This window comes from Chenopodium album, chromosome 3 (genome assembly GCF_948465745.1).
Source record: "Chenopodium album chromosome 3, dcCheAlbu1.1, whole genome shotgun sequence".
Taxonomy (NCBI): Eukaryota; Viridiplantae; Streptophyta; class Magnoliopsida; order Caryophyllales; family Amaranthaceae; genus Chenopodium; species Chenopodium album.
Genome location: NC_137836.1, coordinates 69,423,132 through 69,495,220, shown reverse-complemented (window position 1 = coordinate 69,495,220; position 72,089 = coordinate 69,423,132). Strand labels below are relative to the sequence as shown.

The 72,089-nt window shown below is 36.4% G+C and overlaps 1 protein-coding gene across 1 annotated transcript; it reads left to right on the top strand.

Annotated features, from left to right (window-relative positions):
* Positions 1-27,456: 27,456 nt before the first annotated feature.
* LOC145624087 (phenylalanine--tRNA ligase beta subunit, cytoplasmic-like) lies at positions 27,457-46,645 on the top strand. The gene is made up of 20 exons (XM_081677046.1): positions 27,457-27,592; positions 27,804-27,885; positions 27,997-28,052; positions 28,237-28,337; positions 28,456-28,618; positions 28,714-28,826; positions 29,229-29,295; positions 33,358-33,399; positions 34,074-34,115; positions 34,286-34,362; positions 34,615-34,741; positions 34,822-34,989; positions 39,117-39,236; positions 39,313-39,414; positions 40,187-40,321; positions 42,307-42,381; positions 44,406-44,513; positions 45,662-45,757; positions 45,841-45,924; positions 46,422-46,645. The coding sequence occupies exons 2-20, from the start codon at positions 27,828-27,830 to the stop codon at positions 46,488-46,490; spliced, it is 1,803 nt and encodes a 600-aa protein (XP_081533172.1). The 5' UTR covers positions 27,457-27,592; positions 27,804-27,827; the 3' UTR covers positions 46,491-46,645.
* The last annotated feature ends 25,444 nt before the right edge of the window (positions 46,646-72,089 follow it).

Below are 72,089 nucleotides of genomic sequence, written 5' to 3'. Positions count from 1 at the left end.
GTAGGGAGCCGCCAACAAGTTTTTAAGGAACTTGTAAACCGTTCACGGATCATAAATAGGCAACCACGATAAGGGACAACGATAGGCAACAACGATTGACCTGTGAAGGTTACACCCCATTCATAATCCATGAGATTACTAACTCCATATGGTTCGGAACCACGAAAGGAGGATCGGGGATGATGGTACGAAGTGAGTCATGGAGTCACATTCGCCCGTATTGGTCTATACTCGATTCTTATAGTGAAAAGTGATTCCTGCGATCTCAAAGGCATACAAACAAAATATTCAATTTGCTCCAAACTATTATTAGGCTAAATTAGTTAAATATTAATGCAACACATAATTCTAAAATATTTGTGATCACTTGAATTAAATAACAAGATTAAAAAGGAACCTAAACCGGTTGTCCAAATTATCTTATTAGGAGTGATTTTCAATTACATATTCCCTTTAAACATGCAATATAGTGATCATAATAACAATAGAATAAACATTAATATTGGAAGCAATTTAACAATAATAGCGTTAGTCAAATCAAATATAAAATAACCCTAATCATGATACTAGCAATATTAAATAAAATAAGAGTAATTAAATTAATTAATCACTCACATTCCGCACGTTCCTTTAAATTGCCACATCATGAATAAACTATTAGTAACTTCAATTAAAATATAAATCAAATTGAGACAATTAAATTAAATAAAAAGTAAATTTGATTTAGTCCAAACCCTTAGTCAATTATACCTTTCACGCCTTGGTTTAAGTATAGAACTTTGGGTATTATATGGACTCCTTAGAGTGCTTAAAGGAAGGAATAGTGAAAGAATGGGGAGGCTAGTGTTTAGGCTAAAGAAGGAGAAGAGAATTATTTGATGATCAAGCTTGTTGATCCCTGAAAAGGGGGAGATATTACCTCTATTTATAGAGAAAAAAGAAGTGTCGAAAAAACAAGATAAGATCCGAGTTAAATCGGAATAAAACTCGATAGACTGCAGTTTTTGCGGTTTTTGTTTTTATCATATCTTTTGATTGAAATCAGAATAAGATAAATAAGATATCGTTGGAAAGCTCTTGAAGTCTACTTTCTAACCTAATTAATATCAGATAAAAATATTTTGTAGAATAAAATATATGACCGAAATAGTGAGATGGTGTCAGTTTTGGATAGAGTTTGATGTTTTATTCATATCTTTTCCGTTATAGCTCGGAATTGATATTATAATATATCATTGGAAATATAATTTTGATGGCTATCCAACCATATAAAATTTGGATAAAAATTATGAGGCAAAAAAATAATATCTGTCTATCTTTGAACGTCTTTCAATTCGAATAGAATTAGGACTTTCTTTTTTTTTACATCAGCTTAATTAAAACAAATTAAAAACAAAAATTAAAGCTAATTAGACTAGTTTGACTATTGTTGGCTAGGATATGCGCCCGTTGAACCTTGTCTCGGTCCACCTTTAGGATGATGCAACACTTAAACCTCAGCCCTAATTGTTGTATATCCCGTATGGTCCAGAAAACGTTTAGGTTGTCTACTTCCTTCTTTCGTAAGATATTGATCATATTCATTGAATCCGAGTAGAGAAGAACATTGGAGAATCCCATAGTTGTACACCATTTTAGAGCTTCAAGACACGCATGTGCCTCCGAATGCAAAGCTGAGGTTGTTAAACCGAAGCTTGCACCCGCATCCAAGAAGTCCCCATCAGTAAGTTTCATTGCCCATCCAAAACCACTTCTTCCACTATTCTTTTCAAAAGATCCGTCAATATGTAGAATAAAATCCTGTTGTCCTTGACTTGGATAAAAAAATATATTTTTCCTGTCCAATATGTACCTGGCAAAAACCCGGGGGTTCATGCATATCCATGTCTGGAATGTGCAGCGTACCTAAAGTTGTCAGACTTGGTTTGTTGAAATCTTCCAAACATTGCACGGCTTGTTCAATGTTCCTTTTCAAAGTGGTGTAACCATCACTATCCCCTTTGAAAATACGCAGGTTCCTACTTACCCATATTCCCCATAAAGTTGCAATAAATGATGATATTGCGGAGCTATGGATGCCATCCCGACTATAAAGAAGCAGGATATAAGTTTGAATCCATTCCCGTAGTGTACCGAAAAAGGATTCATTAGTTTTATAGCCATCTGTTACGTGAAAATTATTCCACGCAAATCTAGCCAAATTACAGAATCTAAAGATGTGTTGTGTGTTCTCAATATCCAACCCGCAAAAATCGCACAAAGTTGCCATTTGCATACCTCGTTGTGCTAGTTTTTCTTTTGTGGGGATGGCGTCATAAGAAAGTTTCCATATGAACATGCTCCATTTGGGCGGAATGCGTAGTCTCTAAATGATTTTGAAGAATTTAGCATTTTCTTTAATAATATCCTGTTCTAGAGAATTAGCCTTTTGTGATAGGAAAACATACCCAGTTTTCACCGAATACTTTCCCGATGAATGATGTGGCCAGTACATGAAATCGTCTGCTCTTTCCTTTGGAAGTTCCATTCCTAGAATCTGTTGTGCACTGTTCCATTCAAAGTTTTCCCTTACAAGAGGGGCGTTCCACGACGATGAAGATTGGATAATAAAATCCTTAACCTTCCATATCAATCTGTCACGGAGAGTTTGATTTGATTTGACAACCGGTGTCGTTCCATTTACCCAACTATTGCTACAAGCCAGAATGTTACCTCCATTCCCAATCTTCCAAGCAAAGGCCGGTATAAAACGGGACGCTACTTGTTGAAAACACCTGCGAGCGTAAGAAATATTGGGGAGCACTTGATTTCTGGGAATACCATGACAAAGAGTACATTTTACCTTTGCATCAAAGATCTTAGCAGCTAGAAGTTGTGGATTTTTGTGCATCCTTAAAACATTCTTGAATAAGAGGGTATCATTGACCAAATTAGTAGCTCTAATTCCTAGTCCACACATTCCTTTTGGTAATTGAATGATTTGTCGCTTTGTCCAGTGAATACCTTTTTCCCCGCTCGTTGCCCACCAAAACCTTGTAATAATTGAATCAAGCTTGTTTGCTATTGCTAGAGGAAATTTAAGAGATTTCATTACATGGGAAGTAATTCCCATTAAGACCGTATTAATCAGAACAAATTTTGCAGATTGAGAGAGCCTACAAGTTGACCAAGCCAAGATTTTTGTTTTAACCTTCTCTACCAAGAAATGAAAAAGGTCCGATTTTTTCCCCACAATGTCAATTGGGTTACCTAAATGTGTTCCCATAACCTGGACACTGGGAATTCTAAAAATGTCTTTATATTCCGTAACAAGGTTTTGCGGGACAGAGGGACTGAACTTGATGTATGATTTTTGAAAATTTATTTTTTTTCCCGAAACCTTCCCAAATCTTGTTAAAATGTCACGAATATGAGCACAGGACGAGCGATCAATTTTAAAGAAAAACATGGCATCATCCGCAAAGAAGAGATGTAAGATCGTAGGGGTTCGTCTTGCGATTTTAATGCCACTAAAAAGTTTAATCTCTTCGGCTAACAGTAACATTCTTGACAAAACATCCGTACAGAACAGGAATAAATATGGAGAAAGAGGATCACCTTGTCGGAGGCCACAATGCGGCTTAAAAGTTTCAGTTGTTTTCCCGTGTACAATAGCCTTGTAGGTGACGGTGGAGACACACTGTGAGATCCATTGAATCCGACGCGAGGAGAAACCATAAGCTTTTAGGATTTTAAATAAAAAAAAAATCCAATCAACCCGATCGTAAGCCTTTGACATATCCACTTTAACAGCCGCTAGGTGAGTAGAATGTTTTTTCATATTAATGAAATGAATAAGCTCCTGCGATAAGTATACGTTATCCTCCATATATCGACTCGGTATAAACGCTTTCAAAAAAAGAAAAGTTTAATTCAATTCAAAATTTTTTAATCTTATCTTTTCAAAAAGGATAATTAAGATCTTTTAGAAACTTATAGAAGCTTCTAGTTAATCCTAATTGGTTTAGGAATGGAATTAAATAATTTGGACTCTCCACATGATCACTGGGTCATAGGTAAGGTGGGCTTAGGTTCGGTTTGGGCTTGGCTTAATATTTTAGCCATAACTTATTCGTTAAAACTCGGATTTGGGCTTATAATATATTGTTGGAAAGCTCTTTTCAATCCCCATCCAATTATTAAATCATTGGACCCAGATTACAGACCAAATTAAACTGGATTAAATGTTTTTATAAAAAGGACACGAAATGAATGATTTTAAAGGACACGAAATGAATTATTCTGGGTTTAAAGGCACGAAAAGAGGAAAATAAGTTATGGTTGGGAAATGGGCTAGAATTTGGGTTGGTTTATGAAATAGAAATATGGATTTAAGCACTCCAAGATTAAATACTCAACCCAACCAATAATGGCGGTGAAAGGTTGCTCATCATCGGGTTTGGTTTTGGGGAAACGTTTTTAGGTGTCTACAACAACTAATAAAAATAATTATGATTACATAAATAAAAAAGTTATATATAGAAAAATATTATTATAAGGTATATAGTACTCGTATTAAATAAAAGAGTAATATATTTGTGGAATATATATAAATAAAATATACTTACTTCATAGGAAGAAATTAATTACAGTATAATACTCCATATTAAATATTCTCTAGGAAAAACAAAATAATTTGTCACCAAAAAAAAAAAAAAAAAACTTTGGAGCAATATTTTTTTTAAAACAAATGGATGACACGTGTTATTTCTGGTTTCTCATTTAGTATATAGCTATAGATAGTTGGTCATTGATTTTTTCTACGTAAATACTGATCATCAAAGTAATTTGCTTGGCAAAAATAATTAATAAAAATCTTAGGTTGAAAATTTATATGATATTTTCCTAAAGATGTGATTGTTTTTATTCTACTATAATTAAAGATTTAGACAATAATTAATTTATTACAATAAAAGTCGTTATTTATAAAAGATTTTCTAGAAGGAAATAGAAAAAAAAATTATTGTTAAAAATCTTATTTTTATAATCTATATGATATTGTCTTAGAAATGTGATTGTTTTTTATTCTTTCTATAGTTAAAGATTTAGACAATAATTAATTTATTACAATCAGGTCGTTATTTATATTTAAGTAATTTTTTTTACCTCTTTAAACTTTACTTAGTTCCCTCTAGGTCGAGCCTTGGGAGGGTTTTCGTTCTAGCTCTCTGGCTAGGGTTTCCTCGTTCTCGAGGTTTTTCTCGATCAAAGATCGAGTTTTTTGCTTTGTTTCTTATCAATTTTATTGTTCTTGACTCTTGCGATTGATCTAATGGCTGAATTAGACCAAACCCTAATGATTGTGGAGAAAGAGAATGGTGAAGAAGGACCCAATGACTCGCCGAAAAAGCCTAACCCTGATGATGAAGCGATTGATTGGGATGAAACTGGAGAAAATGATGAGGACGCTGAAAATGAACACGCTCTGGTAGGTAAACTCTGGACCAGGTGTAATATAAACATTAATTCTTTCATTGCTACAATGAAAGGAGTGTGGCAGCCTAAACATGGGGTTGATATCTAAAATATTGGGAATAGTCAATTCCTTTTTCAATTTATCACTGGAGGGATAAGCAGAGAGTATTAGACGAGTAGCCATGGCACTTTGACAGGCATGCTTTGATTCTTGGTGATACTATTGACTCTATAAAACCTTCTGATATAAAAATCTATCATCTACCGATGTGGATTAGAATCTACAACCTCCCCTTAAAAGGTAGATTGAACCTTGCGAATGTAGAAAAAATCGACCATAAACTGGGCATCTTTGTTAAATTGGATGCTGCAGCTCAAGTGGGCATTAACAAATCCATAAGAATTTGTGTGTTGGTGGATGTTTGAAAACCCCTTTTCAAACATGTGAAACTGAAGTCAGGGGGGAATTGAGAAAACTTTGAGGTGAAATATGAAACCCCCCCCCCCTTTTTTCTTCTCTTGTGGAATGGTGGGCCATGGACTTAAAGACTATGAAGATCATAAGGACCTTGATGAACTGGAACTTCCCTATGGGAGTATAATGTTGGTACTTGGGAGATTAAAGACAGAAAAGGAGGTGATTGTGCTCGAACTTTGTTCATCACCAAACCGAAGCACACTATTTAGAAGGGGAAAGTTAAACCGCTGCAAGTAAAGGAGATGTCGGACAAGCTTGAGACTGTGGACTTTAGTAGTAAGTAGGGAGAATAAGAGCCTCAAGATGAGAGGGGTTCTGAGCAGTTTGTTTTCAGAAAGTGGAGAAAAGGCGGGGAAAGTGTTTAGGCAACCTGTAAGGGAGGAAACACAAGCAAAAAGGGGAGTGGGAAAAACAGAACCTGAAAACGTACTATTACATATTCTGATCACAGCATAGAGGGGGGTGGAAGTACCTCAGGAGAGAAAAGGAAAGGTCTAGAGGAGAAGTTTACAGAAAGTAGTAGCATGAGTGTAGATAATCTAAATATCAATAAAAGAAGAGCCTTAGAAATTTCTTCTGTGAAGGGGCGAGCCCCAAACAATGGGCTCTCGATGATCAATGAGCTACATCATATCGTGGAACTGTAGGGGCTTGGGTGGCACCCCTGCAGTTAACGCTTTGAAAAGGATTTTATTCCTTGAGTGCCCCCAAATAGTGTTTCTCTATGAGACACGATTGAAAGCTTTCGAATTTGAAAAAATAAACAAAAAATAAAGTATGAGTGTGCTCTGGTGGTTGAGTGTGAAGGGGAGGGAAGGAAAAGGAAAGGTGGATTGGCGCTAATGTGGAAGAGTACGGTGGATGTCGTGGTGAATAATTACTCGAAGAATCATATTGATGTGGATATAAACTCGAATTGTCAAAATAGATGGCACTTTACAGGAATTTATGGGCACCCTAAGGAGGAAAACAAATACAAACGGGCTTGCTCCTTAAGGGGTTGTGGAATTCTCAAGGAGGTCCGTGGCTTTGTGCTCGAGACCTCAATCTTTTGCTGCAGTCAAGTGAAAAGATGGGGGGTCGTGGTTTTGTAGCAAGGAAGCAGACATTCTTAGGGAGGCCATTGATTTCTATCATCTTGAAGATCTCGGTTATGTTGGCCATGACTTTACTTGGTCAAATAATTGTGGGGGAACTGAGAACATCCAAGAACGGTTGGATCGGTTTTTAGCAAACCGTGCATGGAGGGACTTGTTCCCAAGCTCTTTTGTTTCACACCTCACCAAGAGAAAATCAGACCATTTGTCGATTCTCTTGTGCATTAAAGAAGCTCTCCGTACTTCAAAAAAAAAGAAAAAAACAGAAGATGTATAGGTTTGAAGCAATGTGGCTACGTGATGAAAATTATGCGGAGATTGTGTCCAATTCTTGGGAAAGAGGAGGTGACCTTTGTTCAAAAATTCCGTTCACCTCTTCAAATTTGAGTGCGTGGAGTAGGGAAAAGTTTGGAGATTTTATGAAGGAGTTACAAGCCTGTAAGGGGAAGATGGAGCAACTTTTGGGACAAATTCAAACCGAGGAAGTGATTGCTCAAATGAGTTGGAGAGAAGGGAGGAGATGTACTGGAAACAAAGGAGTAGGCAAGACTGGTTAAAGCATGGTGACAAAAACACCACGTTTTTTCACACGAAGACAAAGCAACGAGCAGCTCGAAATCTGATTCAAAAAATTAAAGATGCAGTAGGGGCTGAATTTGATGATGAAGAGCAGATCACAGAATTCTTTGTGAATTATTTTCAGGAACTTTTTGCAAAAAAAATAACCATGTTGAACCAGATCCAGTCATTGAGAAGGTGGAAACAATTGTTACTGATCAGTTTTACAACACTCTGGCAGCCTCCTTTGACGCATAGGAGGCTCGAACAGCCTTGTTTCAAATGCATCCGACAAAAGCCCCTGGACCCAACGGTATGTCTGCAATATTTTTTCAGAATTTTTGGGATATTGTTGGGTCGGATGTTGTGGAGAAAGTGTTGGATATTCTGAATAATAATGGGGACATAGGCTCTATTAATCAGACTCATATTGTGCTAATTCCCAAAAAGAAAGAGTGTGAGTCTCTTGTTGATTATAGACCTATTAGTTTGTGTAATGTGCTGTATAAAGTTGTGACAAAAGTACTTGCTAATAGATTAAAGTTAGTACTTCCCTTTATTATCCATGAGTTGCAGAGTGGGTTTGTTCCTGGCTGGTTGATCACGGACAATGTTTTAGTTGCTTATGAATGTTTCCACTATCTCTGAAAAAAGAAGAAAGGGAAAAAAGGTTTTTTAGGCCTAAAGCTTGACATGAGTAAGGCCTATGATAGGGTCGAATGGGATTTTTTGCAGAAAATAATGATCAAATTGGGTTTGCCGGAGGCGTTTGTGAGTTTGATGATGAAATGTGTTAGCTGTGCAAATTTTGAGGTGTTGGTAAATGGGCAACCATCAAGAAGTTTTAAGCCTAGTAGAGGGCTTAGACAGAGCGATCCTATCTCTTCCTTTCTTTTCATAATGTGTGCAGAAGGTTGTCATCTTTGCTCAGGGATGCAAAAAGGAGAAAAATTATTCATGGGATTAAAATTAGGAGAAATGTCAATCCTATTTCTCATTTATTTTTTGCGGATGATAGTCTCCTTTTTGTGAGAGCGACAAAGGAGGAGGTTAATAATGTGTTGGGAATCCTCTCTACATACGAAATAACTTCGGGTTAGAAATTGAATATTGACAAGTCAGAGGTGTCTTTCAGTCGAAACATTGAGCAAAAACGAAAAAACATGCTTCAAATGAAGTTGACCTTTAAGGCTATAGAAGGACATGATAAATATCTTGGACTACCAACCTACATTGGTAGCTCAAAGAAACATGTGTTCCATAACATTCAGGATCGGATTTGGAAAAGATTGAAGGGGTGGAAAGGCAATTTTCTATCACAAACGGGAAGGGAAGTGCTTTTTCAGTCGATAGCCCAGGCAATCCCAACATATGCAATGCAATGTTTTTTGATTCCTACTAGCATCCTTAACGAAGTTGAAAAATTTTGTCGTCGATTTCTTTGGGGACAAAAATGTGGGGAAAGGAAGTTATGTTGGGTAGCGTGGGACAAGCTTTATGTGTCAAAGAAATAGGGGGTCTCGATTTTAGAAATATGAAGAACTTCAACAAAGCTCTTCTAGCAAAGCAAGTTGGCGCATAATGGTGAATGAAGACTCTCTTGTTGCTAGAGTTCTCAAAGGGAAGTATTTCCCTCACACATCCTTAATGGAAGCAAAGGTGAATTTGAATTCGAGTTATACTTGGAGGTTGCTTATGGGGACAAGAGATGTCATAGAAAAAGGTGCAAGGAAGTCAATTGGCAATTGGTCTATAGTCCATATATAGAAAGACCCATGGGTTCCCAACCTAGCTCAATTTAAGGTGGGCTCAGAACAAAGTTTTGAGGATGGTGAGCCGGTGTTTGTGCGTGACTTGTGGCTTAATAATGCATGGAATGTTGATGTTCTTGCTGGCAGATTCTCCGCTATAGAGATAAATGATATTTGCAACATTCCTATCCCCATGTTTGAGAGGAAGAAAACTTGGGTGTGGCACTTCACAAAATATGGAGCTTACACTATTAGAAGTGCTTACAACTTACTTACCATGGAGCAAAAAAATAATTCGGCCTTGACTTCTAGTGTGGCTTGTAAGCTTAAGTGGTCTGTTGTTTGGGATGCTAAGGTCCCTCCCAAAATTAATTTTTTTGGGTGGCGTGCTTTAAAGGGTGTCGTGGTTTCTCGTCTTAGCCTGGCTCAACGAGGTATGCACTTGGATACAAATTGTCCTATGTGTGGTAACTCGGTTGAGAGTACTCTCCATATGCTGATTTTTTGTGAGGATGCTAAGAGAATTTGGTAATTTTCTCCTTTGAGGCTAGTGGTGGAGAATTATATTGGTGATTCTTTTAGATATTGGTGTTGTTCTGTGCACAAAAGCCACAAAGACCCCTCATGGTGGAACTTATTTTGGAGTATTCTATGAGGGTTTGGTTGAGAAGGAATGTGTGGGTGTATGAAGGTAGGAAAAGAGACGGGTGACATTATTTACAAGGTTGTGGGCATTGTTGGAGACAATGAACGAGAAAAGGAGGATACTAACGCAAAATCAAATCCGCAACAACTGGAATCCAAATGGCTGCCCCCCCCCCCCCCTCAAGGCACGATCAAGATCAATTCTGATGCAGCGATGTTGTGGTCTCGACATGTCTAAGGTTGAGTGGAAAGGTTGAGGATGTAACACCACAATAATTCTCTCATAAAACCTGTAAATACCCTGAACAAAATCCAAGAGAATTACTGGCGTGCTACCGCCACATGTTCAAACGTTAAGGCTATATCAGAAATTAGCTGCGGAAAAACTAACTCAGTTATAAATAAGTTTCAAAACCAATAACCAAAACCAAATTGAATCATAAAACTTGGAACCATTAAGGCCCTTATTCAAAACCCCACAAAAGTAGTAAATAAATAAAACCAGAGTTTAAATAAATTCAAACTTATGAAAAGAAATAAACTGCGAATAATAACCAACTCTCTACTCAAAATCCCACAACCCTGATGTGAATGTTGCGTATGTAAGAACCTGTGGTTAATCTTCTCCCCAATATTACAAGTGTAAAAATTGGATCGTCACAGGGTCATTGAAAGGTGAAGGTCATGACCAAAGAAAGACACACAAAGCACGCAATCAGCAAAGCTGAGTACATACAAGCTGCAAAACATAAAAGAAATCCTTAACATGCTACTAATAATCAACCATTACGCATCATTAGTTTATAGACTCGGCACATGACTCAACTATTTATAATACTAAGACTCCATTAATTAATAATAGGTAAATCATTATTTTTATTCATTAGATTACGCAATAGACAAGGTTGTCCAACCCATGCTCCATTTGGAACATCAATAAAAGAAAAACCTCATGCCTCCTTTCGGAAACATCAATAAACATCGAACGACCACGGGCGCGACTCCGTGACCGTAGTTAGTATGAGATCTCACATAACTCCTAGTTTTAAAAAAATATTTGAAATAGGAGACTCGTAGATCAGACGACCTCGATAAAAGTGCACGGCTAATACCCCGTGTACCCCAACCCCTGATTGTCATTACTCCAGATGTGCACCAATCCAGAGTTTTATTGCTCATCCATCTTGCACTTTACGTGATTTAAAGGTTTAGACTTGGTGATGACTCATATGCAAACAATACAATCAATCCAATATCAATTCAATCAAGTAAAACAACTTTCCAATTTCAATTCTTGATTTATTAGTGACAAGCTACATTTATTATTTATTCCTTTAACTACCTCGGTGTATAAACACCTTAAGTGCATAAGGCACCCCAAAACCTTAACCTCGTCTTATAAGACTTGAATTCTTCCTTTACTCATCCTGTTTGCATAATCATGAATAAGTAATAAATTAATCTTTACACCAATCACATACCTTTGCCTTTAAGCGCACCTTGCATAATTAGAGCACAAATAATACTTGCAATATAAAATAGTGCACATCATTTGAAATTCACAATGTATAACCAAACAATTTAACCCAATCAACCCTATACATGATACTAAGTTCTCAATCCGTCCTTAAACATGCACCTACAAGCAAGGTTTCGTAACTTGTACGTACCTTGTGTAAACAATTCGGTTGGCCACTTTAAAACTAGAAATCACCTTCAATAAACTCCTCTCCTAAACCAAACAATAACATCTCAATCAATACCCAATCAATCAAATTTACAGCAATACTAACTTACTTTAAAACCTTCAAAATCCAAATCAAACAACACTTTAAAACCTTCCCTTTAGTTAAAATTAAAGGCTTATATATAGTTCTTTAAATTTTCTTCATAAAAACCTTAAAATACACTCTTATACATGAAATTACAGCAAGTTTAAAGTTTAATAAAAATCTTAAAATTATTTTAAAACCCCTAATAATCTCCCTTTTTAATGGGTGATTAAACCCTCTTTATAAAACATCAAAAGTAATACTTAGAAACTATTTCCAACACTTAAAACTTCAATAAAAACATATATTTATGCTTAATTAACTTTAAACATAATTAATTTTATCAATCAAACTCAAGGAATATTTTAAGTATAAAAAAACTTCGTTAAAATCAAAAACTGCCCGAAAATCATATTTAAAGGCTGAATTTGGCCACGAGAGGGTGGTGCTCACTACCAAATGTAGTGAGTCTTTCTTAAAACGTTGTTTCTACATGGAAAACACTACTTTTTTTATCAAAATCGGATGAGTTCAGAACCTAATCGGGATTAAAACGGGATTAATATTAACGAACGTAAATCTAAAAATTAAAACACGAATTACATGTTCAAAATAATCTGGAATTAAGTTAAACTAATAATTAGTTATAATCACCAATATTTCAAAACATCATTACTATAAAAGCCCTAAATCAATTGTTCATAAAAACCCTAAAATCATGATTTTCAATAATTAAAAACCCTAGGTTATAAAATTTACAAAATCTGAAAATTATGATATTTATAAAATCTGAAATTCTCAAATTTAATCATCAAAATATAATTTGATACTAATTAAATTAATTTCAAACAATAAATCAAAACCCATAAATCAATAATTATAATTATACAAATTAATAAAACAAAGGAGAAAATAAGACTAACCTTTTTGTGTGGGAAAATTTTGGGGATTAATGGGATATTAATAGGGGATAATGTTTTAGGGTAAATATGAAGATTGGGCCTCATAAAAAATAATGGGTCAATTAAGTAAACAAATGGGTTAGGCTTGTTTGATTGGACATAAATTGTAGAATAAAGGTGCATAAAATAATTTGTTCAAATAATTTTCGACCCAGATTAATAATTTGAAACTTTTGAAATTAAATTCCGGAAAATAACAAATAAATATTATAAATAAAATAAAATTCCATTTATAAAATATTTAAAAAATACGGGGGATTACAGCGACTGATGTAGCTGAGGCCTTAGCAATACGTACGGCACGCCTTGGCAATTACTCTTAACTCGGGGTTTAATATGGTGTGTCTTGAAACAGATTGTTTGAAGCTTCACAATCATTTAGTCAAAGGAAGAGCTCCTCCTACTGATTTTGGCCTTGTGGTCAATGATATTTACACCTTGTCCTTCGAGGTCAAGCATTTTCGTTTTCATTTGTGAAGAGGATGGGCAACCGGGTTGCTCATGAGCTAGCAAAATTAAGTTTTTCTTTTGATGAGCTTAGAGTTTGGATGGAAGAGGTTCCTTTGGGCATCTCTGATTTTGTAATGGATGGATTTACACCATTCGATTGATTAATAAAATTTGCTAGGCTCGATTTTTGTTAAAAAAAAAAATTACTTACAAAAGATTTTCTAATAAGAAATATAAAAAAAAATATTGAAGGACACACCAGGATAAAAATTATTATTAATTATCCTAAGCGAATAAAACGTTACAGATTGGAAGTTTCTCTCTCTAATATAGAGCTTCTCACTCTAGGAATAGAGTTTTCCTTTTTAGTGTCTTGGTTAGTAGTGGCTGCCACCCATTTTTCTTCACTTAATTACTTTTGGCTCATCATTTCTTTTTGAGGTAAGTTGTGCCTACGGTTTTAACTAGGGTTGTTCAATTTCGGATATCCGATCCGAAAATTCGGATATCCAAAATTTTCGGATCGGAGAAATTGTGATCCGAATCCGATCCGAAATTTTCGGATATCCGAATTTTCGGATCCGATATCCGGATTTTTGGATCGGATAGACGGATATTCGGATCGGATAGTCGGGTTTTCGGATCGGGTAGTTAAAATTTTCGAACAAAATCCGATCCGTATCCGATCCGAAAATTCGAAATTTTTTTCGGATATCCGATCCGAAATATCCAAAACCTTAAATACCGGATCGGATATTCGAAATTTCGGATCGGGTCATCGGATTTTCGGATCGGATATTTCGGATCGGATGATTTTTAACACCCCTAGTTTTAACTTTCTAGCTTCCCTTCACCCTGAGCTGCCACTTGGCACATTCTACTGGCACCCCCCCCCCCAAAAGGCCAATATCTTTTCCATAGTGTAATCATTCATTATTTTAAGAGAGTTAAGTTTACAACACTCCAGTTAACGCCGTTTAACCCCCTCTCTCCTTCTCTTTGTGCTCTGTTAGTCACATAGTGTCTATTTTTTAACAGAATCATGTGTTAGTGGATGTTTTCATCTTACGGAGTGGTAATTCTATTACGGTTGTAATTTGTGTTATCCAAAGCTAATTTGCATGCTTTGGACACCCTCACCGAGAAAAGATTTCGAAACGCCTCCTTGATATGGTGGCTAGTATAAATTCAAACCCTTACTCACAACCACTTCACAACCCCTCCTTCTGCAATTACCTTTTTTCTCCTTCTATGCTTTGTTTCTCTGCTACTCAACATCATGAATAACCAACCAAATGCCACCAATCTCCCAAATGCTACTAATAATATTAACAGAGCTGCTCCCCTGGCTGAACTCGATTCTAATACAGCGCAGGGGAGTAGGTCCTTTTGGAAACAATGTGTATATGGCTACTTAATGGATTATCTTAGTCTAAGTGTCAACTCCATTCGACACTTTGTTAATAATAGATGGAGGAAAAAAGGCTACATTTAGGTTTCTTAAATGAATGACCTCTATGTCTTCAAATGCTCTAACAATGAAGACAAGAGGGAGATGCTTGCAATGACGAAAGCAGGCTTCGATGGGGCCTTGATGGTCTTCTCTCCTTGGTGGCCAAATCAAGTCCCACAGACAGTAAGGTTCAAAAGAGCCAAGTTCTGGGTCAAAATTTGCGGCTTACCATGTGAATACCTTAACTCTCACATGGCGGAAACGGTTGGTGAACTACTAGGAATGCCATTTGAAATTGATTTGGAGCCAAATTTCATTCCCCAGAACGATTACTTAAGGATCAATGTCTTGATAAACTTGGGGGAACCTCTTATCCCAGGGTTCTTCTTAAAATTGGATGATGATGCCATCATTTGGATACAATTAAGATATGAGAACCTTTTCAAGTATTGCACAAGGTGCGGCAGAATTGGGCACAAGTACACTCGATGCACAAGACATGAAGACCAAATTAAGCTTGACGTTGATCATAAGATGATGGAATATCTTATGAGGGGAATTCCAATAATGAAAACCGAGGAGAGTTTCTCGATGTTCACTCAGGACATGAGGGCCACCCCCTCGTCGGAGTGCACAATCACCACCAGGGCACGGCTTGTGGAGGAACCTAAAAGACCGCCAATGCCAAATTTCAGGCCGTTAGATATTCTGGTGGACTTTGACTTGGGTGTTCAGAACGGAGGAAGGACTGTTCAACCAGGTCAACAATTCAATAGGGGGCACGTTTAGGGGCCCTGTGGTGGGCCATCAAGGAGTACCAGCGCAGTCACAGCCGCTGGAAAATCCCCAGAACAAGCCTGTTGCCATGGAAGTAGAGGTGGGTGGTGGCCCCAATCCTCTCACGACCTCAGCGACAGCGCAAGAATCGACAGCAGCAGCTAATGACAACGCTCAGAACAATTTATTGAGTGGGGATCCGTACCAGAACGCGGCTGCTGCTAGTCAGGTGCCGGTAACATAGTGTAACACCCCCCAAAATTCGAGTCTTTTTTTTAAAAAAAAAAACATTCAGAGTAACCTTTAACTTTAAAAAAAAACCCAACCATCGAACTCTGGAAGTGTTACTGCTACACTTATTTTCCGTAGAAAATAAATGCAAAGCAAAAATAACATAATATTTAAATAAACTAAGTAGTCTAAGTTGTGGCAAACTAAAATAGTCATTACATCAAAACTGCAATTATTTTGAAACCAATAGTTGAAAGGAAATAATTAAATTCGGAAATAAACTAAATTGTCTTAGCTACGTGATTATTCTAACGTCTCCTCACACGTAACCGAGTACCTTTTTACCAACCTGCAAAATAAATCAGAAACAAGAAAAGAGAGAAAACTCCCAAAAATCAGATAAACTGAGTAATTCCAACTCCATCCCGTAAAATAGATCATTTTAGTTCAAAACATTTTATACATAATATAGTCTCATAAATATTTTAATACTCAACCAAGTTCAAATAGTCACATAACATATTATTAATTTATTTAAGAAAGGGAAAGAGAACGCCAGTTGTAGACACCTAAAAATGTCTCCCCAAAACCAAACCCGATGATAAATAACCTTTCACCGCCACTATTGGTCGGGTTTAGTATTTAATCCCGAGAGTGCTTAAAAAATCGTATTTTATTAAATTCATACTTTTGAACGGTCCATGGATTAGTCTTGATGTTTGGTAAAAGCATAGTTTTAATTTCAGCCCAAACTTATTAATTAATTTTAAGCCCAAACCTTTTTTATTTTATTGTTTTATCATTTATTTTTGGCCCAAACCTTTTATTTAATTATTTTCTTATTTTATCCCGAATAATAAAAGCCAGAAAAAGCCCGAAATTATCAATCGGCACTTAAAAAGCCGAAAGAAATTAGGGTTAAAAATGAATTTAGACGGAAAATGGACTGGAAGTTCCCGCGCCACGGCAGACTGCCACCGTGTCACGGGAATCCTTCCCGTCTGACGGTGGTACTTCCCGTGACACGGGAGGTCTGCCGTGACATGGGACATTCCGTGTCCTTTCCGCGTAAACCCTTAACGCGTTTTTCATCCCGTTTTCTGAAAATTTCCCGCGTCACTCTAAAAGTGTACCGTGTCACGGGAAAGTGTATCGTCTGACGGTGGAGCTTCCCGTGTCACGGTACATTCTGACCGTGTCACGGGATACTTTTTTAGGGTTTTTATCATTTTAGGGTTCCGTGTGCTCCCTCAGCACATTTTCCCTATAAATACCCCCTCATTTCTGATGTACGGGGCACCGAGAATTTTATTATTTTTATTTTCTCTCTTCTATGCTATTAACCTAAACACTAGCCTACCCTTTTCACTTCAAAATTCCTTCTTCAAGCACTCAAAGGAGTCCATATTTTACTCGAGGTTCTGTCCTTAAGCCAAGGCGTGAAAGGTAGAACTGTTTGAGGGTTTGGCCCCAAAATCAACTTTATTTCATTTAATTTAATTTAGTTATTGTTTTATTATTTCCTTGAAGTTACTAACTCGTTTATTATTTTGTAGTTGCAAACAAACAGAATCAAAGTAAGGATCATGTTCCTTTTATTATTATTATTTTTCTAACGATTTTATGTTGTTGGAATTGTGATTAAATTGGTTTCAATATTAATGTTTATTCTATTATTTTTATGATCACCATATTGCATGTTTAAAGGGAATATGTAATTGAAAATCACACCTAATAAGATAATTTGGACAACCGGTTTAGGTTCCTTTTTAATCTTGTTATTAAATCAAGTGATCACCAATATTTTAGAATAATATGTTGCATTAATGTTCAACCAATTTAGCTTAATAATAGATTGCAGCAAATTGAATCTTTGTTTGTATGCCTTTGAGATCGCAGGAATGCTTTTCACTATAAGAATCGAGTAGAGGCCAATACGGGCGAATGTGACTCCATGACTCACTTCGTACCATCATCCCCGATCCTCCTTTCGTGGTTCCGAACCATATGGAGTTAGTAATCTCATGGATTATGAATGGGGTGTAACCTTCACGGGTCAATCGTTGTTGCCTATCGTTGTCCCTTTATCGTGGTTGCCTTTAATGATCCGTGAACGGTTTACAAGTTCCTTAAAATCTTGTTGGCGGCTCCCTACTTTCCTTGTCCCTTATCGTATTATGTCAATTCCCACTTCCTATGAGTGCCAAGCATATTCACCACATACTTTTAACGTAGGCGCACTTCGAACGACGCCTACACCAGTAAGCCGGGACTAGTCCCTGTCACCACCTACTTTACAGAGGGTCGCGCATTACCCCAAATGGCCATGAAATAAACAAAATGTCCCTATCTAGTGTGCACACCCCTCACTAATACCCAGTGATTAGGAGGAAGACTAACATCAATATACAATAATTTAAACCAACTAGTAGCAACCATAACTACTAGTGGGCAACCTGTTCTTCACCCTTTCGGGTTTCATTTCCCTTCTTAAATTTAATTTCACTGTACGTTTTATTAGATTACATCATCCGGTCACAAGCATTGCACAAATCAATTTAATCCCAAGTAACAATATTTCAATTCCAATATTATTAGCACATAGTCGCTCCACATGAAATACTAATTATAACTCGATTATCAATAGGCCTTAGAGACCATCAATTATATATAATCAATCATCTAATTCCCAAGATTATATTTAAAAAAAACTCATACGATAACAAATAATCATATTTTTCGAAATTACATATACTAGTACACAAAATAGAAAACTCATATATAATATATATGATTCCATAATATCATACGATAGCACACTCATCACATATAATTACATAAGCACGTATTTGACACATAATATTTCAAAATAATTTCCTAGCGGGATTCTAAAGATGATGGACATTGAAAATTACCTTGATCGTGCGTAATATCTCAAGGTAAATAACCTCCGAAACATTCACCTAGTAGCCCCCGTCTACAAATAAATAGATGGTAAAACTAAGTTAGTATGTCTCGCATAGTTAATAATGGAGTTAGTACTAGCACGAGGAGAAAGAATTCTCATAAATCAAATATGTTGTGAGAAATTAGAAGTATAAAGGATTATTTGAGGAATCTAATGGCCCACTATCAACAACCTATTTCTCCTCCTAGTTTGCAATTCCCACGCACCAACTCCCAAGGTTTTCCTTCTCTAAAATAAGTTTCATTGCTTTCTACTTTTGTCAGAAAGAAAACAACTCCCTTCTCTTAAAGTAATTCCAGTTCGTCAATTACAGAGCCAAAATTTTACAAAAAAAATTGGGTGGGTAAGACATGAAATCATGAAAAAGTTTAATGATCAGTGTATCAAATTAAGGAACCATGGCTTACCGACGAGGGATTAATCGGAAATGTCGGTCGGGTAAATTGAAAGAGATGAGTGTAGTATTAGCTTTAGGATTTTGGTGTATATATATATATTAGAAAGCTTAGGTTGAATTTCTCTAGAATATTCATAAGATAAGACTCAATTCAGATTGAGTTTGTTGCAATTTTCTATTGAAAAGATAAGTTTCAACTTAATTATTTTATCAGTTTTCAAAATCAGTTTCCGTAAAGATCAAAAATTAGTTTTATTTTTTTATTTTTTTATTTTTTTTTTATCCGAAAATAGAAAAAATTATTAATATATATATTTGAAAAAAAAATAAGTTATAAATTTAAAGTTTAAACTTACTAGAAAATTAGGGTATTACATCTACTCACTCTTAAAACGAAAGTTCGTCCTCGAACTTTAAAGTTAGCTCTCAACTAAGGCTTACGCGATGACAAAGGCTAAGTTAGTATTACATTCTACCCCCCCTTTAAAAGTTTCGACCTCGAAACTTAGCATACCTGGTCGAAAAGTTCCGGGTAACGCTTTTTCATATCATGCTCAGCTTCCCAAGTTGCTTCTTCAGAATTCTAACATGCTTGGCTTAGCTCCTCAATAAAGGCCAGAAATTGAACGAATCAGATTTTAAGTTCGGCGATACAATCGAGGGTGGAATTAAATGACGAAATAGCTGGTAAAAGGTTGGATAATTCCAGCTACAACCAAAGGTTCTTTACCAAATTCGATTCCCAGAACAACCCAAGGGCGGTGGAGATCGGGGAACCCGACACACCGGAGTACGAACCAATGGATTTTCAGGGTGAGGAAGAGGAAGACACTTTTGCAGCTGGGAAAATCCTGGAGGACCCATTACAACCATGGGCAGGGGAATTTTAGGTTGATGTGGATGAGGAGAACAATTTAGAACAGAATAGCGTTGGTGCATAAGAGGAGCATCAGCTGCGACGACCTTAACCACAAATCGAACGCTTTGAGGTGGTTATCTCTGGGAACAGGGAAATTGATTCACCTCCTCCAACCGAGACTATGTCGAATAGTGCAATTATCTTCTCTAGATGGGGTGAGAAGGATCGTAGAGGGAGGTCGATGAGGAACAGTCGCTTCAAAAAGGGGAAGAACAAGAGGCGCTTTAGATGGGAGAATTTCCCTTTGAAGAGGAAAGCAATTTCAGATCTTGACCTTGTCTCAATCCAATTTATGGAAGAAGTTACGTTGAAAATGATGCTGACTCCTTGTTGACTAGGAAAAAGAAGAAAGGGAAGGGCCTTGATTATGGTGGACCTTCAGCTGTTGGGCTGTCCTCCTCCAAGCACGGGCCTGGGCCAGGTGCTTCCTTTGCTTTCGATACTTACATGGCTCTAACTTATGCAAGTGATGGGCTTGCGGTGGTTGACCCAATTCAACCACCTCCACCTCAGTGATCGGTTTATTATGGAATTATTGGGGAATCAAAAGCCCAACAACCCTGATAATTCCTAAACTTAGAAGACTTGTTGGGTCTTTTGGTTCAGATTTTGTTTTTCTAGCGGAAACTAAGGTAATTCAGATTTAGTCTTTGATTGTCTTAGAGGTTAGGTTTTAATTTCTATAAAGGTGTCAATCCTAAGGGTTTAAGTTGTGGACTTTGTCTAGGTTGGAAAAACAAGTCCCTTTTTAATGTAGTTTTTTCGTGTGTCAATTTCCTTGTTGTGAACGTGAATGATGTTATTAATGGGAAATGGAGATTGATTCTGGTGTATGGTGAACCTTGCACCTCACAATGTGGAGGGGTTTGGGATTGTCTCAACCAATGGACAAGTCCATCCCTAAATTTACCGATTGCAATAGTTGGGGACTTTAATCAAGTGGATTCCCATTTGGACAAAACAGGAGACAATGCTACTAATTTTAGAGGTGCTGATACTTTCAATGAGTGGAAAGAGCTAAATAATTTCCATGATTTAATTTTCCAAGGTCCTAGATACACTTGGTCAAATGGAAGGGATGGTGATGACTTAGTTCTAGAAAGACTTGACAAGGGGTACGCGAATGCAAGATGGCTAAACTTGTTCCCACACTCGATCATCTCCCACCAACCGATCCAAATTTCAGACCATGCTCCAATTGTGTTCCAAACCCAACAACTGTCTCCAAAAAAGAGGAGGGGATTCAAATTGGATAGTTGGAGTCTGAATTACCCTGCTTGTATCGAAGTGGCTCGCGAAATATGGATCAAGGAGTAAAGGGGCTCTCTAATGTTCACTCTTGCTAAGAAAATCAATGAATCAAAATTGGGAATTAAACGTTGAACAGTCGATAAGAGAAGCGAGTGGAACGGGGATTGGGACAAACTTGAAAATGATTTACTTGAAGTGCAGTTGCTCCTAGAAAGTGAAGGCAAAATTGAGGACTTTATGAGAATTAGTAAGCAATTGAAGAAGTACTCGGAAAATATGGCCGCCTTCTGACAACGAGCGAAACTTAACTGGAACTATGCGGGGGATACCTGCTCTAAATTTTTCTTCAACTTCGTCAAAGGGAGAAGAGCAAGGAATAAGCTGGAAACGATAAAAGATGAAAGTGGCGTCTAGGTTACAGATGAGGAGCATATTGCAGAGGTTGCAGTTACCTATTTCCAGAATTTGTACTGTGAGAATAACCAACCTTTTGCCAACAATAGAGAGGACGAGGTGAAACAGGGCATCAAGGGTATCACTGCAGCCGTTTCGGAAGACCAAAAGGACTTGCTTTCCAAGCCTTACACAAGCAGGGAAATAAAGAACGCCCTTTTTTCCATGAAACCATGGAAGGCGCCGGGGCCTGATGGAATTTCGACAGGTTTTTTTCCAAAAACACTGGAGCTGGGTTAAGGAGGATGTCATAAGGGCAGTTAAATCAGCCTTATCCTCAGGAAACATTTTAAGAGAATTCAATTTTACCAACATTTCTCTTATTCCCAAATGTGATAGCCCAAAGTATATGGATAAACTAAGGCCTATAGGTCTGTGCAATATCATATATAAGGTTATCTCCAAATGCATCAGAAACAAGCTTAGGAAGGTTATCAATGATTTGGTTAGCCACTTCCAAAATGCTTTTGTACCTGGTAGAGCTATCTCGGACAATATTTTACTTGCTCATGAACTTTTGGAAAATATCAGGAAGACTAATGTAATACCCCGTATTTTTATACGTATTTTATTTAAAATATGTATTTTGTAAAGGTATTTAAATAATTTTAATGTTTTAATTATGGTATTTTAATTATTTATTCTATGTAAGTTTGGAAATATTTTATAAAAAGAAAGTTTATTTTATTATTTATTTTACAAAAGTTGGGGTTTATTTTAAGGAAGTATGATTTTTAATAAGTTTATTAGGGAAGGGATTAGGAAAATTAAAAGAGGAAAGTTTAGGGGAAAAGGGTTGGTAGAGAAGGGGTATAAATATCTCACTTATGAGGCAAATCAACTTTGCCCAGAGTGGAGAAAACCAAAGGTAAACTCCTCTCTCTCCTCTCCTTATTTTTCTTTCTTTTTCTTTTCCCCTTCCCCTTTCTTTTTTTTCGGCTGCTCTTTCTCCCCTCCACCGCTGCCGACCATCGACAACAGGTGGCCGCCGCTCCCAGCAGCGTCAGCCGCCGGCAGCAGGTGGTTGTCGTGCTCCTTTTTCCCCCTTTTTCGATTATAAATAATAAAACAAAAATTTAATCTGTATTGTTCTAATTTAATCTATGCTTAAATCTAATTGTAAATTATGAGTTTTGGGATTTGATTTTGATGTTTGATTATAAGTATTATGTTGATTAATATTCAGATTATGTTTTTAATTGAAAAGCCCCAATTTTTGAAACCCTATGTTCTTGATTTATGAATAATTGAAGGATTATGATGTATAATGGTTTAGATCTTTGATTAAAGTGTTTTAAGGCTTAATTACAGCAAGTTTTAATTAAAATAAAGTGCTGGAATTTTTAATAGAATATTTAAAACTAAGTTTCTTTAAGAAATTTCAATTACCCATTAATTGGGACTAAAGTATGATGTTTTAAATATAGTTTCAGCTTATTTTAATTAATTATGAAGGATTTTATAAAAAGTATATATTGCTGGAAATTTGTGTAGAGTGGATGTTAATACTCTTCTATGATTTTAAATTGTAGGAAACTTTGAAGTGAGCAATTTTTATTAGTCGTGGCAATTTTAAGATCGTAATCAAGGTACGTTCGCGTACTTAGTATATTTTGGTGATGTAGTATCATGCTAGGCTTGATTTAAATCAATTACAAGTAGTATCATGCTAAGGCCTATGTTTGGAATTGTGAATTATTAGTGTTGGTGATTGAATTGTGAAGCATGATTTATTTGTGATGGTTTATGGATTGGAAAATTATATTTTGGCATGGTGATATGAACCACACTTTTATATATGGCATATTAGAATGCACGTTTAATTAAACTACATGTTTAATTTGGCTTGGAATATTGAAAAGGAATTTTATTATGGTTCATATAATTTTTATTGATGCTTTAAGCATAAGAAAGGAGCTATATAAGTGTCTATGTACACGAGGAATAAATTGTATGTTGGTGCCTTTATGCACTTAAGGTGTTTTTAACACCGAGGGATAGGACTTGTGGCGCTTTATGCGTTTAAGGTGTCTTTGACACTGAGGTAGAATTAAAAAGGGTTCAACATTAAATATTATGTGGTCACTAATTATTCAAGAATTAAATTGGTATGTTTGTTTGATTGAATAATTATTGTTGATTGAATTATTATGCTTTGAGATTCATCACCAAGTCTAATAATATGTAAATAACGTGAAGTGAAAGAGATTACGCACCAAAACTCTTGGAACGTAAATACCTTGAGTATGAACATATGGGGGGAGTTATGTGACTTTATTTGATCATAACTTCTAATGGAGTACAGGACGCTGTACATTCCTTTTTATTATTATTATGCGCTGGAATTCCGCCACCTATGTGTGGTTTTGTGCTGGCACGGTTAGCTCCCGTGTCAGTTAACCTCAATTTATTTGGGGGAGGTAGAGTTGCAAACTCGTTCGATGCGTGATCAATGCTAAATAAATTATTTAGTGGTCTAGTTGAAAAGTCTTGTTGAATGTTGTGTGTGCTTGTAAACAAGTGCATTGAGGTAAGTGTGTGTTGATAGGTGAAAGCATGTTAGTGTGTTTATTTATGCTTATGTACTCAGCTTTGCTGATTGTGTGTATTTGTGTTTTGGCCATGTCTTTATCTTGGCCCTATGATGACCCATTGTTAATGGAGAGTAGTGGAAACAAGTAGAGATAAGCTTTTCAGGTATTGAAGCATATTCATGACGGGGCATGAGTGAAGAGTGAATCATGCTAGTTTTCATTAGTTACGATGTGTTTTATGCTTTACTTATTTATGATATTATTTATATGTGGAACTAACGTTAAGTTTTGGATTTGATTCGGTTTTTAATAAGGGCCTTTAATGGTTCCAAGTTGTAGGTTGACTTATATTTGACTTCGTTTGATTTGGTTTTGACTTTACTTTCATTTGGATGACTTTTGTGTTGACTTGTTTTAAACGGTTTTTGATTTTAAGTCTTTCGCTGTGTATCTTTGATAGTTGCCTTAGCCGTTTTCACGGCGGCGGTAATGTCTTAGATATTCCTAAATCGTATTTTTAAAGAGTAGAATAGGTATTTAAAAGAAAGGAATTTCTAGGGTGTTACAACTAAGAAAGGTGTGAGAGGTAAGATCGCCATTAAAACCGACATGAGTAAGCTTATGATAGAATAAAGTGGGACTTTTTAGAAAAAGTCCTGTGTAAATTTGGCCTTCCTACCTTGATGGTTAATACTATTATGAACCGTGTTACTTTTGTTTCCTTCTCGGTGATCATCAATGGCAACACTCAGAAACCTTTTAGGCCGAGTTGTGGCCTTCGACAGGGTGACCCTTCATCGCCTATATATTTTCATATTGTGTATGGAAGCCTTATCTGGTCTAATAAGAAAAGAAGAAAACTTAGATAATTTTGGTGGCTTAAGTGCATCCCAAAGAGCCCTCAAGATTAGTCACTTGTTCTTTGCAGACGACTCGGTCTTCTTTTTACAGGGGAAGGAAAGCAACGTAGTGGTTCTTAAGGAGGTCCTTGATACTTATTGCAAGGCCTCGAGTCAAATTATTAGCAAGGATAAATCTGTTCTTCTTGCTAGCCCTAACTCGAAGGAGGATGATGTTAAAAGGTTCAATGAGATCTTGGGTATCAATATAAGCAACCAATTTGGTATGTACTTGGGTATCCCGGATGATTTTGGTTCCTCGAAAAAAGAGATCTTTAACTTTATGATTGACAGAGTCAAGAGACGACCCAATGCCTGGAACTCCCTCTTCCTCTCCCCTGTAGGGAGATTGACCCTTATTAAGTCAGTGCTCTCTAGCCTAGGGACTTATGTCCTTTCTGTTTTTAAATGCCCCTTGAGCATTCTCAAGAAGATTAATAGTATTGTCGCCAAGTTCTGTTGGCTGGGCAACAAAGACTGCAAAGGGGTGTACTGGAAGAATTGGAAGCACTTGACAACAACGAAGAGAGAGGGGGGGCCTGGGCATCCTCGATGCTAGGTTCTTCAACCAAGCTCTACTGGCTAAACAAGGTTGGAGAATAATCATGAATATTGGATCCTTGCTCTGCAAGGTTTTCAAGGCAAAGTATGGTATACAGAAGAATACCCTTTTTTATAACAGTTGGAGCTCCAATAAGTTGGGATCTTGGGGGTGGAAAAGGATAAAATGGGTTTTGCAGCTTCTTAAACAAGGATGCTCATGGTCTATTGGGGATGGGTGCTCAACAAAAATTCACCATCATTGGATTCATGGGAAAACGCCGGGTTGGAATGGTGAATTTGTCACCACAAATGCCAATGTTGCCTCACTTCTTAGTGCTAATGGTGACTGATATTTGGAAGAGTGCAACCTGAATTTTTATTCCCCAAGTGTTGAGAAGATAGTCAATATTCCAACAATGGAAAAAGGCTTTGAAGACCTGCTAATCTGGAATGGGGAAAGGAGAGGTGCCTATTACTGTCAAAAGTGGCTATAAGTTCCTTTTTCAGATCACTCACCAACAGTTTGAACCCAAAGTGCTACCAGAATCATTAACTGGAACATGTTCTGGAAGTTACCCGGTAGCCTAAAGCAAAAAATTCTGCTCTGGAAGATCTTCAAGGATGCGTTACATGTGGGCAGTGAAAGAAGAAGAAGAGGACTTGGCACCGACCACTTCTGTCAGCTTTGCCTTGTTGAGGATAATAATGAAAGTAGACACCTGGAAACCTTGGAACACTTATTTAGAGACTGCTCCTTTGCTAGTCATGTGTGGAAAGGATGCAGGCTGGGTATCAATGTCAGTCAACAACACAACATCCCTATCTCTATTTGGATCCAAAATTGGCAAAGAATTCTATGTGACAAAGTGAGGGGATTGGAAGAGAGCTATCATGTATTCTTATCTGGAATTGAGAGCATTTGGGAAGCTAGAAACAAACTGATTTTTTCTAAGACCAGACAAAATGCTTGGTCTATTGTCAAAAGAATGGAGAACATGTTTTTTTGCAGGAATTTGAGAAACTGTGAGAAATCTGCAGGAGGTGTAGGTGATGATGATTATCCGCCTGGTTTTGCAACTAATGACAACAGCAGGGGGATTCAACACCACAACAGTACTATCCTTTTAATCTAGGGCAACAGTGATTGCATACAAGCTATCCTAGAGTTTAAGAGTGCTAAATGCAGGAACATGACAACTTGGCTTTGGGAAATCAAGCACCTAAATGGTCACAACCTCAAGGGAGAAGGCTCTAGGCAGTCTAGAGATAAGGTGCATGACATGGTTGCTGCTATGCAGGAAGGAATCAAAGAAGCACTTTGCAGGAAGCTATGGCATTTACAGGTTGTAGCTATGGATCCCAGGTTAGCCAGTTGGTTGCAGGGAGACTTCAATGGAGCACTGCACGTGCGGGACAAGCTAAACAACATTAGGAGCAGTTTATGTGCTTTCCATTGTTTTAGTGTTAGTATTAGTTCATGGAAGTGTTCTGTCTTCGGAGATTAGTTCCCTTTTTCTCAGCTGTCAAAAAAAAAAAAGGGATAAAAATTATTTAAGTGAAGTTTTTATATGGCAAAAGCTAATGAGCGCCCCCGGGGCGTTAGATAAGAGAATTAAAGTGTAAATATTAGAGTAAAATTAACATTAATTAAACCGAACGATTCGTGATTTTGTCATGAATTCCTAACTTAATACTATTTCAACCAATATAATTTATCCTTATCGAACGCCCTAGGGCGCTCGTTAGCAAGACCGTTTTTATATTTATTGGTTGATGATTATTGATTGATTATTGTTGATACAAAAACCCGCCCATTTATTTATGAGACGGATCTAACCCGTATTTTAACTATGGCGGGTCATGGGTTTTAAAGGCCTCCGTTCCTATTATCTACCTCTCTCAGACTCTCAGTTATTCGTTGAAGAGCACTCAACGTTCTCCATTTGAAGCGTTTTCCGTTGAATCTTATCCTTGTATCCCCCATTGAAGCAGCTTCTAAGGTAAGTTGTTTGTTGTTGTCATCATCATATCAATTTCACAATCTAGGGTTTATATTTGATCTAATCTAATTTAATTATCAGTGCTTTAAGTTTAGGGTTCATAAATTCTTAATTTATGAAACATCATATCCAAAAGATAAGAAAATTATGAGATTATTGAATCAAATATCCCTAAAATTATGTACTCTGAGCTTTGGTATTTTGTCCGCAGAAAAAATTCAGTGCACCCCCAATTATGCCTACTGTTGGTGTTGGTAGAGACCGCCTTTTCGCAGCTCTTCGTCAATTCTATGGTTAAGTGGCTCACCTTTTCTCTTTACTCTCAAATTGATAATGTAAATTATTTTGCCACTATTTCACTTTTGATTTTTGATTTTTTTTTTTTTGTTTAATGTATATTTCAGAAGATAAAGATTTTGAAGATCTGTGCTTTAGGTTTGGCATAGAGCTTGATGATATAGTAAGTTATACTATCTCTGTTACATATTATTTGCAGCGATTAGACATTTTTCCTCTGTACTTTATGTCAAATCGTTGCAAATAATATGTAACGGAGGTAGTAATTTCATTGTATAATTGCTGAATTTTTTTTTTTTTTTTTTTGGTGATTTTTATTTATTGTATAAAATTGAATGATGAATTAGACAACGGAGAAAGCAATTATCCGGAAAGAAAAACATATTGTAGACGACGGGCCAACCGAGGATGAAGAAATCATCTACAAAATTGATGTGCCTGCTAATAGGTTTGCTAATCAAGTTGCTTAATTGACATTCAGCTTTACTAAATTACCTCTATATTATTAGAATTTTTTTTTTCCAGAAATTATGGGTCATTTGAACATACAATATATTATTTTGTAGGTATGATTTGCTTTGCCTTGAGGGTCTTGCGCAGGCCCTTCTGGTTTTCGAAGAGCGTGAAGAAATTCCAAGATACACGCTTGCTGATGTTACTCGTGAATCAATGTTGAAAATGCATGTAAAATCAAGTTTTCCGAAAAAGGATGTGCCCACAGAACCCGAGGTATTAGTTGATGAAGTTATATGTTTTATTTACCGGTCTAATTGACATTAGTTTATCTGTATGATGTATTTTATTTAATTTGTTTTCATTTGCAGTTATCAATCCGGCCGTTTGTTGTTTGTGCTGTTCTAAGAGGTATTACCTTCGACGAAGCAAGATACAACAGCTTCATTGATCTTCAAGACAGGCTACATCAGAACATATGCCGGTATTTAAAGTGTCCTTGATTTTTGTTTGCTATAAGTTACATTTTGTGCATTGCCAGAGATCTTATAAGTTGAAGCTAAGTATGGGTATATTTTAAAGTGGAAGTATCAGGATGAAGATGACTTTGAACTATTAAATTCAGAAGTCTAGCATATATCTATTTGGAAATGCTAATGGGATTGATAGGCGTTTATTGTGAGGCAGGTTGTTGATTTTTGTAGAACGATTATTTTAAGAACCTAGAAAGAACATTGAAATGCCTGACATTTTGACTTGCTGTGTTAATAGTTGTGTTTTTATTAATATATAGTGGATAACTGTGATAGTGCAATATGTTACTAATGTTGAATGTTGTTCTCTTATTGAAAAACATGGAGGGCTCATATCTATATTCTTTTGACAGTCGAAGAACCTTGGTGGCTATTGGGACTCATGACTTGGATACTATTCAAGGTCCTTTCTCCTATGAGGTATAAGATAGTTTTGCCTCAACTAACCTCCTAATGTGTTAGGTGCAACTTTGTTTTATCATCTAATTTTTTGTTAAATTGTGTTCTTTGAGTTTGCTTATATATTTATGTCTTAACGTAACAAGTCTGACAATAACATTATCCTATTATCATGATTTCACTATTATTTTTGTTTAAAGTTTATAGCTCAAAGGGTCTTTCCTTGGATTATATCACCACCTTGCTGCAAGGTTTTTGGTGATCTTAGGTAGTTCTTTTGGTAATTCAACACTAAATTCTTGAGTAAAAGTATAAGTTGGGTTCTAGAAGGTGGTAGGAGACTTGGTTGCTACTAATTTTTCGTATTATACCCTCCAAGACTTGAATTTTATCGAAAACTAGCTAGCATGATTTTGACAAGAATTGAAAGACTCAATTTGAAATTTAAAGGACTTATTATTTTATTTTTTCATCATAAACTACTTCCTTAATTTCAATTTAGTTGCTCCATAGTCTTTCTTTAACATTTCAAGTTCAAATTTATAAATTTATCTTTTGTCACTGCTTTATCGAAGAAAAAAGCATTGTGTTGAGTTTGTTGAAATTTTTTAGGCCCTATTAATTTTGCTTAAGTTTAATTATAATTATTATGTTCTCTTTGATCTTTTTATTCTACTCCATTTTAAGGTTTTTTTTATTTTTTTATTTTTTTTTAAAATTTAATTTATTTATTTATGCTCTACTCATTTTGCTTTATTCTATTTTTGACATAACCCTTTTACCATCTTACCTCTTTTCCTCTTACTTTATTCACCCCCCCTTTTCTTTTTATACATACGACCCATCTTTTTACATTCTCTCTTTTACTTTATCTCACACCCACTCACACTTTGTAAAACTTAATGGAAATACAAGTTATATAAGTATAGGAAAGATCTGCTGCATAGGGAAACTTAAAGGAGCCATAACATGGAAGAAGTTAATGTTTGTTAAATTTTAACTTCGTCACTTCTCTACCCGCACAATTTAATTTACCAAGTTGTCTCTTATATTTCACATTGGAAGAAGTTGATAAAGGTTGTTCTGCTGCGCAAGGCGCGTCTCTTTGAAGTGAGGCACACAATATAAAACAATTTACAAAACTTTGCTTATGTGGGCATGAAGTGTGCCTCAAGCACCTCATGTGCACCTCGTAAAGCACTCTACCCTAATCTCCTAGCGCTTAAGGCGTGCCTGCATGCGATATAAAAGAAGAACGTTTAAACTTGGTAGTCCTAAGGTCCTCCTGTAACTTGAGAAACCATTACCAAATAAGTTGGCTAGAGTGATGTAGAATCCTGTAAAGTATACCAACATATCAAGTTGCCTTAAACAAGGGGAAGGAAATCCATAATGTCTTGAATATATATTTTGATGTATCTCATCATTTTTCTACCTTTTTAAAAGTATGACTAAACTCTTATGAATAGTGTAGTAACGATTATGCCCCTAAAAATATTTTTTTACATGTTTACCTCTTTTAAAAATATGGCTAAATTTTTTATCCCTATCATTTAAAAAGTTTGTATTATTTCTGATGAATCGAGTTTGGACAATTTTTTTTTTTTCTATTTTTTTTAAAAAACTTATTTTCCCTTATTAATGTTTTTTTTTTTTTTTTTTTTTTTTTTTTTTTTTTTTTTTTTTTTTTTTTTTGTAGAACCCTTATTGATGTTAACTGCCTCATTTTTTTTAACTAAAAAGGATAGCGTACAAACATTTATACTCCTAAAAGTTTTTCTCTATTTCGTATATAATTTCGCTCATTAATCCTACCAAAAACTAAGTTGTGTCATAAAGCTAATCAAAAGAGCTTTTGAACATGACTGGCTATGGTGCGTGCATCGCGCGCGTTAGCTACCCTAATTTATTTTAAATCTAGGTTAGAAAGTGTGTAGTTCGTTTTCTACCTCCCATATCCCTTGCCAAGACGTGTCAATGGCTGGTTCAAATGAAGAGTCTAAGCATCAAAGGTGGTCCTTTTGGAGATAGTTGCTTCATTATGAGGGCTTATGGGCCACTTTTCTGTTTAATATATCCTGATAAGTTCTCAAAGGATAGATTGGCGGTGTTGGGAAAGACAACTTTCATGGAATAAAGGTGCTATTTGGTAGTAATGCATGTCTTAAATGTATAGTAAGTAGGTGTTGATAAGTCTCCATTGTTTCGGTTAAGCCGTTTCATAACGGACTTTTGATTTCAGTATGGCATTTTTCAAAAACCCACAATCTCATCTGAGTTAAACGTTCCAACCCCAATCACCCCAAGTTGAATGTTAAATCTCTTGTTTCACTAAAAAGTACTTGGTATTTAGTGCTACAGTGAAATATTCCACGTCTTCCTAAAAATAGCTAGCTTTAAGCCTCTAATAGTTTACACCTACTATATATTACTCAAAGAATTTGATTATCGTGCCATCCACAACACGGTCCGCGATCAACACATCATGTCTATTGTCACGACATTGTTATGCGCCTCAAGAGGTGTGTTTTAAGCTGCTTCTTGGTGTGCCCGTGTGCCTTTGCTGTACTTCATCAAAATCACCTCGCCTAGACCACAAAAAGCACATGGCCCCTAATGCCTTGCCCCTCAGTGCGCCTTTTCCAACATTGGACACACGATTGTATCTTTTTATAATTTTTATTCATGTATTTACTCTTAGTATCTTTGAGTTGATAGGGTTAGAATGTCAATCTCATCAAATCTAGTGTCGTAGGCAGGGCTATCATAACATTCTTCATGGGCCTATCCTAACATTTTTCTCAGGCCTGAGCTAATTATTTTTTTAGGCCCGTATTTGAAAGAAAAAACTGCCAAATATAAAAAAAATATGCAATATTGTTTTCCAAAAAAATAAAAAAAAGGGATGATTTGAAAATAAAATGTACAAAATTTATGGCTATGTAAAGAACTTGTAACTAAATTTGAACATCCAAATTTATTTCCAATGAAAAAAACAAAATACTCCGTAATTCAAAGAGGCAAAAATAGCTCGTGCTGGGACTCAAATTCCTACCTTGTGCATGGCTTGCAAAAACAAGTACCAACTGCACTAGATTGTTAATGCTAGATAATAATCATGCGAAATTCTATTTATTTCATTTTTAATACTAGGATCTTTCTTAGTTTTTGACCTCTTTATTTTGGGGGCCTGTTTAATAGTTCTCTTGGCACACCCTATTCTATGGCCCTAGTCATAGGGAGTGACATGGGTTCTCATCTCTTGCAAGGTGAGTGTCTATGTTACAAAGGCTTTCCTGGATGAGCAAATGCCAAATGTGATTGGGCATGTCTCTATTTTTGTCCTCTTTTTTCTGGCTTCTTCTTAGAGGACTCCTAGTCTGCTTTAACATCCCTAATCATATGAAGAAAATAGTTGGCTGTATTACCTTACAAGTATTAGACTTTGATATGTAAGGTTGTGTATTGGTTTATGATGATGCATCTTGTTGGCACTTGCCTTAGATGTTTCTAGATTATAATCTGTGCAAATGAGGTTATAAGATTTTGGTTCTTGTGTATTTGGACTTGTGTATAACCCTTTTTATTGTACGAAGTAGTTAAATGTCAAAGTGCTTGGTGTGGAAGCTCTTTCCATGCTTTATGGCTCTTAGCCACCTCCCTTTTCCCTTACCCTCACCTTGTCAATAAAGGGACACGAGGAGGGAATAAGTGCACAGTGCTTTCAAACTCTCTCATTTTAAATGTCTGTCAGACTAACATGTTGTTTAAGTGGCTTTTGTTGCTTTTCTTTCGATTTAGTTCTATTTGACTTTGATTATTTGTATGTTTATACTTTCCTCATTTCTTTCCTTTATGACTTAAAAAACATCAATTACATCATATGGAGGAATATTTTGAGATTAAGCATGCATTGTTTGAATATTATAGATAAGTACATAAAGATGTAATAACTAGCTAGGTTAGGCAAGAAGCTAATTTTTATAAAATGTCTTATTAATGGAAGGTTGCAGCTTTGCACAAGAACTATCTATTTTTGCAATTACTTATTTTTTTTTTTGTCTTCCTTTAATCTTGTCACAGGCTGCTCTGCCATCAGACATAAATTTTGTGCCTTTGAAGCAGGTATTCAAAATTTTCTGTTACCTCTATGCAAGTATTCAAAATCTGAAAGTATCACATATTTTGATCACATATGAAACATTAGTTATGCTGAATGTGTATTGTACTATTATTGCTATATACGAGTTTGAAATAAGTTGTTCTGTCTTCCAGATTATCTTGAAATTAATTTGATATGTTTACTTCTAACAATTAAGTTTGTATATACTAGTAATTTACGTTCAGTGTCTTATAAAGTCTTTCAAAAATTATATTTCCCAAACATTTCCTTGTTACTTTTTAGTACAGTTTTTACCCACCTTTGTAGAATTATATGTGGTAATGGAACATCATGCATAGGATATCCAGGATATCCACACGGGACCTTTTCAATGTGTTTGGGAACCCTAAAATAAACTATGGAAGATATGTAGAAAGGAAGATCTTTCGTAATTCCTAATTCTTACTTGAATGAGCAACACCTGAGGAAAAGTAATTTCTTGACCTAGGAATTTGAAAATAATAATTTAGGGGGCCTCTACAAAAGTTTCGAACCACAGTAAATGTCAATTTCTAATGATCTATTTTTCAGTTTTGAATGTATGTTTGATTATCTATTTTTATGTATTGGTTCCGAGGTGCTGATCTGATAAGTTCATATCTGTTTGTTTTTTTTCTTTTTTTAATCCATGTTACAGGTAAATGAATTCAGGGCTGATGAATTGATGGAGTTCTATAAGGTAATTATCCCTTGTTGCTTTGGTCGTAGCGGAATAAAAAGCCTAATAATCACGAGTAGCTTTACTTTATAATTTTAGAGTAATTGTTTGCTAGAGCTTCTGCTGAATTTACTCATAAGCTCTTCAAAGAGCGTCTTTTATCTTTATTTATTCATTATTGTTTTTGACAGTCCGATTTGAAGCTGAAGAAATACCTGCATATTATAGAGAATTCTCCTGTGTTTCCGGTTATATATGACCATGACAGGTATAATCTGTGCAACCTTTTCTTCTTCAATTCCATATCTTTCTTTGTTGTAATATAGTACAGTAAAAAAAGATGAGGTGTTGTTAAAATGGGTGGGTCTTATTTAAAGATTATAATTTGCTGTGCTAAAAAAGTTGCCCTTCATGACTCTATTTTTCGTAGTTTATAAACCGTAGAAATATTGTGTTACCCATTTCCCTGAGATAACTTTTTACATCAATGATTCTGAAATTAACAGTATGTGATCTGCAGAACTGTGTTGTCTTTACCCCCGATTATAAATGGGGCACACTCAGCTATTACTTTGAAGACGAAGAATGTTTTCATTGAATGTACAGCTACTGATTTAACGAAGGCTAAGATTGTTTTGAATACTATGGTATGCGAAAAAGATGATTGTCTTGGTTTCACAACTCATTGAGATTGAGATTTGGCTGATAATGGTTCTTGTTGATTCAGGTTACCATGTTCTCGGGCTACTGTGAGAATAAGTTTGAAGTTGAACCAGTTGAAGTTATATATTCTGATGGAAAGTCATATGTCTGTCCTGACCTCTCATGCTATGATATGGAAGTGTCTCTGTCTTACATCAATGACGCAATTGGAGTATCATTAGAAGCAGATCAGGTGATGTGCTCTGCCTTCTTATAAAAGATGATCTTGTTTTGTTTTTCCTCTCAAAGGTGCTGCCATGCAAGTTGTATTTGTTGCTTTGGTGTTTGAACATCTTGCTTTTTCATTGACCACGTCAATACCCGGAGAGATAATCATCTTTTGTCGTTTCTTTAAGATGTTTACACTTTAAACTTGCCAGTTGTAGTTGTCATTTTGGTGCTTGAACATCGTAGTTTTCTCGTTATATAATCAAATTTGTACGAAAAATTAGGGGTTTTAACCAATTTGTATATAAAAAATATCCGGTCACCATTGCCCATAGTTGAAATCTATGTTGCATAGACTCGAATTTGGATGTCGTGTCCGACACGCTGTCAGATCCTTCAACACTCTAGATTTAATATAATTTCATATAAGGCCACTATATATTTGGGTGTCGTGTCGCACTCAGCGTACAATAGGGTGTTGGAGTAACATAGTTTGAAACTAATCATGTTATCTGGTTTGACTACCACCATTTCAACTAGCCGATTGTATAAGTTGATTGAAGTGTTTGGTAAATAGTTCTTACTTGTTAGCATTGCTATGGGAAAAATGTACTAATATGAAAATAGCTATGAAGGAAATCATAGAAAATTAGTTATTAATTACACTAACAATATTTACCAAAAGAATTCCTTAGGTTTCTTATTCTAATGTAATTATGCAATGCACATTGTCTTCTATTTTGATCTTATGGTGAATCTTTTGATAATCAATCAAATCAATTCTAATAAGTAAAAATGAACAATATGTACATTAACTTTTCTTTTATTTTGGTACTCGTATTTTGTTTGTTTTTTTTTTTTTTTTTTTTTTTATTAATATAGTTTTATATTTTGATTTTTTAAAATAAATCTAGCTAATATTGTACAAGTAAATAGTCTTTTTGGAAAAAAAATATTTAGCATAGTTTAGAAATTTATTATACAATTTTTTGATTTGTAAAGAAAGACATATCACTTTACTGATAGTTTTTGACAGAAATCTAAAACATAATCGATTAAGGGCCTGTTCTCTTACATTGAAATTCATTTCAATTCAGCTCAGCCTAGTTCAGTTCAGCTCCTAATTTCCTTCTCTTATAAAATATTCATTTCAGTTCAGCTCAGCTGAGTTGAGTCAATGAGAACATGCCCTAAATAACTATAAAACTATGAACGTTACCCTCCTTAAAAAAAGGTGTGATTCCCACAATAATGCTAGAATAAAAATAAATTCCCTTTATGCATCGATTTGGAAACTAATTCCCTAGATACCGTCCATGTAGGATCGGTGTTGGGTGTGATTTTTTTCACCTTAAAACCGCTAATGACAATAGCGGTTATAGCTTTAAAACCGCTACTGTCATTAGCGGTTTCAGAAAAGAGACCCCCTATTTCAATAAACAGGTCTCTTTTTTTCCTTTTACTTTTTTTAAAAAAGTAAGGAGGCAAAGAGACCTGACAATAAAATGGAGGTCTCTTTTCTGAAACCATGTCTTAGCCAATACCAGGAAAGAGAACGCCCACATTATTACTGTTAAGTTCAAAGAGACCTAATTTTATTAATAACGGGTCTCTTTGCTTTTTTTTCAAAAAAAAAAAAAAAACAAAACCGCTAATATGGCTAGCGGTTTTATCCGAACCAAATACCAATCCTACATGGACGGTATTTTGGGAATTTGTTTTTAAATGGGTGTATAGTGGGAATTTGTTTTTGTTTTAACATTATTGAGGGAAATCGCTCTTAAAAAAAGCCTATGAGATTATTTCCCACTGCAAAGCAAGTAAAGGCAAACTAACAACTCTATGACGCACCCACACCTCAGCCATCATCTTCTTTCATATTTAGATCTACTTAAAGCTCATTTCTCAACATCTTGATCTTCTCAAAAATCCATCTATGCTTACTCTGATCATTGTTATCTCATGCTCTCAAGTAATAATTCCCCATCATTTCCATCCTTATTTTAAAAACAATTTATGAATTTTCCCGTTCAAATCTGATCGTAATTTTCATGGATTTTTACATTAACTCAGCATGCTACATAAAATATGGGTACTATTATTGTTTTTTATTTTATACATGCATACAATTGTAATTCTGTTGATGGAAAAAAAAAAAAAAAAATATCATTATGAAAATACCTGTAGTTGTGTTTTCATAGCTTCCTTTTCACTGATATGTAATTGTAACTGGAATTTTTCTGTAAACTTATAATTTATCATCAGTTAACTTTATTTGTTTACCCTTTTTTAAACATGGTGTGTTTTTCATACTCTGCAAAAATTCTCATACTCTTCCTTCTAATTTTCCCTTGTATTACCTCTATTCTTGTATGTTCTTCTCACTTATTATTGATATGCAATTTAAAAATTGTTGAATGATGTGAGTGGGTGTAAGATAAAGTAAGAAAAAGTATGGAAAGGTGTAATCATTGTGGAGTTAAAGAGGGAGATTGTAAAAGGGGTTGTTATAAATAGAATTAATCAAAGTGAGTAGAACATAAAAGAACGGGGCAAGTATTTTACTACCTCCGCAACATATTAAATGCAACTTTTGCCAAAAATGAAATTTTCACATTAGATGCAACTTTCCCCTTCTTTCCTTTTTTAGTAAATTTTTTTAATGAAATTACGGAAATACCCTTACTCAAGATATCATAAACACAATTAAACAACTAAATTAGAATAATAATTTAACTTAATAACATAATTTTTCTCACCCAATTCAATTCACCCAAACAAAATCCCATCAACAGTCAACCTAACCTCAAAAAAATCATTCAACTTCCAATCTTGTTCATCTTTCACAACTCCGGCAACCACCATCGTCAACGTCACCGGCCACCACCACCTTCAAGATTTCCGACTCCAACATCGGCCACCACCAATTTCCTCTCCTGTCTTGCGTGCTATCTCTCTCTCTAGCGCCGCTCTTGCTCTCTCTCTCTCTCTCTCTCTCTCTCTCTCTTTCTCCTTCTCTTGATTAAATCTTTAGATCTGATGGTTTAGGAGTTGGCTGGGCTTGTTTTGGGTGTTTTGGAAGGTTTCGAGTGCTTAAGGGGGTTTTCGGGGTGGTTCGACGGTGGTTCTAGGCTGGTTGTGGGTGGTTGTGGGCTAGTTCGAGTAGAGGCGGTGGTTCTGGGCAAGTTCGAGTGGAGGCGGTGGTTCTGGGATAGTTTGAGTAGATCGGACTGGTTTTAGGTGGTTTTGGGGTGGTTCGAGTAGATCAGGCTGGTTCTGGTCTAGCTCAGGGGTGGGTGGGTGGTGGACTGGTGATGCCGACGTGTTGGTTTTGCAGTGGTTCAGGGTGGGTTATAGTGAGTCAGGTGGTTTTGTGGTGGTTCAGGGTAAGTGGTAGTGCCGACGTCCGACGAGTTGGTTTTGTGGTGGTTCAGGGTGAGTGAAGGTGGTGCCGATGAGAGGCTGCGGTTAGACAATGGTGGTAGCCTAGCTGGGTGACTTTTGGTGGTGGTGGTTAATTATCTCCATTCTCTCTCCTACCCTTAATTACATGCTCTTTAATCCATTAAATCACTATTATGAAATTTTGTATTGGGTTCCGTGAGAGCTCCAAAGTTGCATCTAATATGTTCCGGAGGTAGTATAAAAACCCAAGGTTTTGCTAACCCAACTGGAGCAAAGGCTGCAAAGCCATTTAACTTTTCTTTATTTACGTATTTTCTATTGTATTAGCTATCATTTACTTAACATAATTCTGTTCTCTAAACAAAAGAACTGCAGATAATCGTATCTCAACTAGGTTCGACAAGTAAAGGACAAGCCATCAATAAATTTTAATTGAAGTCAAGGGAGCCAGGGAGGAACAATTGAAGGCACTTTAAGCTGTAAAGTTGAATTTAAATCACTTGTTAAACACTTTCTTTAGCCCTCCTCGATTTTGCATGACCCCCTCATTGAAATTGCGTTTTAATATTAATGCTTAGCTTGATTATTAAAAGTCTGTTATTTTTAACAATTTGGATGAACTTATTTATTTATTTATTTATTTTTGATATAATGAATGTTGGTCTTTTGCAGTTTCCTGTTAAATATAATATGAGCTCTTTTATGAATGGAGGCAGGATGCTTATTTCATTTATTTGTGTCCCACAGGTTACTCAGTTATTGAGAAAGATGCAATTGCATGCCAAGAAATCTGATAATCAATGTAATATATGTGTTTCTGTTCCTCCTACCAGAAGCGATGTTCTTCATCCTTGTGATGTGATGGAGGTATTTAGCTAATTTTAGCTGATCAGTGTGCATTAAATTTGGGAAACAACAATAAAATTTCACTCTTTGTTTTTAGGATGTTGCTATTGCATTTGGATACAATGAAATCCCAAAAAGAAGGCCGGCATCGATAAAGCCACTTGCATTAAATGAACTAAGTGATATGATCAGATCTGAGGTAATTATATGTGCCTGTGCATATATTTAGCTGTTGATATGGCCATGCTTGGTCGGCTTCTTGTTGTCATTTTCTGTATTTGTGCTTGTACTGGTTGAGGAGTTATGTTTCAATCTACAGCTTTTTGGGATAATGCTTGCTGAGGACATGAGTTTTATCAAGATAGGTATCCATGTAGGCCTATTTTCATTTTAATATTCTCAGACCACCCAGTACATGGTATTTAAGTAAGAATATCAGAAACAATGTAGTACCTTTGATCATGGTTGCAAACTGGAAATTGTCTAATATTTTCTATGAAGATTAATATTCATGCTAACATGGTAATTAGCAAACCATTTGGATGGGGTCGGATGGTGCTTAGCTTTTAACTGCAGTTTGAATGTGATAGGGGCATAGTGCAGTGAGATTTTAACTATTTGCATCAGAAAAAATATTGAAATGGAACAGAGATTGATTTTTTAGTAAACCTCAAACTTGAATTAAATAATACAATTTTGGGTGAGTTTTTGTTTTTGTTTTTTTTTTTTTTTTCTTTGAAAAAACAATTTTGTGTGAGTAAATGCTTGCATCACTCTTGCTGTATGCATACCCAAAATTGCTCAAGACTTCTTAAGCAATTCTAATTGTCTATGTATTCTTTTCTTTCTTTATTATTCTTTATTTTTATTATTTTTTTTTATTTTTTTTTTAATTTTATGCTTGCTCCTTCATAAACCCACAGCCGATTCTTATTATTTCATATACTTCCTTTTTGGTTTTGTTCCCCCAGATTGCAATGAATGGGTTCACTGAAGTTTTGACATGGATATTGTGCTCTTACAAAGAGAATTTTGCCATGTTGAATCGTAAGGATGACCGATCAACTGCAGTGATTATTGCGAATCCTCGTTCTTCTGATTTTGAGGTTAGTGCTTAAATCACATGAAATAAAGTAGTTGGGTTTTCCCATTGTGGCATATTTATCTGTGTGAATTGACTTGTGGAATATGAATGGTACAAATAAAATCCAAGATTTTGTTCTCTAAGAAATAATTTGAAACACCAATGGAATATTTTTTTTTTTAAAATAATGTTTTCTACTTGTAGGGCTGTATATATTAGATGTCATATTAGATTGTTGTTCTTGACGTACTAATATACTCTATAGGGCTTCTGACTAGAATGATTATCCACGAGTAAGACACTTTATAAGAATACTACTACCTTCATCCTAAATGTTCTTTACACTTTCTTCATAAGTCTGCTCCTTAATGGTCTTTAGACTTTTACTTTATTTCACTTTTGGCAAGGAGCTGTTTTCTATTTTGTACTCCTTTGGCCTTCAACTTACACACTTGCAATTTTCTAATATAAGTTTTAACTTATTTGTATTGTTGGCCAATTGATGGACAATCATTTTCCCACTTGTTACCTCACCTTTACAATGTCAACTCTATAGTGCTTTAATTCTTGTGCTAATAGGTGAAAAGAGCATTTAGGAATGGAGGTTGTACTTCAGTTTATGAGATATTCATTGCTTATTTACATAATGCCTTGGTTTTGTGTCAAGAACTCAAAATAATCCGTGTTTTTATTTGGAAAAAGGGGGTAGGGGTTTTAAGTATTCCATGTAATAAGTTTCGGTGTTTCCAAGTTTCAAATACATGTATTGTGGCCTTCATTAGATTTTTCATGCATTAGAGTAATATTACTTGTGATAATTGGCTGATGTGCCTAGTATTAAAAGGCCAGCTTTTATTGGCAAGATTCACCTTTTTACCCTATTTTATGGTATAAAAAATAATTATTCCTTAATACATTTTATGGTATAAAATTTTTCATACATGTAGTGTTTTCCTCACCCCTTCCCCCTTAATGCATGTTATGGTATAAAATTTCGGCATTCGAGCTTCAAAATTAGTAAAAATTGAAGGCAAAAAAAATTAAATTTTTGTAAACATTTAAAACCTCTATAAAATTACAACATCTACCACAAGCACCAACCCAAAGAACCTGTTGTGGTTTAATAATACTCCGTACTTGCAAAAGAAAGTGCTAGTGGACTACTATGAGAAGAAGAAACAAAAAAAAAGAAGGATTGTACTGTGGTTATCATGCAAAAGCTTATGTTCAGCTTCTCAGGGGTTCACAATAAATTCATAAAGAGAAACTAGAAAGAATTGGAGATAGAGTAACAGGAAGAAAGGAGAAATGATTACAGAGAGAAGAAAATCAATCTTTAAAAACTTCACTGGCAATGGCTACTGCAGGATTTTTGTCCTCGTAACCATTTAGGAAGTCTGGTTGGCAATTTCTGTCATACCACTGACTTCAAGTGTTAGTTTTACCAAACATTGCAAATTATGGTCTTTCTCATATTGGGACTTTTTAATTTAGGGAGTATATTGTAGCATGGGCAACGATTGCAGTCAAAAGAGAAAATTTATAAAATCTGAGTCAACGCCTTGGTCACATCAATTCTTTTTATTTACAGTGAAAAAGTGTCATAGAAGTGTTCAATAATGGAGTTCATAACCATTTCATTTTATTAAAAAAGAATAACATGGACTATACTGTTCAATTTTGAATCATGGCATTGATAAGACGCATAGTAAGAGTATTAGTGATTTAATATCTTATTTTAATAATATGTGATTTTGAACGACTCTGTATATTCGATTAAATGAGTAGTTTCTCACTTTAACCAGGTGTGAAGTTTCAACTCTCATTTAGGGCATATAGTGCTTTATGAAACACTGTGGTGTCTTTCACTTTGTCTTTTCAATTTTGTTAATGTCCTCTTGTTGTGTTCCTGGCCTGTTTTATGATATGCATATTTATGTTTTCATCATGTGATTATATCCAGACCCAAATATATTTCATGTTATCTTATCATATTTGCAATTTCAGGTGGTGCGTAGTAGTCTTATGGCCGGTATACTGAAAACTGTTGGGCACAATAAAGATCATCGGAAGCCTATCAAGGTAATCTGTTGTGCTTATGTAACAATGTGATATGAATTTTGATGGATATAACCTTCAATCGCAGTTTAAAGGTTTGGAATCTTGAGTCTCGGTCAAGAAACGCTAAGCAACACGAGCTTAAAACCTAAACTAGGCCAAGAATACACAAGCACAAGCTTACGTAAAACTTTATAAATTTCAAATCAATCAATCATACTTTTCGTTAAACACCATCACGTATTTATAAGCTAAATAATTAGCCTAAAAATCGGTAAAACAAATTCTAATCTAACTAGGAAACTAACTCTAACTTGTAAAGATAATATTTTGCAAATATGATCTTTAAAGTTAAGCTTATCTTATACTAACCGAATTAAACTAACAAAAATATCCTAATAAATTCGGTCATCTAATAATAAACTAAAAATAACAATAAAAATAATTATAATAACAATATTGATGCCTTGGAACCGCATCATACTCCCCCTCTTGAAAAAAACTTGTCCCAAGTTTTAGCAAATCATGGAACCAAGATATCATCCAAATTAATCGAACATGAGCTAAAAGAATATGTCTCCATCCAACCACGTCATGCTTATATTTTACACCAATGAATGCACCACAAACTTCAATTGAATGCTCCAAAATTTTAATTGATGACACACCTTTGTCAATGCAATCAATATAATGGAAATAATGCGTGAAAATATTTGTATCCCAATTATCACCATAAAAGGAAGTTGTAGAAATTTGACTTTTTGCTACCAACTTAGATAGTTCAAATGTAACCTCCTCGTCAACAAAACTAGACAAATATACACTTTTGTGCTCCATAATTTCTTTTTCTTCTACTAGTTGTTCATGAGATTGCTCTAAAATTGGATTTGTAAGATTATCACTCGGTAAAGATACAATCTTTTCCTCGTATATAGCCTCAGGTTGCTCTAGTTTCTCTTTCTCATAAGACATATCTTGTACACCACATCTCACGTCACGAATTTGAAAACGAGCATCAATTCTATCCAAACATTCATTCATTTTCTTGATTTCCATCATAAATGCTTCAAACCAACTTTTATTTTCCATGTTTATGTGGATGAGAAAACACACAAAACCAGTCCAGAAATTGATCGAAAGTACGAGGACCAAAACCCAATGAAAACACCTCGAAAAATTCTGAAATTTTGTATACTGCTAGCCCTATCTGTCTAAAATACTCGACCAAAAATTCAGAAAAAAATTCCCAGCCAAGAAATCGCAGTTTATTTTTTTCTCAACAATGGCAGATGAATTTGATTTTTGACCAGGTGTAAAGAACGAACCCAGTTTAATAGCTATGCTTCTCGAAAAGTTCTCAAATTTTGCAGGTGAAAACTAGACAAAAAATTAACCAATTTGAAAAAAAGAATCACCTCAAAATCTTTAGAAACGAAGGAGAACCAAGTCGATCAATATGACATTCGAAACTGAGTTTTTTGACACAAATTGTCAAACTCGTCCCTCGTCAAACAGCAGCCACACCAATTTGATATGAATTTTGATGGATATAACCTTCAATCGCAGTTGAAAGGTTTGGAATCTTGAGTCTCGGTCAAGAAACGCTAAGCAACACGAGCTTAAAACCTAAACTAGGCCAAGAATACACAAGCACAAGCTTACGTAAAACTTTATAAATTTCAAATCAATCAATCATACTTTTCGTTAAACACCATCACGTATTTATAAGCTAAATAATTAGCCTAAAAATCGGTAAAACAAATTCTAATCTAACTAGGAAACTAACTCTAACTTGTAAAGATAATATTTTGCAAATATGATCTTTAAAGTTAAGCTTATCTTATACTAACCGAATTAAACTAACAAAAATATCCTAATAAATTCGGTCATCTAATAATAAACTAAAAATAACAATAAAAATAATTATAATAACAATATTGATGCCTTGGAACCGCATCACAATGTCTGGTCATGCTTTTATTTAGTTATGTAGTGTAGTTTGTGCTTTTGGCTTTCCTTTGTTATCATTCTTCAATTTATGTTTTTAGATCTTTGAAGTTGGTGATATAGCGATCCTGGATGATTCAAAAGATGTTGGTTCCCGAAATTCTCGTCAACTTGCAGCACTTTATTGTGGTAATAGCTCCGGTTTTGAGGTGAGCTTCTGACTTGTCAATAGTTCAAATTGATTAGTGACGATGCAATTCTTGTGGCAATTTGGGCCAACAGGTCATATTTGGTTTAAATTTTGGGTTTATTTCTAGTTGGGCTGATTAAGTATCGGAAAGTGTAAAACTTAATATTATTTAAAAAATGATATACAGATCAAATCAGGTTCAATTAAGGTTGGGATGAGATTCTCTTAGAAACTCCAGGACGGATTATTGGGTCAGACTGTCAGATCAAGAATTTCTAGCCTTGGGTCAAGATGTCATGTTTAGATTCGTGTAAAACTCTGAGTAGGTCTTTAGATTGTATGTGATAATCCGTTAACATGTGCAATATAGAAACATATTATAGCTACTGAATTAATATGTTTAGAACTTATGCTTGAATGATAACTATACAAGGCTTGGAAAAAAAAGATGAGTTTCACTAGGCTTGGAAGTAGAATTTAATTGTGGCATAAGATAATTCCACCATGCCTTTATTTTTGAGCTATAAACCAACGAAAGGAGTTTCGCTAGGAGTTTAAGTAAGAAATATAAAAGTTGGTAGAAATTTGAAAAAACTTGGAAAAAAAAAAAAAAGAAGTGGGACTTGGGGTTCTGAATAAAAAAGGCTATATTTCATGTTGATACCATATAGAATTTCAGTACTAAATGTTATGTTCAAGATAACTTATTTGGAAGCTATTCCTTTTTAGTGAAATATTGTTTTTTTACTTTCTAATAGCTAGCTTATGCCACAATTAAATTCCCCAATCTGCATGTAGTGTGGTACTTTAGTAATTGCCAGAAGGTGTCATACAGATTTTCCCTTATCATGAGATATGTTCTGCAGTAGACTGAAACAGGTATGAGACGTGTTGCTGGCTTGCTGCTCATGTTAGATAAACTTACCTTGTGTTGATGTGATTGCCTTTACCTCCATGCTTCGATTTTACAGACCCTTTGCGCCTAAATGCTCCTCGCTCCCTACAAGTCTACCAGGAATCCTGCTTGACTATCTAATTTTTTTGAGGCTTGAAAAGTTGATCCTTTAGCTTGCATACTAAATTCTGTTGCTTTAACTGCCTGCATTGGAGTTAATAGGTCTTTATTATCAGAAGATCTAATGCTCTCTTAATAATTGGGCCTCGCAGATTATACACTCCCTAGTTGACAGAGTTATGGAAATAGTTGGCACTCCTTTTGTCGCAGAAGGGGATAAATCTGGCTACTACATAAAGCGTGCAGATGTAAGATTTTGTGGCACTTCAATTCGAATTTTACCTTGTGTTAATATTTATTTATGTTTTGATTGTTTGTTTTTTTGTTGAAGAACCCTGAGTTTCTTCCAGGAAGACAAGCCAACATCATGTACAAAGGGAAGCACTTAGGCTCCTTTGGCATTGTGCATCCTGAGGTATGTTCAATTGTTCATGTTATAAAGCTAATTGAGTTTTTATGTTGTTTCAGTCTTTATCCGTAAGTTTTTGATTTTGTGTCATGGTTTCATATGTATTTTATGTAGCAACTTGGAGTACAATTTAGGAGACATGCCCCCCCTCTCTTTTTTTTTTTTCTTTTCTCCAATAAGCTACTTTCTACTTTTGAATGTTAAAATTTATTTAAAGCTCATAAGATCTTGCAAATGTGTTGGCAGCTATTTACCAACATGGTTAGGGATTGTAAATATTGTGTATTGATTGTTGGTTTACATGCATGAATAAGCACCCCAATACAAGTGAAACTCTACATACTTTTTCATGGTTGGTTCTTGTAGAGTTTGGTTTTTGTCACCCTAATTTTTAGCCAACAGAAATCATGTGCACCAGTTAGACTCGTATTTCCTGTATTTAGTGTTCCTTGATAATTGCGATCTACACTTTTATAATCCTTGTCCTAAACATGTGGTTTCAGGTTTTGAACAACTTTGATATCTCAGATCCTTGTTCATATGTGGAGCTTAACATAGAGTGTTTCTTATAATGTTGTTAAATTGGTAGTTGGTAATTTCCTGCCAATTTGAATCGTTGATCAATTTGAATCGTCGATGGAAGCATCACTTAACCTTTGTATTCTTATATCAAGATTTAATGTAACATTTGAATAGGTGATTTATTCAATTTTGTCAATTTTTAAAATTTCGTGATTCTTCTCTTTAGAATACAAGATATAATTTTTTTTTTTTCGAGGCAGAATACAAAATATATTTTTAAAAGCAGTAAATTGTTTTTTATTATATCGAAAAAGCAATAAATTGTTTGACTTCAATTTTTATTTAATTTTTTTTTTCTTTCTTTGAATTTAAAGACTATATTGGTTATGAAAGTTTAATTATATATTGAATTTTTTTCTTGAAATTTCATAATTAAAGTTGAAACTATGTTGTGTTACTAAGAATTAGGGGTGTTCAGATCCTACCCGAGTTTTGAAGTATCTGAAAAAGCAGGTAACTGGATTCACGGGTAGTTAATAAGTCAGCCCACAACTCGACTCGGTGGGTTCCCAATTTTACCGGGTCGGGTCATAGGGTACTCGACTTTTGGCTAGATATTTGTTGCAAGTAAAATACCTAATCAAAGAACTAGTTTCACATTGTGCCAAGCACAACGCAACTCCAATCATGAATCAAATTAATCAAACTATAAGATTACCTTTGAATAAAACTCACAATTAATCATATAAATCACTTGATTTAACATAAAAAATTGAAATTATGCAGAGTAAATTAGTGGGTACCTCCGGCTGGAAATTTTCATTTAAGGCACTCGTCGAACCTAAAACTATAGTCGGTGGTGTTTTGGCTACTATGCTAAGTTTAAGGTGCTAAGCCATACTATAGGGTACTTCGGCTAATTTTGTCAATATTATTAATTAATAATAATATTATTAATTATTAATAAAATTAATATTATTAATTAATAATAATATTAATATTACAAAGAATAATACATTAATAACATGAAATAAATATATATATTAAAAGTAATATTATTAATATATTTAATTAACAATAATATGTAAGTACACCAAAATATATAAAGATAACACTCACAAATATTACGTACTAATTATAATTGATGTAAATATAAAAAAACATAACTAAAATATTGTTCATAATAACTAAACTCAAGCTTATTAATAATTTGGTGTGTATGCGCCCACTCCGACAATTTTAGATGCCATTAAATGTCACGAAAAAAAGCCAACACGCGAATTTCATCGATTGCTTTGATTGTTAACGGGACTTTCCTTTGAATCTTGCAAATCTTTGGGGAAAAAAAAACCCATATAAGTTTTTTTCTTTCACAAACTTGTATGTCATTGACAAATCACATCAAAAGAGCATTTTACTAAGTTTTAGGATGCATTTTATCCCAAATGAACCAAATAAGGCTTATAATCTTATATGACTTCAACTTTATCCATTTTCTACATTTTCTATCAAATGAACTATTTCTTTCTCATAACATGTCAAAATTACCTAGTCTTAGGTGTAGGGGTTCTAAACCTTCGAGCCGAGCCTATTCGGGCTCGGCTCGAGCTCGTTTGCCTTGATGTAAGCTCGGTTCAAGCTCGAAGCTCGACGATCTTTCGAAAGATAGACTCGGCTCGAGCTCGTGACGCAAGACGCAGGTTTGGCTCGGTTCGAAGCTCGACTCGAGTTCCTTTTTTTTATTTATTTTATTTTATTTATTATTATTATTGTTATTGTTATTGTTATTGTTATTATTATTATTATTACTAGTTATAGTCCCGTGCAATGCACGGATTTTAATAACTTATATAGTAAATTACTACATTAATTTAACAATTATATGCTAAAAAAAATAGAATTACTGTAAAAATATACTTTCAAAAATATTTCGTTTGAGTGCGTATGACAAAAATATAATTGCTAAAATGGAAAGTAAATATTATAGGATATAAATATTTTTCATAAGGAAAGATAAAGAATGGAGGGAAAATTTTTAACCAGTGAATGACATGTGTCATCACTGGTTTCACTTTTAGTATTAAGTTATATATATATACTAGGTTAGTTCCCGTGCCATGCACGGTAATTTTCAAATTCTTATTGGTGTAATACTATAATTATATTTATCGTTAGTGCTTGTAACATAATAATTTGTATTTAATATCAAAAAAAAAAAATTCTCAAAAAGTAATATAAATCACATGAAAAATTTAAATAAGATATATTTATCTTCTTATTATTTCTAATATTTACTAAAATAAAACACGAAAAATCAAATGAAGTATAAAGAGCTAATTAACAAAATGAGTTTCGTAAAAATACTCCTTTGACTATGAGTGTTTTAAAATTCACAATAAATTGATGCTCCGTACTATTTTTCTTTTTGACAAACAAATAATAATTTTATATGTATATAGCTAGCCTCTCATCTACATTATCTTTATATACATTTTTTTCATATAAAATCGACCACTTTTAAAATTTGAAAATATAATTTGAAAAAGGTCATATTATCGCATAGATAATATCACAATAGGATTTACAGTAGTAATAATTTGGGCATGTGGTATAACATAAAACCCGTGGTGTGTTGATACACAAATATTATATAAAAAAAATATATAACTTTTAACCCATATAATTCCTATTTTAAGTACTTAAAAAGTTATGATAATATGTTTAAAATATGATTTACAGTAATAATAATTTGGGCATGTTCAATTTAGCTTAATTTTAGTTCAGTTCAGCTTTTAATTTCCTTCTCTCATAAAATATTCATTTCAGCTCTATTCAGTTCAATTAAGTTAAGCTCCAATCAGTTCAGTTCAGCTCCAATTAGTTCAGCTCAGATCAGTTCGATAAATGTGAACATACCCTTAATCTATGTACTATGTAATTATTAGATAAAGATAGGAAACCAAAATTATACATATATAAAATAATTAAAGATACTTAACATATCAAATAATGAAATTATTAATATTTGAGTATAATATATGAGGATATCAAATAATGAAATAATTAATATTTGAGTATAATATATAAGGAAGAAACATAATGATTATTTTGGAAGGAAAAAGTATTTTATTTTTGTAAAAAATGAATGAAAATATTATACTTTGTATTATGTATAGTAAATATTCTCTAATAAGAATTTTTTGACAAAAAAAAAAAAAAAAAAAAACCAAAACAAAAAATGAAAAAAAAAAACACTTTTGGTGGGAAAATTTTTAACCAAAAGATGACACGTGTCTGTCATCTTTAGTTTCGCCTTTAGTTAGTATATATATATATATATATATATATATATATATATATATATATATATATATATATATATATATATATATATATATATATATATATATATATATATATTGATAGATAGATAGATAGATTTTTGTAAGAAAGGAATGAAAATATTATACTTTGTATTACGTATAGTAAATATTCTTTAATAAGATTTTTTGACAAAAAACAAAAAAGCCAAAAAAAATGGAAAAAAAAAACACTTTTGGCGGGAAAATTTTTAACCAAAAGATGACACGTGTCATCTTTGGTTTCGCCTTTAGTATATAGTTATAGATATATATTGATAGATAGATAGATAGATTTTTGTAAGAAAGGAATGAAAATATTATACTTTGTATTACGTATAGTAAATATTCTTTAATAAGATTTTTTGACAAAAAACAAAAAAACCAAAAAAAATGGAAAAAAAAACACTTTTGGAGGGAAAATTTTTAACCAAAAGATGACACGTGTCATCTTTGGTTTCGCCTTTAGTATACAGTTATAGATTATTATTATTATTATTATTATTATTATTATTATTATTATTATTATTATTATTATTATTCTTATTATTATTATTCTTATTATTATTATTATTATTATTATTATTATTATTATTATTATTATTATTATTATTATTATTATTATTATTATTATTATTATTATTATCATTATTGTTATTATTATTATTATTATTATTATCATTATTATCATTATTATTATTAAATTGCTGAGGCCCAGGCAGCCTTTCTCTTTTGGAAACAGCGAGTCAAATTGAAATGGGATGTGTTTGGTGATGAACATACCCGTTTGCTCTTTTCGGTTGTTCAGGCTCGGCGGAGGAAGAATTGTATTCTGGGTTTGCGGGATACTGACGGGTCTTGGGTATTGGATGTGGGTGGTATTCGTTCGATTGCTCTGAATTTCTACAAGGCTCTCTATAGTGGGGACTCACAATGCCCATCCTCGGTTCCATCCTCTGTTTCTCAGTTTTCCTGGGAATCTCTTCATTTACCTTCTTTATCTGATACGCATCGCCAGTCCTTATTGGCTCCTCTCTCTTCTGATGATATTAAGCGGGCTATGTTTAGCATTGCAGATGACAAATCTCCAGGTCCGGACGGTTTTTCTTCCGCCTTTTTCAAAACCTATTGGCATGAGGTAGGAAACCATGTAATCACGGTTGTTCAATTCTTTTTTACTCATGGTTATTTATTGAAGGACTCGAATCGTACGTTCTTGGTTTTACTCCCGAAGGTTGATCATCCTGAGTTTTTTTCTCAATTCCGTCCTATTGGCCTTTGTAATGTCGTTTATAAATGCATTACTAAATGTCTTTCTCATCGATTGCACGGGGTGCTTCCGGACTTAATCTCTGACTACCAGAATGCCTTTATTCCGGGGAGGCTAATGTCAGATAATTGCTTGATGGTGCATGAGTTGATTTCTTTCATGAATGCTTCTAGGGCTAGGAAAAGGTTTTATGCAACCCTGAAACTGGATATGAACAAAGCCCATGACAGGGTTAGTTGGGAGTTCTTATCCCGGGTGCTTCAGGTCTTTGGTTTTCCTCCTTATTGGATTCATTTAATTATGCAGTGTGTTTCTACGGTGTCGTATCAGGTGTTAGTTAATGGTGCTCCATCCGATTATTTCCATCCTCAGTGTGGTTTACGTCAAGGGGATCCTCTTTCTCCTTACATGTTTGTTCTTTGCATGGAAGTGCTCTCTGTGATGCTAAGGAAAGCTGAACGTGAAGAGTTGTTTCATGGTATCAAAATTTCGAGGGGAGCACCATCTATTTCACATCTGTTCTTTGCGGATGACTCTCTATTGTTCTTCCAGGTTTCGCCTACGGCTTGTAAACAGGTGATGAATGTTCTTTCTGAATTATGTGCTATTTTGGGACAGATGCTTAATATGCAGAAATATTTTGTAAAGTTTAGCCCGAATACTCCGGAGGATTATCGGGCATATTTGTCTAAGTGTTTACAGCTTCGGTCTGAATCATGACTGGGTACTTATCTGGGGATTCCGGTCAATTTGGGTCGCAGTAAGTGTTCCGAGTTTGGTTTTCTTGTAGATAAGGTGGCTAAGCGCCTTGAGGTGTTTGCTGCAATGCATCTCTCCCCTGCGGCGAAGCTGATCATCATTAACTTAGTGCTCCTTACCTCGTTTAATCATATTTTGTCGATTTTTCAGATTCCAGAAACTATCTTCTCTCGGGTGGACAATTTGTTAGCCAAGTTTTGGTGGAGGTCTTCTCAATCGAGGCTTGGGATGTGTAGGGAATAATTTCAAGCTTTAAATCCCACTAGCTTGAACCTCACTGTGATCATACACTAAAGTACGGTGGCGTCCAAAAGGGAAGAAGATAGAGCAAAAGAGTCGCCAACAAGTTTTTAAGGAACTTGTAAACCGTTCACGAGGTGAAGGTTACACCCCTTAACGATCCAAGAGATCGTCAACTCCATAAGGTCATGAACCAAATAAAGGTTCGGGGATGATGGTACAAATCCAACCTAAAAGAGATTGAACCAGCCCTAATAATAGACCTTTACTTTATTCTGCTCGTATTTATGTGCGCTTTCTGACTAACATACAATCAATAGGTTTAACCCTAAACCTGTTTATCTATGTTGGTTGAATATTAATGCACAAATAAACTATTATTGGCGATCACTTGAATTAGAATCACAGTTAACCTAACAAGATTATTAATTATCTTATTAAGCGTGATTACAAGTACCAATTCCCTTTAACATGTAATAAAAGGTGATCAAGCAATAACAATAACGTATCAAGCAACATAATAAATAATCAATATCATGAATAATAAAATTAATAATCATATCATAATAATAATAATCATAACAATTATAATCATAATCATGTTCATGTTAATATTAAAGCATAATAAAAGCAAGATCCTAGGCATGATACTAACAAGATTAATAACAAACCCTAGCATGTCACTAAGCAACAAAAATCAAATCTTTAACCCTAACATGATACTAACATGAATAAACATTAGGAAGAACATAGGAAGCATCATAGGAATCATATTTAATATTAAAATAACCTAGACATGATACTAGGAATCATAATAACAATATAAGCATGATTTCTAGATCATAACATCAATTAAAACCATTAAAGCACTTACTTTGATGCCTCGTATATCTTTCTAATAACAAAATATACACGTTAGTAACTTCAAGGGAAATAATAATCAAAACAATTAAATTAAATATTTGAAAGAGAGATTTGGGACCAAACCCTCAGAAATTAAACCTTTCACGTCTAGGGCGAAGGCAACTTCGAATATGGCCAGGTGTTTCTTGATCTCGTGAATGCGGAATTTTGTATGAGAAAAACCAAGCTTTGGAAAAGATGAATGAAAGAGATGAATGATTTAAAGATTTAAAGAATGCTAATGAATGAACGATTTAACTTGCAAATGAAAACTGATTGTTGATGAATGACTTGTGAATGAAGAGAATTGGCGAATGAAAACTTGTGAATGAAGAGAATTGGTGAATGAAAGATGTAGATGATCCATGAAAACGGAGTTTTTGATACGATATTTATAGAGAAAATCAGCCAAAAAAGATAATTTAACAAAACAGAGTCTGACGCTCAGGAAACAGAGCTGGCGCCAACCCTGGCTAGCTGGCGCCAGGCACCAATGGCTAGCGCCAGGCGCCAAGGCCTGGGGTTGGACGCCAAGATTGATTTCGACGCGTTTTCGAAAATCTGATAAATTTACCGTACTGGAGGATAAAATAATATAATTTCTTCGAAAATGCTACTTGATTTTGATTAAAACTCTGAAAAGTCAACAAAGTCAACTTATCAATGCTAATTGAATTAGGAATGAAAAGAACCTTCTAGAAGATTCTAGAAGACTAAAACCATTCCTAATTGCATTAGGAATGATAAATCATATTAGGCCCTCCCCTAGATCATTGGGCCGCACATAAAGCTCAAACCGGGCCCAGTTTAGTAAATTGGCCATAACTTCCTCAATATTCATCGGAATTGGGCTTATAATATATCATTGGAAAGGTCTTTGCAAGCTTCATCCAACTACACTACTATTGGACCCATATAATGGACCAACCAAACTGGATTGGATGTTTTCTTAAAATAAAGTTTTCAAAAAACAGAGAGAAGAGAAAAGAAAATAAAAGCTTTCCGCAACACTAGACTTTTCCACAATTTCGTTTCATTTGATTATGATTCGACGTGAAAGGTACTCATCACTGGGTTTGGTTTTTGGGAGACACAAATGGGTGTCTACAGAAGCCCCCAATTTGACTGAGTTTGGAGAAACACAAGTTTCGAAAACAAAAGTCAAAGTATCGATAGGGACGGAGAATGATTCAGAACGTTCTGCGATCCTAAATCACTCTTGTAACGCCGATACCTGCAAAACTAGCGTTAGTTAAACAGATAAAAGAGTTAAGAAACGCGTATCTTGCACCTTCGAGCACACGTCTCCGAAAGTAACCGATTGTTTTGATGACCTCCTGCAAGCTAGAGAATGTCATCCCGCTTGAAAACCTCTACGCCTGTAACTGCTTCCAAATTAGAAGATTGTTTCGCCTGAAACTATCCTCTCTGCAATGATAACATTCCACATCCTAGGGAACATTATCGAAGATTATTTCTCTTGAAACAATCCTCATCCGCATTGATAATATTCCACATCCTAGGGAATATCATCGAAGATTATTTCTCTTGAAATAATCCTCAGCCGCATTGACAATATTCTACATCCTAGGGAATATTATCGAAGATTATTTCTCTTGAAATAATCCTCATGTTGCATTGACAATATTCCACATCCTAGGGAATATTATCGAAGATTATTTCTCTTGAAATAATCCTCATGTTGTTCGTGACAACTCTCCGCAAGCTAGGGAACGCTGTCGAAGATATCTTCTCTTGAAGTCATCCTCTTTTGATGCGATAATTTTCCAAAGGAAATTACCGAAGATCCACGCCTGTCGATCTTTAAAAGTCCGCCTGAACTTTGCTTCCGCTATGCCTGTACGTCGGCGCTCTTGTTGCTTTGAACCTGTATGTCGGTGCCTTTTGCTCTTGAACCTATATGTCGATGCCCTTTGCTAATGAGCCAATGCTTAGGCGCTTTAAGCTAAGTGAGACGATCTCTTATCAGGTCGATCACTTTATGTAATCAAGCCGATTACTTAAATCATGTCAAATTGCTTAGAGGGGCTAACTAGCGTACCAAGGAACCCAAAATATGTTGTAGAAGGCTAGCACAACCTCAACAGGTGGTTGGGTGCTTTGGCGTCGCTAAAAAACCATCAGCGCCAGCTATTTGGTGTTAGCGCCAGGCGCTGATGTTGGCGCTAGGCGCCAACCCCAACTTGTGACGCCAATGCCTAGGGGCTGGCGCCAGCACGGGATTCTCTTTAAATGCCCCTTTTCGCTTCATTTCTTTGCTCTGTTCGTCGCGAAAATTGCTCGAGGAAACCGAAAGCTTCAATTGCTCATTGCTTGCTCGTTTTTCAACCGAATTCGCTCAAATTTGTTGCAAATCAAAGCTCTTCTCATCTATTTTCCCTATCTATGTAAGTTTTCCTGAAACTCACATCAGGTTTTATGAATTCTTGGCATGTATATTCACGAATTTTATGAAAATTTGAATTTTATGATGCTCAATTTGCTTTGTTTGTCAAGTTTTATGCCATGAAATTGCTTGTTTATGTTTATATATTGCCTTGGGAGTAATTTGAGACTTGTTTGACTCAATTTGGTGAAGAAATGAGCAATTTGCCATTGTTGGACCTCTTAAGGTCGTGAAGAACAATGTGACTCGTTCTTGACATTTTTGCTAGCAATTCTTGTTCAATTTGTCACAATAATCACTATAGTGTTGCAAGAAATTGTTTGATTGCTTGAAAAAATGCTGTCATGCTCAATTTGAATTTGCTCTGTTTTAGTACTACGTACTCTGTTTTTGCGAACATAGTATCATGCGGCTAGGCGAACCTTAGATACTATAGAACCTTAATTTATGATGATTCTGCACAATGTAGCATGGCTAGACAACGAGGCTCAGGTTCACGATCCCGAAACACTAGACGGGAGCATGAGCCCGTGGAGGACGACACCACGCCGTCCACTTCGCTTGGTCGGCTTCCGGAGTGGGACGAGCAGACTCTGTTCTTTGCCCCTGTCCATCACATTTCTGAGAGGGTGAGATGGGGTACCGAGCCCGGGAGGACATGGCATCACGGCTATGGCTGTGACGGTCTAGGCGACTTGTACAGGATGCACATCGCCAGGGACCTTGAGACGAGACTCCTATGGGAGTCTTGCGAGCTAGTTACTCTGTTTGAGACCTCCGAGGCTATGGTCGCCTCCAGCGGGGGTCATCACGTAGTGCGCGCTTTGGTGGAGTTCTTCTGGGACACCACCAACACCTTCCATTTTCCCTAGGGCGAGATGATGGTCACCCCTACAGACTTCAGTCTCATCACAGGACTGGAGTTCACTTCTGTGCCACTGCCGTTCGACGGTGGGATCGACGTCTTTTCTTCAGAGGTCGAGGAGTTGTTGGGGCCGATTACTATTCGGGCCCGAGCTGAGGTCGAGACGACTCAGTTCAGTGCTAGAGGGATTCGCCGCTCAACGCTGGCAGCGGCTCTTGATGACGATGCGACCACTCGAGAGCAGCGGGTGCGCATCTTTGTGTTGATGTTGTTGTCAGGGACATTCTCCCCTGACAAGGGTAGTAGGGCATTTCTTTACTACCTCCCTGCCGTCCGTGATCTCTAGCGGATCGGGACTTATGACTGGGCCAGCTTGGCCTATGCTGATTTCGTTCGTGCGCTGAGGGACTCGTGTCGTCACCGGTCCTTTAGGACGAACGTTGCTTTGTCTGCTTTTTGGAAGGTCATAGAGGTAAACATCATTCTCTATAAAGTTTAGCCCTACATTAGTTAGCATTTATTCACACTTTTAACTCTTTGTAGATCTGGTTCTACGAGTACTTTCCTTCTGTTGCGTCGGAGAGACCATCGCCGAGGGGATTTCCGGTGAGCATTGGGGCGGGCACCATGTGGACATGTCCACTGTACGTGTCTGGAGCTGGATCATCTCGGTATGACTTTTAGTGTTTATCTTGATTTTCGCGGTGCTTTAGATATATTCTTGCCTGATTGATGCTTTCTATAGGGACCTGAGGTGGTATACCGACCGTGGGGCGCTTGGACAGTCCCTGGATTAGCCGCACAGTACTCTGCTGAGCGTCGCTATTTTCTGGGGACCTATGGAGCGGTCGCGTACTTAGGAGAGAGAGTCGCTAGACAACACTCTTCTGATGTCTTCGTCGTTCCTGCTCCCCCACCACGTCACATGTTCGACGAGGCACGGTTGTCGAGCATGGCTGAGGGAGCTGGTACCCTTTGGCGGTCCCATGTGATCCTCGGGCGGTGTTACGCTGAGGAGCTACTACCTTTATTAGCTCCAGCCCCTGTACCGGCTCGGGATGTGAGGGTAAGATTATTAGCTTTTATTTTTCGCTAAGTAGCCCCCAAGTAATACTTTACTGATTTTTTCTGTTTTATCAGGACGGTGCTGCTGAGTTTGTGCCGCCCCGTATGTCCATCCACTACCAGGGGATGTACGGGCCGATCGAGGAGATGATTCCTCCAGCTCCCGAGGGCGAGCGCTTTGTAGAGCGGTCGATTCCTCGCCACCAGACTAGTGTAAGCATAGTTTTAATTTAAGAATTTTTGTGTTCATTTATCATGCATTTTCACTGACTTATTTTTCTGACAATTTTCACGCGAGGTGGTTTCGGTTATGGCACGATGCATAGATGCCTTCCGGGGCCAGCTCGTCCGGATGAGGAACGCGGCCAACTGTCGTCGGGATGACGTTGTCCGAGAGGTAACCTTTCTTTACTCATTATTTCTGCATTATGGCTTCAGTTTTACCTTGTTTCTGATTTAATTCTTTTTGCAGGGCCAGCCTATCGCTTCTCACACCCGCACGAGACCTGAGGGGCGGTGAGATCCGATGAGGTCTAGCTCGAGACGTCGTCGTACTTCGTCAGGGGGTAGAGGCGGTCGTTCTGAGGCTGCTCGAGCCGATGTTGCTGAGGGCTCGGGATCTTCCTCTGAGGGTGCTCCTGCTGCACCGGTAGGAGAGGCTACCTCGGCTTTCAGAGGTGGTGGGATGTACGAGGTCGGCTCGTCATCGCAACAGCCTCCGCGGCCTCAGCCTCAAGTTGATCCTGGCTGGAGTGGTCCTATCTTGAGTCTTCCTTCTCCTACGGAGACTGGAGCTGGTGCTGAAGCTGGAGCTGGTGGAGAGGTGACTCCTCGTACGGCGCAGTTTTATGGCATGATGGGCCTACGTCCTCCGGCGCCGTAGTTTGTTTCTGTATATATATATTTTATTTTGACTTTTTACAGAACTTTGCCTTTGACTCATTATTTAGACACATTTTGTATTTTTGTGTTATCGTAAATTTATTTGATTGTTTATTATTATGTGTATGTTAGTGTGTGCAAAAGAAGTGTGATAACAATTTTGCGCAAAAATTCCGTCATTTTTATTATTGATGGAGGATATTATCCGACTCTCTCCCCCAAAAAGAAAAAATAAAAAAGGAAAAGAAACGAAAAAATGTCGGTTTTTTGGAATTTAAAATAAAGTAAAAAAAAAAAAGAATAATATAAATTAAAAATAATAACTATATTTAATTAATTAAGAAAAAAGATAGAAAAGATGTTTAGGACTATTAAACGGAGCCATAAAGTCATTAACCGACTCGAGTTTAATATCAAAAACACAAACTGAGCACGCGAGGCTGTCTTGGTGACTTGGCGCCAGCTGGCGCTACACTATGGCGCGTGGCGCCAGGCGCTACACTTAGCGTGTGGCGCCAAGATCTGGCGGTTGGCGCCAATCACGGGTGTTTGACGCCAATTGACGCTGACTCCGTATTTCATTCTGATTAAAAATCTTCGCAATTTGTGCATAAATAGCCCCCTGCTCAGCCTATTCTTCTCATAATTCCAGCGAATAAAATTATTCTCTTCTTTAGAAAAAATAATAATCATGTCTTTAGCCACTAAAACCTTCTCCCAATACACTCATGAATGGTGTCGATCTCTTAATGCTAGAGACAAAAAGGAATTAGATTTCTTTCACTTGGGGGGAATTTATGGCATCAAAGGGGTAGATCTAGACCTAGACTTCATACATACCGCTTTAGAATTTTGGAATATTGATACGCATTGTTTCAGAATGGGGTATGATGAGATTAGCCCTTTTCCAGAGGAATTTGGTGCTATCTTAGGCTTCCCTGCAATAGACCTGATAGTAATCCCTAGAGTAGATGCATACTACTATAAGGATTTCGAGCGCTTCTTTAATTTAAAGGAAAGGGATTTATCAAAAATAGTAGATGGCAATATAGTTAATTTGAAAGAATTCGCACGCTATTATTTTGATAAACCTCTTTCTGAATCCTTTCATATATATAGAAGAAGGGCGTTTTTATTTTGCATGCTCAATCAATTTTTTCTTAGTAGTGGTAAAAATAATGAGGGTAAATCAATTATCACCACTGTACTAGAACAAATTGAATCAGGGAGGAATCCAATGTCATTAATAGTTGGAGAGACCATGATTAGTCTTGATGAATTGAAAAGGGACCCAAAAGCGCCTTTTCGCGGTTCTCCAATTTTATTACAGGTAGAAAAATAACATTTTTAATTACAGAAATCAAAAAATATATTTTTGTATTGTAATAATAATTTTATTTGCATAGCAATTTTTTTACAGATGTGGCTAATGGAAAAGCTAGGATTAATTAGCCCTCCGGATGACATCGAAAAATATACTCCCAATTGTTTCGTGAGAAGAAAGAAGCGCATCCCTAAAATTGGGCGCCATGGGTGGAGAAAAGTATTTGAATCACGTGATTTTGCTATCAAGTGGGTCATCCCATGGTGGAAAATAGAAAGGATGGTTGGTGTTAACAAGCAACCTTTCTGCCGTCTTCCAAGCTTGTCTCGCGTAACATATTATTATCCCTGCAGGGTAAAGAGACAATACGACTTACTTCAAAATATTCCTTCCGGGGATCTTCGTCCTCCCTATGAGTACCCTGTATCTCAAGAAGTAGATAGATTCGACGCTTACTGGAGCGCTAGACCTTTATGGGAAGTGATTACCCAAAAGGTTCCCCCTTCTTTACCTAATGATGTAAAGAAGTGGTTGCTGAAGAAATCTTCAATTGATCAGGGTAGAACCGATGTGAAGAATCGTCTAGGTGACAGGGTGACACCTGCCAAAGAACGCTTAGGTGCAAGAATTGAATTCAAAACACCTACAATGCCTAGGAGGAAAAATACTACTAGAGACAAAGGAAAAAGGAAAGCTAACACCACAGACAAAAAAGCTTGGGTGGAAAAGAAGCATGGAGTGCTAGCTGAAGGGGAGACAATCTACTCCATAATTGAATGTAGGTCCTCTAAAGGATTCCTACTAGCTAAGGTAATGGATGAAGAGGAGGAAGCAGAAAAGAATTAGAAAAGAGCTAAAAAGGAAAAGAAAGATTAAAAGCATTGCTTAGCTTTAGATTTATTAGACTTAAATTGTTGTTTTTATTTAAAGTTAATTTATTTCAGCCTTATTTAAATTCCATCAATAATGTAATTTTATTTTATTAATGAAATTTCAGCTTTCAATTAAATTGTTACTTTAAATTTATTTTATTAAAGCAATGAAAATCGAAAAAAATTATTTTTCCAGAAGTTCTTCGAGTACGGAAGTCGAAAATTTTCCGAAAAACACCGAAATTTGCCCAAATTTTATTTCCAAATTGGTGCTAGTAATTGGGGTTTGGCGCCAGCTATTGAGGTCTGGCGCCAGGCGCCAATTCCATCGGCTGGCGCCAGGCTCTGTCCTGCGACGCCAATAATTTGCCAATTTTCTGTTGACTTTTTAATTGATTCTGGAATGCGGAGATGTCGAAAAATAAAGTGGCCGCACCCGTAAAGGGTTGCCTACGTATCCTTTCCTAAGGAATCAGGCCGAACGTAACTCTCTTGAGTATCCTACTCAAGTAATTATGGGTAGTATTTTTTAAGTTGGTCAAGATTGGTCATGTTTGAGAATTCATTGCCATCCATATCTGTTAGTTTTGCTGCACCACCTGACAGGATTGTTTTGACAATGTAGGGGCCAGACCAGTTAGTTCTAAATTTTCCCCTTGGGTCTAAAACATTTTTCCTTAGTGCTTTTAATACCAAATCCCCTACTTTGATATTTCTTGTCTTGACCTTCTTATTAAAATGTCTAGCCATACGAGTTTGATAACATTGAGTGTGATGTAGAGCTTCTAGTCATTTTTCATCAAGTAGAGTTAGCTCCTCATGTCTAGCCATAAAGTTGATGTACGGATTGACGTGCGATAACCCCACAATGCGAAGTGAAGCTTGTCAGGCCAATCCTTATAATTTTCTGTCATTTTCTCGATGATAGTCTTAAGATTTTTATTAGCTGCCTCGACTGCTCCGTTTGCTTGAGGTCTATAAGGGGACGAATGATGATGTTGGATGCCATATTTTTGTAGCAATTCTTCACATTCAGCTTGAAAGTGAGTTCCATTGTCACTTATCATTTCATGTGGGACTCCATATAGACAAATAATATTTCTCTCAATAAAGAGTGCTACATGTTTTGCAGTGAGTTTAGCGTATGATTGCGCTTCGACCCACTTTGTAAAGTAATCAATTGCTACTAGAATAAATTCGTGGCCTCCTGTCCCTGGGGGAGTGATTTTGCCAATTATGTCAATTCCCCATGTAGAGAATGGCCATGGCAATGTGTAGGTGTAGAGTAAAGATGGAGGGACATGTTGTAAATTGGCATAAATTTGACACTTAGGGCATATTTTTACGTATTGATGGCAATCCCTATTCATTGTAGTCCAATAATATCCTTCTCGCATTATTTTCTGGACTAACATTTTGCCATTTACATGAGTGCCACAGATTCCTTCGTGAACTATTCTCATTATTCTTTGTGCATCCACCTTTCCTACACATAGGAGAGCTCGACCTTTAGGTACCCTTTTATGTAGCTCGTTGTCTATAAGTACATATTGAGAAGCCAAAAGTCTCAATGCTCGCTTTGCTCTTTCGTCAGCATGAGGAGGGTATTCTCCATTGGTGACATAGTTGAGTATGTATATGTACCATGGTTCTTCTTCTTGTTCTTCTTCTTCGTCTTGGACTAAGTCGTCGTCTTCTATAGCCTGGATATATGCTGGTTTATGCCTTTTTTCGATAGTTAGAGGCATTTGCTCGATTTCCGTGGGAATCCTAACCATTGAGGCTAATCTCGCCAAGGCATCAGCAAATTGGTTTTCTTCTCTAGGTAGATATGTGTATTCTACCTTCTCTAACTGATCGGTAAGAGTTTCCAGATAGGTTTGGTAAGGGGCTAGGCTTTCGCTCCTTACTTTCCACCTTTTAGATATCTGATTGATGATTAAAGAAGAGTCTCCGAATATCTTTAACTTCTTTACTCCCAATGCCAAGGCTGTTTCAAGGCCTACCACGCATGCTTCATATTCAGCAGCGTTGTTGGTAACGTCGAAATCAAGCTTTATTGAGATTGGAACGTGCTCTTCTTTAGGTGATACTAGTAGCACCCCGACGCCACATCCCTTTCGGTTTGAGGCTCCGTCGAAATACAAGGTCCAATTATCATCTTCAGTAACCATCAAATCTTCATCTGGGAATTCATTGTCCTGTATCGGTGTCGAGTCTTCTATTGGAAAGTCTGCCAGAAAGTCTGACACCACGGATCCTTTAATAGCTTTTTGTGGCATAAACCGTACATCAAACTGGGCTAGATTGACTATCCATCTTGAAATACGTCCATTGAATGTTGATTTCTCGAACAGATACTTGAGTGGATCTAATCGGGAGACTACGAAAACGGTATGCACCAACATGTAATGTCTCAACTTAGTTGTGTCCCATACCAAGGCGAGGCACAATTTCTCGAGCGGTGTATAGCATGTTTCGTATTCGAGCATCTTTTTACTTAGGTAATAGATTGCGTTCTCTTTGCCTTCTACCTCTTGTGCTAGCATGGCTCCCATTGTCTATTTGGTAACCGTAAAGTATAATCTAAGAGGTATTCCGGGAAGTGCTGGCGCTAATACGGGAGGATTTGCGAGATTGGCTTTGATCTTGTCAAAGGCTTTTTGACACTCGTCATCCCATATTACTGGTACATTCTTCTTGAGCTTCTTGAAGATTGGTTCACATCGTTGTAAGTTTTGATATGAACCTACTTATGTATTGCAACCGACCAATAAATCCTCGAATCTGTTTCTCAGTCTTGGGCGGTGGCATCGACATGATTGCTTTAATCTTGGTTGGATCTACCTCTATTCCTCTAGAGCTTATGACGTATCCCAAGAGCTTGCCCGAGGTGACTCCAAAAGCACATTTTGATGGATTCAACCTCATATTATATTTCCTTAGCCTTTCGAAAAATTTCCTTAAGGCTACTTGATGGCCTGGACGGTCCTTTGATTTCACAATCATGTCGTCGACATATACTTCGACTTCTTTATGCATCATGTCATGGAGTAAGGCAGTTGCTGCACGTTGGTAAGTAGCACCCGCGTTTTTCAACCCAAATGGCATTACCGTGCAGCAGTAAGTGCCCCATGGTGTGGTAAAGGTCGTTTTCTCCATGTCTTCTTCTGCCATGAGAATCTGATTGTACCCTGCGTATCCATCCATGAATGAGAGAAGCGCGTGATTTGTCGTGTTGTCTACCAGAATATCGATGTGTGGCAAAGGGAAGTCGTCCTTTGGACTTGCCTTATTTAGATCTCGATATTCGACACACATCCTTACCCTTCCGTCTTTCTTTGGAATTGGGACGACGTTGGCGACCCATTCGGGGTATTTGGATACCTTGATGAAACCTGCAATTATTTGTTTTTGAATTTCTTCTTTTATTTTAAGTGCTACGTCGGGTGTCATTCGACGCAACTTTTTCTTTATAGGTTTCATTCCTGGGATTAGTGGTATAGTGTGTTGAGCTATTTCTCTGTTAATGCCTGGCATATCTTCATATGACCAAGCAAATACATCGATAAATTCTTTAAGTAAGTTAATTAAATCGGTTCTTTCTTGTTTATTCAATGTTAGTCCGATTTTAACTTCTCTTTTATGAGTTGAATCATTCGAGATGTCAACTGTTTCAGTTTCTTCGATTACTGGTGTTTTCTTTTCGAGTGTTTCCATTGCTTTAATAATTTCTTTGTCTTTTTCATCGTTAGCTAAGCAATGCTCGTCATCTTGATTAGGGAAGAACACAAGAAGTAAGGAGAATGAGAAATATTATTATACTCTGAGATCATTACATCAAAGAGTGATATGTCCTCAGGGACTGGATCACTAACTATCCTAGGAGAAGAAATAGGAAGGGGAGGTGTTATTGCTAAAGACTTAGAAGACTCTAAAGGGAAAGACTCTGACTCGGACTCTGACTCAGACGACTCTTCGAACATCGGCCCTTGTCCTGTCGTGATTGATATCTTCCTTCCACTCGGAGTAGTCACTTTGATAGTCTTGCGCCACCCTTGTAGTGATCCTTCGGCTGGAGTAATTAGCTTCGAGGGGTCGAAGTTTTCGCTTTGTAGGACTGTTTGAATGAGCGAGGAGTTATCTTCTTCATAAGTTGGCTCATTCTTTTCTCGCCCAAACAGTAATCCCATGACGTTAAAGTCAAAGCATGGGGGTGCTTTCTCCTTATGGACGGGAGTTGGGATTTCATCAGTGAAGTAGCAATCCAAGAAAATCTCGAATCCTGGTTGTCGTATGCCATTTACAACAAGCTCAGGAAATTCATGGCATGGATAGTCCTCTCCTTCTTTTACGAACTGACCATTAAGCGTAAGAGGGTACTGATCCATTGGAATTGCTTTCTTTTGAATGCGAGCGTCCCTACGTGCTTTCAACTTGTCCTGGGATCGCTTGAGATCTTTCCGAGTCGGTTCGAAACCAAGTCCGAAAGTATCTAGCTTAGGGAGGCCAGGTGACTCCAGCGATTTTGCTATCCCCTTCTTCTTTCCTAGGGTCATCCCAGGGAAGTGTCCTTGTTTCTTCAGCATGGTGTTGACAATCATGTTGGAATGGGGGTCATGGCAAAGAGATGTCCTTTCATCCTCCTGGATTAAGGAGACTTCTTCGTTAAAGCCCCATAGGTCTTCATCATCCTCGTCGTGCTCCACATTGATGATTGGATTCTCTATGGATTTGATTCTCATAGGTGAAGCATCAATAGTGATTGAAATTCCTCCAATTATGGCTTTCACTTGTTGGTGGAGAGATGAAGGGACGACCTTTAGATCATGAAGCCAAGGGCGTCCCAACAACAAGTTGAATGAGGCTTTGATGTCTACTACTTGAAAAGTAGTAGCATGTTCTATTGCTCCTGCCGTCACATTTAGAGTTATTTTGCCGAGAGCTTGACGGCGAGTATTATCGTAGGCTCTTATTCCTTGTGTGGACGGAGTTAAATCTTCTTCCCTTATGCCGAGCATCCTCGCAGTTCTAAGTGGAAAGACATTGATAGCTGATCCATTGTTTACAAGAGTCATGGGAACATTCATCCTTTTGCAGATTACCGTGAGGTTTAATGCCTTGTAATGTTAGTCACCTTCTGGGGGTAAATCTTTGTCAGAGAAGGTGATCAGATTAATCGGACTAGGAAGGTCACTTGTGAGGAAGTTGGCTAGTCCCTCAGGAGTAGTGTCAGAATCTATCCCGATTTTATCCAAGACATTCATTACAGCCAACCTGTGCTCTCGAGATGTTGCCAGGAGCTTCCACACATTCATCTCAACTTTTGTCTTCTTAAACTGTTTAACAATGTTATTGTCTTCGATGATAGGTATGGGAACTTGTTGTACGGTAGGCATAGGTTGTGTTGAAACGGGAGGTTGCATCCTCCCGGATCTGGTGAGGACGTCTATTGATGAATCTTCTTCAGCCCCAATGTCGTCTGTGGTGTATGATACAAAAGGTGAAGGTCCTACTATGTCCTTTAGGTAGACATCTTCTTCGTCACTGTCCCACACTCCATTAATGGTTATATCCTCTTCTTGTTGAACTCGGACTAATTTCTTTTCATCAATCATTTTCTGTACCAAATCCTTGAATTTGAAACAGTTTTCTATGGTGTGCCCCCCTGATTGATGGTACTGACAGTAATATCTATCTGTCCTTTTTAATGACTCAAATGGTCTCGGTTCGAGAGGTTTGACCTCGCCACTCTCGGAGAGCATTTCGAACATCTGCGCATATGGGATCCCAATTGGAGTGTAGATTCTATTGCTCTTCTTGGGTTTTTCGGTGACTTGTAAGGGAAAATACTTTGCCTCATAAGTCGTTCTCACTGGTGTGAATTCTCTTTTAGGTTCTTCCTTTGGACATGGGAGCTCATCATATTTCCTGTGGAGTTTGTTCATAACCTTGAGAGCTTCACGCAGTAGTTGCGATATCTCTTTCATAGACAGTGTGAGCAATTGTATGTCTTCCTTATTTGCCGGTTCTGGAAGGTTATCTCTGACATCGAAAAAGATCTCCTCTCCTCTTTCTATGACATTGATTTCTTCGACAGGCTTAATGAGAGATGAGGGGTCAACCTCGTTTTCTTCATCGGAGATAGTCAAAGTATGAGCTAGAGGTGCATTGTCAATGCTTGGCTTCTTACTGGCAGGGGGCAACGACAGTTTGTTATTGTCGATTAGGTCTTGGATAGCTTCCTTAAGCTTCCAACAGCTTTCAGTAGAATGGCCCCTACCTTGGTGATACTTGCAGTGTGCGTTGGGGTTCCAGTTAACCGACCTCTTCTCAACTGGTGGATCCCCAAATGGTCCAATGGGAGTTATAAGACCTTTTGCATTTAATCGATCAAATGCGGTGTCATAACTCATGCCAATAGGAGTGAAGTTCCTCTTAAATGGTTTCCTCTGTCCTTGGTTGTTCATGGCGAGGACTTCCCCTAGATTAAAGGTGCTAACGTTATTTGAGTGGGCGGTTTTGGAAGAAGAAGGATTGTCGTTCTTCTTTCCTTTCCAGCCACTGTTGGAGTTACTGTTGGCAGCTTTTGACTTAGCCAAGTCATCTTCAATATTGATCCCAATATCATAAATAGCCTTAAAGGTATGGAGATTATTTTGATATTTAAGATGTTTATAATATTTTTCTTGGAGATTCTTGATAAACAGTCTCACAGACTCTTTTTCACTTGGTACCTCAATCATTTTAGCTGAGGTTTCTCTCCACTTGTTAAAGAAAGAGGTGAAGCCTTCATTCTCTTTCTGTTTGAGGATTTCAAGTTCTCTATGGTCAGTCTCGACTTGAATGTTGCATTTGTACCTATCAACAAAAGCGTTTGCTATAGACTCCCAGGTAGAGGTTTTTTCTTTCTCGAGAGAAAAGAACCATTGTTGGCAAACGGTCTCGAGAGATAGTGTGAAAAGAGAAGGGAAGACCTTCTTATCAATACCCTTGATGCTCATTATTGTTTCAAATGCTCTTAGGATCGATGATCCCGTGAAACAACAACAAATGGACCTCATGCAAGAGAGCCTAAGCAAGTTGTCCAGCGACTACAAGTTTCAAGAACTCACATCACAAGGGGTCTCAGTGGATAAAGATCTTCTTCCGCAGAAGTTCAACGCCAACGACATCCCAAAATTCAGAGCAATTGACAATCCATACTTAGCTTCAGTGTCTCGGTCACAGTAGCCAGTTGGTTCTTAAGATCATTGACTTCTTCTTGAGTTGCCATTATAACCCTTGCTTTCCTCTTGCGAGCTATAGGTTTGTCGAAAAGTTGGACTTGTACGAAGAGGCCAGGTTATCTTTGATTAATCGTCCTTCCTTTCTTGACCACACGCTGTAAATTAAACCATTTTGCGTTTTAATTACGTGACTCGAATCAACTTGACTACGTGACTCGAATCAACTTGACTTTATGGTTTATTTTAAAAAAAAGGGATTTTTGGCAAAAAATAACGTACATATTTTTAGGGAACTAAGTATTATTATTTATATTGGAGGATTAATATCCGACTTACCCCCCTAAAAAAAATGACGGAAAAAACGCGCACACAAGACTCTCTTAATCATGGTCAAAGCATGTGTATTGGTGTGTGCATTGAATGTAAGTGACATGCCTGGACTCTTGTGTAAGACCATGGGACTTAGTGCCTAAAATCGATCATTGATTCAATTAAACATTATCGACAGCAAAATTAACCGAATTAAACAAAAAACTGATTAATTAGACTTTAGGTGATGACTCGACAAATAATCCGAACTGTCGGCCAAGCGACAGGACTGGAGTCACACTGTGGAGGTTGGCGCCAGACAACTTAGCTGTCGTCAGGCGCTACACACCATAGTGTGGCGCTACAGCTCAGACCTTGGAGCCAATAGTGGAGCTTCGGTCTAGGACTGTTTTTGGTATTATTAGTCAACTGGGGTTAGCCTAAAGTCGTACTAGGTCAATTCCGATTGAAAAATTAGACTTTATTGACACAAATTAAATAATCAATTAATTAATTAGGCAAATTTCTTTAAGTCATTAATTTATTTATTCTCAACACAAATCAACAAACGGTTAAGAGAAACATAGAATATATATGCACAACAAATAATTTACAATTAGTCAAGTAGGCACAATATGATGCAATGAGTTTGCAACCTAACCATGGCTCTAGTTCTCTAAAGTTCGGGATATGGTTTAGTCAATAGAGGGTCCATGGTTAATTGTCCGGATGCACCGCGCGGAAGCCTAACCGTGAAGGGTTGGTGCGAGTGGATGGGACACCGCGAGTTTTAGAAAAAACTCGCTTCCATGGTTTGGTGAATTCAACAATCTCGGATGTACCCTTTGTTGCACGGAGCGTTCAATCGGGTAGATGGAGCATGAATTCCCAGAGGGTTATGTCCATATGTAGAACACATATGGGTTTCAGAAAAGTGAGAAAAAATTCAATCAGGAAGTAGGATCGAGCAAACAATACAAAAAACCGGTCGAAATTAGAACGCATATTTCTGGCTCAATATTGGGGGAAATTGGCGCCAGCAATCAGAGACTGGCAACAGCTTTTAACTGTAGCGCCTGGCGCCAATACTGGCGTCTGGCGCTACGACTAAAATGCTGGCGCCAAGCTCTGGACCTTGACGCTACTTCCCACATGCCTCAGCAGCTTTCTGTGCTCGATAAAATCTTCCAGTTTCGCGCGGTGTTATTTCAGTCCTATTTGTGAAAGACATTCCTCAAATTTCCTACGTGTAAAATCCTATGTTTTTGACTCATTACGGATGGTCTTTCCAATGAGATCTTTTTTTATGCATATGACAATAATGTTAATCAAAATTACGCACATGAAATACTTAGAACTTTTCGAGTCCCATCCACTCATTCTAAATCATTGCCGAAACAAATTCAGGAATTAAAATAGAAATCCTCCCCAGTGGAGTCGCCAAAAAACTGTAGGGAATAATTTCAGACCTTTAAATCCCACTAGCTTGAACCCCACTGTGATCATACACTAAAGTACGGTGGCGTCCAAAAGGGAAGAAGATAGAGCAAAACATTCGCCAACAAGTTTTTAAGGAACTTGTAAACCGTTCACGAGGTGAAGGTTACACCCCTTAACGATCCAAGAGATCGTCAACTCCATAAGGTCATGAACCAAATAAGGGTTCGGGGATGATGGTACAAATCCAACCTAAAAGAGATTGAACCTGCCCTAATAATAGGCCTCTACTTTATTCTGCTCGTATTCATGTGCGCTTTCTGACTAACATACAATCAATAGGTTTAACCCTAAACTTGTTTATCTATGTTGGTTGAATATTAATGCACAAATAAACAATTATTGGAGATCACTTGAATTATAATCACAGTTAACCTAACAAGATTATTAATTATCTTATTAAGCGTGATTACAAGTACCAATTCCCTTTAACATGCAATAAAAGGTGATCAAGCAATAACAATAACGTATCAAGCAACATAATAAATAATCAATATCATGAATAATAAAATTAATAATCATATCATAATAATAATAATCATAACAATTATAATCATAATCATGTTCATGTTAATATTAAAGCATAATAAAAGCAAGATCCTAGGCATGATACTAACAAGATTAATAACAAACCCTAGCTGTCACTAAGCAACAAAAATCAAATCTTTAACCCTAACATGATACTAACATGAATAAACATTAGGAAGAACATAGGAAGCATCATAGGAATCATATTTAATATTAAAAATAACCTAGACATGATACTAGGAATCATAATAACAATATAAGCATGATTTCTAGATCATAACATCAATTAAAACCATTAAAGCACTTACTTTGATGCCTCGTATCTCTTTCTAATAACAAAATACATACGTTAGTAACTTTAATGAAAATAATAATCAAAACAATTAAATTAAATAATTGAAAGAGAGATTTGGGACCAAACCCTCAGAAATTAAACCTTTCACGTCTAGGGCGAAGGCAACTTCGAATATGGCTAGGTGTTTCTTGATCTCGTGAATGCGGAACTTTGTATGAGAAAAACCAAGCTTTGGAAAAGATGAATGAAAGATATGAATGATTTAAAGATTTAAAGAATGCTAATGAATAAACGATTTAACTTGCGAATGAAAACTGATTGTTGATGAATGACTTGTGAATGAAGATAATTGGCGAATGAAAACTTGTGAATGAAGAGAATTGGTGAATGAAAGATGTAGATGATCCATGAAAACGGAGTTTTTGATACGATATTTATAGAGAAAATCAGCCAAAAAAGATAATTTAACAAAACAGAGTCTGACGCTCAGGAAACAGAGCTGGCGCCAACCCTGGCTAGCTGGCGCCAGGCGCCAAGGCCTGGGGTTGGACGCCAAGCTTGATTTCGACGCGTTTTCGAAAATCTGATAAATTTACCGTACAGGAGGATAAAATAATATAATTTCTTCGAATATGCTACTTGATTTTGATTAAAACTCTGAAAAGTCAACAAAGTCAACTTATCAATGCTAATTGAATTAGGAATGAAAAGAACCTTCTAGAAGATTCTAGAAGACTAAAACCATTCCTAATTGCATTAGGAATGATAAATCATATTAGGCCCTCCCCTAGATCATTGGGCCGCACATAAAGCTCAAACCGGGCCCAGTTTAGTAAATTGGCCATAACTTCCTCAATATTCATCGGAATTGGGCTTATAATATATCATTGGAAAGGTCTTTGCAAGCCCCATCCAACTACACTACTATTGGACCCATATCATGGACCAACCAAACTGGATTGGATGTTTTCTTAAAATAAAGTTTTCAAAAAACAGAGAGAAGAGAAAAGAAAATAAAAGCTTTCCGCAACACTAGACTTTTCCACACTTTCGTTTCATTCGATTATGATTCGACGTGAAAGGTACTCATCACTGGGTTTGGTTTTGGGGAGACACAAATGGGTGTCTACAGGATGGCTCTTCGTTCTTCTAAGTTGCTACACCTCCCAAAGGGCCTAGGGGGTTTGGGTATTCACAGTCTTACACCGTTTAATTCCGCCTTATTACAAAACAGATTTGGCAAATCATTCAATTCCCGTAGATGTTAGTTTCCCGTATTCTGTTTGCTAAGTATCCTTCGTTGGCAGGGGGTACTGCATCCTCGGTTTCTGGTCCTTCTTGGGGTTGTCGAGGTCTTCTCTCAGGGGTGTCTGTTTTGTCTAAGGGTTTGGTTTGGAAGGTTGGTTCGGGTTCTAGGGTTCGTATTTTAGAGGATTCTTGGGCTCCTGGTGGACAGGTTCAGTTCAAGGATCTTCCGTCAGAGGCTGTTAGGCCGACTCTTGTGTCTTCTTTACTTGTTCCGCGTTCTTGCGCGTGGGATACTTTGATTGTTCATAGGTTATTTGATTCTCCAACGGCTGCTAAGATTCTTTCTTTGGACCGGCCGGGGAGGCTAATGGATGATTTTGTATACTAGAAGTTCACTAGGGATGGGGTTTTCTCCACGAAATCGACTCATGCCTTTCTTTGTCGGTCCCCTATTACCTCTAGTTGTGGAAGTCGGTTGACACCGACCTGGTGGCGGAGGTTTTGGCGACTTCCTATTCTTCCTCGGTGGAAGGTGTTTGGCTGGAAACTATTACATGATGCTCTTCCGATGTCATCTCTTCTGCATTCTCGTGGTTG

Coding starts and splice junctions, on each gene's coding strand:
- LOC145624087 (XM_081677046.1), top strand. CDS start 27,828: ATGCCTACTGTTGGTGTTGGTAGAGACCGCCTTTTCGCAGCTCTTCGT. Junction 42,382..44,405: donor ATCATCGGAAGCCTATCAAG/GTAATCTGTTGT, acceptor TTATGTTTTTAG/ATCTTTGAAGTTGGTGATAT. Junction 45,925..46,421: donor TTGGCATTGTGCATCCTGAG/GTATGTTCAATT, acceptor ATGTGGTTTCAG/GTTTTGAACAACTTTGATAT.